General features: G+C 45.7%; 2 protein-coding genes, 1 non-coding gene and 5 pseudogenes across 4 annotated transcripts in view; all 8 read right to left on the bottom strand.

Moving 5' to 3' along the window:
- Positions 1-25,883: 25,883 nt before the first annotated feature.
- On the bottom strand, positions 25,884-26,319 carry LOC116982734 (60S ribosomal protein L35-like). Its single transcript, XM_033036145.1, has one exon. The coding sequence runs from the start codon at positions 26,289-26,291 to the stop codon at positions 25,920-25,922; it is 372 nt and encodes a 123-aa protein (XP_032892036.1). The 5' UTR covers positions 26,292-26,319; the 3' UTR covers positions 25,884-25,919.
- Positions 26,320-26,478: 159 nt separating this feature from the next.
- Positions 26,479-26,594, bottom strand: LOC116983381 (annotated as a pseudogene).
- Positions 26,595-33,788: 7,194 nt separating this feature from the next.
- On the bottom strand, positions 33,789-33,960 carry LOC116983781. Its single transcript, XR_004414812.1, has one exon. It is a non-coding gene; the product is annotated as a U1 spliceosomal RNA (small nuclear RNA).
- Positions 33,961-36,329: 2,369 nt separating this feature from the next.
- On the bottom strand, positions 36,330-36,444 carry LOC116983392 (annotated as a pseudogene).
- A 109-nt stretch (positions 36,445-36,553) lies between these two features.
- Positions 36,554-36,732, bottom strand: LOC116983725 (annotated as a pseudogene).
- Positions 36,733-42,300: 5,568 nt separating this feature from the next.
- LOC116983312 lies at positions 42,301-42,462 on the bottom strand (annotated as a pseudogene).
- A 51-nt stretch (positions 42,463-42,513) lies between these two features.
- On the bottom strand, positions 42,514-42,608 carry LOC116983842 (annotated as a pseudogene).
- A 25,927-nt stretch (positions 42,609-68,535) lies between these two features.
- LOC116982718 overlaps positions 68,536-72,089 on the bottom strand; it is a 14,472-nt gene continuing 10,918 nt past the window's right edge. For both annotated transcript variants that reach the window (XM_033036110.1, XM_033036119.1), the window contains one exon: positions 68,536-69,849. In XM_033036110.1, the coding sequence (XP_032892001.1) occupies positions 68,769-69,849 (1,081 nt within the window). In that variant the 3' untranslated portion in view covers positions 68,536-68,768. The remainder of the gene's footprint in view (positions 69,850-72,089) is intronic.

The following is a 72,089-nucleotide window of genomic DNA, read 5'->3' as shown; positions in this document are numbered from 1 at the left end:
CATCGTTACCGCTTTCAAGACTGACCAGGATAGGAAGTGGGTGTTAGTATGAATCATACAATAAGGTGGGGTTAGTGATGCTATTCTACTATGATTGGTTCACATGCAATAACCAATCTACATCCTTCCCCGTAAAGAGCAAATATAGTCAAACACACATGCAGCCAGAATTCAAACATACTCGCCATAGCTGTCAGGCGGACTACTAATACGGCCCGAACACGTACGGATCAAGCCCTCTTCCCCTTCGCCAGAAAAGTTATAGGGAGGTGGTGAACCCGGAAGTGAGAAAGCAGCAGGGGACAATCGTGGTGACTGACAGGGGGAGCATGCGGGAGAGGTAGTGTTGTTAGTCACAGCCGCCGGTCGTGGTGGAGTAAGGGACATGTTGGATCCAGTGGTGGCCACGGCAACAGACGGCTGCAACAGTAGAGGTGGAGCGAAAGGATCGGCTGGTGGAGGACGTGGTTCCTTCACACCCAGCAAATGTTGGCGGCTCCGTCGGTACAAGACGCCATCGATGTCAACAAGGTAGGATCGGGGTTCTTTGGACGGGCCAACAACGCAACCTAGATGGGAATGTCCCACGTAGTTTGCAAACGGACGACTTGGCCCGGTAGTGGTGGTTTAAGTGGTTTGCTGGACTTGTCATGTGATCGTTTCTGGATGTCGTGGTTCTCCTGGATGTGCTTCTGGATCATGGCTGGCTTCAACACCTGTGGCACCAGCTTCTGTGGGGCATTTGGTATCGGTGGTCTCGTTGTTCAGGACATCAGACGTTGGGCTGGTGAGCCCAGGACCCCATCTCTAGCGATGTTTCTGAGGTTTAAAAGGTCGAGGTACACATCTGTCTTGGCTAGTTGGGCACGTTCAATAAGTTGTTTTGCGCTTCTGACTGCTCGTTTAGCGAGCCCGTTACTTTGTGGGTATTCGGGGCTGCTCGTGACATGGTGGAAATTCCATCAGTTAGCAAAGTGTTTGAAGGCGTGACTGGTAAACTGTCTTCCGTTGTCGGTCTGCAAGCGGACAGGTGCACCGAATGTCCGCTGGAGAGTGTTGTAAAAACAAGCCTGAAGGCTTTGTGTCTCAATGCAAGGAGCATTCGTAGTAAGGTGGATGCGTTGAATGTGCAGATAGCTATTAATGACTATGATATAGTTGGGATCATGGAGACATGGCTCCAGGGTGACCAAGGCTGGGAGCTGAACATCCAATATTCAGGAGGGATAGACAGAAAGGAAAAGGAGGTGGGGTAGCGTTGCTGGTTAGAGAGGAGATTAACGCAATAGAAAGGAAGGACATTAGCTTGGAGGATGTAGAATCAATATGGGTAGAGCTGCGAAACAATAAAGGGCCGAAAATGCTAGTGGGAGTTGTGTACAGGCCACCTAACAGTAGTAGTGGAGTTGGGGATGGCATCAAACAGGAATATAGAAATGCGTGCAACAAAGGTAAAACAGTTATAATGGGTGACTTCAATCTGCATATAGATTGGGTGAATCAAATTGGCTGGGGTGCTGAGGAAGAGGATTTCTTGGAATGTATGCGGGATAGTTTTCTAAACCAACATATAGAGGAACCAACGAGAGAGCAGGCTATTCTAGACTGGGTATTGAGTAATGAGGAAGGGTTAATTAGCAGTCTTGTTGTGCATGGCCCCTTTGGCAAGAGTGACCATAATATGGTCGAGTTCTTCATTAGGATGGAGAGTGACATAATTAATTCAGAAACAATGGTTCTGAACTTAAAGAAAGGTAACTTTGAGGGTATGAGATGTGAATTGGCCAAGATAGACTGGCAATTGATTCTTAAAGGGTTGATGATGGAAAAGCAATGGAAGGCATTTAAAGGCTGCATGGATGAACTACAACAATTGTTCATCCCAGTTTGGCAAAAGAATAAATCAGGGAAGGTAGTGCATCTGTGGACAACAAGGGAAATCAGGGATAGTATCAAAACAAAAGATGAAGCATACAAATTAGCCAGAAAAAGCAGCCGACCAGAGGACTGGGAGAAATTCAGTCCAGCAGACGAGGACAAAGGGCTTAATTAGGAAAGGGAAAATTGATTATGAAAGAAAACTGGCAGGGAACATAAAAACTGACTGCAAAAGTTTTTATAGATATGTGATGAGAAAAAGATTATTTATAACAAATATAGGTCCCTTGCAGTCAGAAACCGGTGAATTGATCATGGGGAACAAGGACAAACAGACCAATTGAATAACTACTTTGGTTCTGTCTTTACTAAGGAAGACTTAAATAATCTGCCGGAAATAGCAGGGGACCGGGGGTCAAATGAGATGGAGGAACTGAGTGAAATCCAGGTTAGCCGGGAAGTGGTGTTCGGTAAATTGAATGGATTAAAGGCCGATAAATCCCCAGGGTCAGATAAGTTGCATCTCAGAGTACTTAAGGAAGTAGCCCCAGAAATAGTGGATGCATTAGTGATAATTTTTCAAAACTATTTAGATTCTGGAGTAGTTCCTGAGGATTGGAGGGTAGCTAATGTAACCCCACTTTTTAAAAAGGGAGGGAGAGGGAAAACAGGGAATTACAGACCAGTTAGTCTAACATCGGTAGTGGGGAAACTGCTAGTCAGTTATTAAAGATGGATAACAGCACATTTGGAAAGTGGTGAAATCATTGGACAAAGTCAGCATGGATTTATGAAAGGTAAATCATGTCTGACGAATCTTATAGAATTTTTCGAGGATGTAACTAGTAGAGTGGATAAGGGAGAACCAGTGGATGTGTTATATCTGGACTTTCAGAAAGCTTTCGACAAGGTCCCACATAAGAGATTAGTATACAAACTTAAAGCACACGGTATTGGGGGTTCAGTATTGATGTGGATAGAGAATTGCTGGCAGACAGGAAGCAAAGAGTAGGAGTTAACGGGTCCTTTTCAGAATGGCAGGCAGTGACTAGTGGGGTACCGCAAGGCTCAGTGCTGGGACCCCAGCTATTTACAATATATATTAATGATTTGGACGAGGGAATTGAATGCAACATCTCCACTTTGCGGATGACACGAAGCTGGGGGCAGTTTTAGCTGTGAGGAGGATGCTAGGAGGCTGCAAGATGACTTGGGTAGGCTGGGTGAGTGGGCAAATGCATGGCAGATGCAGTATCATGTGGATAAATGTGAGGTTATCCACTTTGGTGGCAAAAACAGGAAAGTAGACTATTATCTGAATGGTGGCCGATTAGGAAAAGGGGAGATGCAACGAGACCTGGGTGTCATGGTACACCAGTCATTGAAAGTAGCTACTCCATTGAAAGTAGGCATGCAGGTGCAGCAGGCAGTGAAGAATGCGAATGGTATATTAGCATTCATAGCAAAAGGATTTGAGTATAGGTGCAGGGAGGTTCTACTGCAGTTGTACAGGGTCTTGGTGAGACCACACCTGGAGTATTGCGTACAGTTTTGGTCTCCTAATCTGAGGAAAGACGTTCTTGCCATAGAGGGAGTACAGAGAAGGTTCACCAGACTGATTCCTGGGATGTCAGGACTTTCATATGTAGAAAGACTGGATAGACTCGGCTTGTACTCGCTAGAATTTAGAAGATTGAGGGGGGATCTTATAGAAACTTACAAAATTCTTAAGTGGTTGGACAGGCTAGATGCAGGAAGATTGTTCCCGATGTTGGGGAAGTCCAGAACAAGGGGTCACAGTTTAAGGATAATGGGGAAATCTTTTAGGACTGAGATGAGAAAAACATTTTTTACACAGAGTGGTGAATCTGTGGAATTCTCTGCCACAGAAGGTAGTTGAGGCCAGTTCATTGGCTATATTTAAGAGGGAGTTAGATGTGACCCTTGTGGCTAAAGGGATCAGGGGGTATGGAGAGAAAGCAGGTACAGGATACTGAGTTGGATGATCAGCCATGATCATATTGAATGGCGGTGCAGGCTCGAAGGGCCGAATGGCCTACTCCTGCACCTATTTTCTATGTTTCTATGTGGAGCTTTTGAATGACCATCTCCGATGTGATAGAAGGCAGTAAAATCAAGTTTGAATCAGTTAGAATAGCAGTCGACCAGGACTAGATAATGTTTACCGTGCCACTCGAAAATGGTTGCCGCCAGCGACGTCCAGGGCAGTGCTGGTGGAGGTTGTTGTAGCAGGGACTGTCTCTGTTGGTGCGGTGCCAGGCTGTTGCAGATGGGGCAGGAGGAAGTCCTTGAATTTAGAACAAGCGAAGACCACCGCCAGCAGCTCTTTCTCGATTTGCGCATGGCGCTGTTCGGTGTCCGTCATGGTGCGGGAGGCATAGGAGACAGGACGTAAAATCCCATCGGTAGATGATTGTAGGCAGGCGGCGCCGAGCCCGTATCATGAGGCATCGCAGGTAACTGTGACGGGGCGCCTCTGGTCAAAAACCGTCAAGGAGGGAGCGCTGGTCAGCTTTTAAAGAATCAAATGCTAGTTGGTGTTGCTCGAACAAGGACCAGGCAGTATCTTTCCGAGTGAGTTGTCTCAGAGGCGAACTCAGTTCATTATATGTGAACTGTATGAATTTTCCCAGATAGTTCACTATACCCAGGAATCGTTGTAGGCTTAACACGTCGGTGGGGGCTGGCATCTCTGTGATGGCAGCAGTCTTCTTCAGATCGGGTTTGAGACCATCAGGAGTGAAAAAATGTCCAACATAGGTGACCTCTGGAACCCTGAACTTGCACTTATTAGGGTTGAATTTCAGGTTGATCTGACGTGCCCGGTCCATGATGAGCTTTAGGTTGTTGTCATACTTCGCTGTGTCTTTGCCATAAACCACGATATCATCTACGATGATGGCACATGGGAGACCCTGGAACAGCAGTTCCATGTTTCTATGGAAGACTTTGCTGGCCGAGTTAATGCCGAATGGCATTCTGAGAAATTAAATCTGCCAACCGGGTGGCAAATGTGGTCAGGTTTGATAGTAAGATTAAACGAGAACTTACCAGTTTGAAGTTTGATCTTTATTTTATGAGGAGTTACGTCGAGGGACTAAGTGAAGAAGGCCGTCCAGGCGCACGCGCGTCAAACTTCAAAGCAGCGGTGTGAAATCACAGATGATATATACCGAAGCATAATAGTAAGCTACGTGATACAAACTTAACTTACCTTTGATCTTTATTAGGGTGGGAGCGGAGGGCACGCAGTCCCTCGACGTAACTCCTCATAAAATAAAGATCAAACTTCAAACTGGTAAGTTCTCGTTTAATCTTACTATTTTACTTCGGAGTCACGTGAGTGACTACGTGAAGATTTTAAAGCTTCTGTGATTTCAGGCTGTAGATTCAATTCCGGCATATCACTGCATTTAGATTGACTCTATGGTGAAAAAACTGTCAATAACATGTAACCATAACATTTGTTAATCAGTTAATGGTTTGTTTTATGATAAACATTATGTCCCATTTTAATCACTGGGAACATTTAATACTGAATCCAAACAGTACCACCAATTACACCAAGGTCTGCAATCTCTTTGTGGTAATATTTGTAAACATCCTTTCATTTGACCATCCTGCGGCCGTGAGGATATGGTCTATTGGAACGTCCAAATCCTTGGCCATCGATGTTGCCACCGCCCTGGTGAAATAAGATAGCACCTTATTCAGCCATCTTGAAATTGTTTGTGTTGTCACTTTTTTGTGTGGTTATTTATGGTTGATAAATAATGAGGATTCTACACCTTTAAGGTGCTTGGTGGTCTCAATGTAGTATTTCAAATATGTAACTACACCTAGTCTTTAGTGTAGGATATACTGAAAACCAATTTACACACTGAGACTCCTGGTCTGCTCTGTTTTAGCAGGTCATAGACATAGAATGTAATTTCCTCTTCTGCCATTCCCATTCTGTCTACTCGTAACTTGTGTAAAGTTTGTACTCTTTGGGCTGAGACTAAAGCCATTAACATGACTACTTTCATAGTGATTTTGTCTAAAGACAAATTTGAGATGGGACTCCAATCCCTAAGTAGTGTGAGTACATCCCTTACATTCCAGATTTCCGTATATCTCGGTCTGAGAGGTTTAGCATTAAAGATGCCATTCATATATCTACAAATCAAGGGGTGTGATCCTAGAACTTGTTGTTCCGATGTTCTCGATAAATATGCAGAGAGGGCACTCCTTGCAGCGTTGATCGCACTATACTTAAATTAGCATCAAAATGTAATGTTGACAAGAATTCTACAACATCTGACGTGTGCAGTATGATAATAATATTTTGTGTTGAACAAACTGCTCCCATTTCTTAATGTAAGAGATATACTGCTTCTAGGTATTATCCCTCCAGGATCCTGTAATTACATACATACTGCGATCCGTTAGTCTCTTCCAAGATATGGCCTTTTTTGAATCTGCAAATCAATAAATCAATACGATCGTGTAAATGATGAAATCACCAGTTACAGGGTGCACGAGTAGGTTTTCTTGTCTTGAGACATGCATTATAGGTTCTGTCATCATTTTTAACACTAGTTGATACCATGGTTGTGTGGCCAGTCTGGAACCACGAACAATCCTGAAGCATTATCTTGTTTGATCTTCTGTAGACTCTACTGATCAGACAAAAGGGAGGAAATGCATATAAACATTCCACCCCAATTTAACATAAACACATGTACCCTTGTTGCACCTAGGTCTGGTTCCCACAACCATATTGAGGTAACTGGTGGTTCAATCTGGATGCAAACAAGTCAATTTCTGGTTTCCCAAATTTATTCACAATCTTATGGAAAATGTCACGGTTTAACAGTATACAGGATGATCAGCCATGATCATATTGAATGGCGGTGCAGGCTCGAAGGGCCGAATGCCCTACTCCTGCACCTATTTTCTATGTTCTATGTTTCTAACATCCATTCTGTATTGTCATTAAATTTTCGTGACCTAGTGTCTGCAATATATTGAATTTACCTGGTAGGTAAATTTCAGAACCAAATGTCTCTCTTAATGCACCAGTGCCAATTCCTGTTTGCTAATCTGTCAAATGCTTCTGATTTGATTCCACCCATATGATTGACATATGCTACCGCCGTAGTATTGTCAATCTGAACCTGTACATGCAAATTTTGTACCTTGCGGTAAAGGGCTTTAAGCCCATGAAATACACTTAGTAATTCAAGATAATTAATGCCATGTGCCTCGAGCAAAGGTTCTTCCTCTGCATACGATCTATCTCCACAGCTTGAGATGGTATCAGCATCGCCCCAATCTAGTGCACTTGCATCGGTTTGTAGGCTGATAGCTGGTGATTCAACCAGAATTTTTCTGTAAGATCAATCAACATTATTAATCCACCATTTTATATCATAATTGCTGTGTTTGGTAGTTACATGGGTCCATCAAATACCCGAAATGTCTTTTAACCTTTGCTCACTGCAGTTGATGGTAATGCAGTGGGCCAAGCTGAACAGCTGGAAAGAAAACAATTAGTTTGCCAATTAGGTTTGTCACTTGCCTGATTGATGGTTGTTTGCCTGCAATTAGTTCCTTACAACCCTCAATTCACTGTAGCTTTAGTCCTTGGGTAAATCACTATCATGTGCTCTGAATTAATAGTGAACCCCAAGTAATCAATTATATTGTTAGGTGTCAATCTAGATTTATCTGTAGATAAAGAAACCCAGATTTTGAATGTTAATTTGACTTTTAAAACTGATGCTGTCGTAATGGCTTCAGTGCCACAACTAAATGTCATCCAAATAAACCCATTATCAAATGGCCTTGGGCTCTTAACAATGCTAAGATTGGTTTTTAGCAGTTTAGTAAACAATCTAGGGCTGATGTTAAAGCATTAGGTGATGCTTTGAATTGCCACAATTGATGCATCCAGATAAATTTCAAATATCTACGATCTTACCTTGCACAGCCACAGAGTAATACGCATCTTGGAGATCTATGCTTGCCATATAGCCTCTTGTTGAATTTAACTGCAAAGTATAAGTAAATGTCTCCATTTTGAAATGTTTATACTGTACAAAAGGGTTGAGACTTGTAAGGTCGAAATTATTTTACTGCCACCATCCTTTTTTAGGTATAGAGAAAATACTAGATATGCACTGGTGGTTTTGATAAGTTGTTTTCTCAATTACCTCTTTCTTACTCAATATGTCAAGTTCTACTTGAATAATTCTAATCTCTTAGTTAGAGAACATGTATTCGTCTTGGAATATGTTGAGTAGGGGAATTTTCATTTTTTGGTAGAATTCAATTCTAAACCCCATTATACTGCACAGTATATGGGCATAGAATTTATTTGTTGCCCTTCTATTAGGAAGAATTGTAATTTTCCCCCAATTTGTGAATAGGACACATCTGATATGGTTGTCTCAGAACCAGAACCACCTACCTCAGGATTTGCTGGTGTCACTTTTTGTGCCTTGCCCCTTGTGGGAATAACCATGTCCTCCACATCCTGGGGTCGTAAGCCAATATCGTGTATGCGGGTACGAGCGACTTGTTCCTTCACCAGTTCCAGCCACCCTTTGGTATGAATATTGCCTTCGTTATGGCAATTGTATATTAGATGGTTTACAGAGCCCTGCAAACTTAGGATGTATGTTAGGTCTTATCGCATTTTTGCGAATACAGTTTATTTCAAATTGTGCATTACACATCATTCCCATAACCTCCTGATGTGACGTTGATGTGACCTCATTCATAATGGGTTTCACCTGGATATTCATCATCAGGTATTTCATGCGATGGCTCTCTCATTAGCCTACGCTTTTTTGTCCCTCTTTGGGGTACATCAAGCTCTTCCATTGAGCTGTATATTGGCAGCCCACTTTTGGGTGCTGCTCCATATTCTAGGTCTCCTGTGGACCAACGCCTGTATTGTCTTTCAGACATTTCTGGTGCTGCCTCCGTGTCAGGTCAGCCCATATATTCATCTTTATCATCAGGCATTTCGGTCGCTGGCTCAAATCTGGGCCGTTTCCCAGAACCTCTTCTGGGTGTTCCATGCGGTTGCTCTTTAAGCCAGCCTTTTTTATACTCCTTCTGGAGTTTGTTTTACCCATGAGGAATTCCAGTTTATAAATTCTATAGTTCAGACTCCTCCGAGTCTTCCAGGCCTATTATTTCTTTATGGCCTTGCTCCCTGTGGGAGTTTCAACGGGACTTTTTCCCCCATGTAAAATAGTTATTTCTTTACAATTGACTTTTTAGTCGGGCGCCCGCTACTCTCAGACATTTTGTCTTATTGAGTGCTTACTGCGGTGCGCTTACCATTCTTCCTCCCACCTTTCTCCATACATAAGACTTGCCTGTGTCTCTGCACGCAGTCTCCACGGAGAAAAGCAGCCTGAAATGTAAGTAAAATATTTACGTTCAAGTTTTCTTTCACTCACCGCTTGGAGGCCCGTCCTCCTACCGCGGTCGCAGCGCAATGCGTCAGACGAGATGATGCGCGTGCGCCTGGACGGCCTTCTTCACGTAGTCACTCACGTGACTCCGAAGTAAAATGACTCGTCACCTAGCGGTATCTGCCAAAATGAGCTTTTTGCGTCGAGGACGGAAAATACTGTTGTTGGTCTGATCTGCGCAGCGACGTCCTCAACAGTCCTCATAAAAGTCTGCATTTATCCCATAGTCAATGTTACTAAAACAGGGGGTTGGAGAATGGGAAGAGAGGGGGAGGTGATGGGGGGAGTGGAGAAGGGGAAGAGTGGAGCGGGAAAAGGGAGGAAGAATGGCGGAGGGTAGGAGAGAACGGTAGGGGTGGTTGAGAAGGAGGGATGGGGGCGGGTGGAGGGGAGTTCAGTCTACACTCACTGAATCCATCCCTGTGAAAAGTTATGGAGACAGTGATTGGATCTGGAAGCGTACCAATACATCTATAAATAAAACTGAACGACTCCGACCGTTTTCATTTGCACAATTGAGTTTATTGTATTAATTTTAATATATTCGTTTAAAATCCATGCATTAAAGGAAGAATATTTTTCAGCCCATCTGTGGTCCCTAACCCAAACCCCAACCCTAACCAGGCATCACCCACAGGACAACATGCGTCAGTGTGTGACAGGGCGCAAGACATGAGACACCCAAATGTTGCCCCTGGATTTTGAACATATGTTTTGAACATATAGACACCGCGCGTCACTATATGCGTCCACGCATCACGCCCGACCATGACGTGACCTCTTTCCAGGCTGTTGCCGAAAATGTTGCCCGTGGGATAGGCCCTTCTCAGTCTGAAGAAGGATCTCGACCCTATACGTCACCCATTCCTTTCCTCCAGAGATGCTGCCAAAGATACTGATGCTGCCTGTACCACTGAGTTACTCCAGCTTTTAGTGTCTATCTGCAGTTTAAAGCAACATCTGCCGTTCTTTCTTACACATCTGCAGTTCGTCGGAATGGAATCCAAGTGTGCGGCGCTGTAAGGCAGCAATTCTATGGCAACATCAGTGATCCTCCAATATATATGGTGTTTGTGCGCATTAACTCTATTTTTTATTTTTAAATCAGGATAGAGCGTGAAAGCAGTCCCCCACTACCACTACCACAAATCGCAGGCGTCCTGGGAGAACCGCCTTTTTAAAAAATTTCAAAATAGACTTTATTCAGGTGATAAATATATACAATACATCAAGTCGTCAGGTTTATTTGTCACATACACATACGAGATGTGCAGTGAAATGAAAGTGGCAATGCCTGTGGATTGTGCAAAAAACAACAGAACAGAATCAGTATTTACATATTAGAAAAAACCCCAGCAATTTTAAAAATACACAACACAACAGTAAATTAGTCCCTGGTGAGATAAGAGTTTACAGTCCTAATGGCCTGTGGGAAGAAACTCCGTCTCATCCTCTCTGTTTTCACAGCATGACAGCGGAGGTTATTGCCTGACCGTAGCAGCTGGAAAAGTCAGTTGCTGGGGTGGGTCTCCCATAATGTTCTGGATCTGCAGCTTCTTTTTTTTTTTTTTTTTTTTTTTTTTTTTTTAATTTATTAGAAGTAGACATATTATAAAATGTAGTTACATATTATAGTAAAAAAACTTTTCATATACATCAGTCATACATTATTAAAATTTTCCATTATCAATTACTTCTGCTTCTAGTGTTTTTATTTTTTATAGAAAGAGGGAAAAAGAGAGGGTAGAAAGTTACAAATAAAAAAGAAAGCAAAAAAAAACACAACAGAAAAACAAGGGAGGTGGAATGGGTTACCTGTAATACATCAATGGAGATAGGTTCGTAGGTTATAAAGTATAGCTTTTCATCTATTCCTGAGTTCAAGTTTCAGCTGGGTCCTCGTGCTGTGCCAATCTATCCCTTCAGATAGTTAATGAATGGAGCCCAAATTTTATGGAAAAGATCTTGTTTGTCCATTAAGACAAGTCTAATTCTTTCTAAGTATAGGGTCTCTGACATTTCCGTAATCCACATTTTAATTGTGGGGGTTGTAGGGCCTTTCCAAAATTTTAATATTAATTTTTTTTCCGGTTATTATACTGTAATTGAGGAAATTTCTTTGGTTTGTTGTGAGTGTTAAGCTTTGTTCTGATATTCCAAGTATTATTAATTTTGTGTCTGGGTCCAGTTTTGTATTAATAACTTCTGAAGTTATTTCAAAAATATCAGTCCAGAAATGTTTAAGTTTTATACAGTTTGCAAACGTATGTGTTAAATTAGCCTCTAAATGTAGACATTTATCACAAATAGGAGAGATTTGTGGGAAGATTCTATTTAGTTTTATTTTAGAGAAGTGTAGTCTATGTAAGACCTTGAATTGTATTAAAGTATGTCTGGCATTTAATGAACATTGATGTATTTGTTGTAAACTTTCGTCCCACATATCTTTCGTGATAGGATGACCTATTTCATTTTCCCATTTGTATCTATATGGTTCGGTCGGTGGTACCTCGTTATTTAGTAGGGTGTTATAAATATAAGCTATTAGTTTTTCAGTATTATGATGCTTGTTCAGACATTCATCAAGAATTTCTGATTCCCTATTCCTGTAGACTTGTGTATTAGATTTAACATAATCTCTAATTTGTAGATATCTGAAGAAATTATTTGAGTGCAGTCCATAATTCTGTTGTAACTCTTGAAATGAAAGAAAAGTACCTTTCCCATAAAGATGTCCTATATTTTTGATTCCATAATTTTTCCATTGTGTGAAACCTTTGTCCATAAAGGATGATTTGAATAAAGGATTATTTACAATGGGAAGACAGAGTGGTATATTATTCAATTTTAAATCTTTTTTTATTTGTTTCCAAATTCGTATTCCACTATGTATTATGGGGTTTTCTTTATAGGTTTTTTTGTGCAGTTTTGTGGGGGCAAATATGATCGGTCCAATTTCAAAAGGTAGACAGTCTTCCTTTTCCATCATTAGCCAATCTGGTTGTTGATCCATTTCTTCCAGCCAGAAATTCATGTTTTTAATATGGACTGCCCAAAAATAAAATAAGAAATTTGGCAAAGCCAAACCTCCATTTATCTTTGATTTACATAAATGTTTTTTACTTATTCTATGATTCTTATAATCCCAGACAAAACTTGTAACAATGGAATCGACTTTTTTGAAAAAAGTTTTTGGGATATATATCGGAATTAATTGAAGTAGGTACAGCAGTTGCGGTAAAAAAATCATTTTTATAGCATTAATTCTCCAAGCATAGAAATGGGGAGTGTTTTCCAGTATTGAATATTCTTATGTAGTTTATTCAGTAAGGGTGGGAAATTTAGTTTAAATAAAGAGGTATATGTCTTAGTTACATAGATTCCTAAGTATTTAAATTTATCTTTAACTATTTTAAAAGGGGATTGTTGTATTGTATGTAAATTGAATTTTGTTATTGGCATGATTTCGCTTTTATTCCAATTGATTCTATATCCCGAAAACTGACCAAATTGAGTTATTAGATTTAATAGGTTTGGAATACTAGTTTCTAATTTTGTAATATATATTAGTATATCATCTGCATATAAGGAGATTTTATTCCTTGTGTCTCTAGTATTGTATCCAAATATTCCTGGATGGTTTCTAACGCTTTCTGCTAGGGGTTCGATTGCAAGAGCAAATAATAGTGGGGATAGTGAGCATCCTTGTCTACAGCCTCTAGAGAGATTACATTTAGTTGATAACATTTTGTTTGTTAATATTCTAGCTGTTGGATTAGAATATAACAATTTAACCCATGTACAGTACTTCTCTCCTAGTTGAAATTTTTCCATCACCGAAAATAAATATGGCCATTCTACCTGGTCAAATGCTTTTTCAGCATCTAACGAGATCATTGCTAGCTCTGCGTTAGGGATTCTATTGGAGTATATAATATTAAATAATCTTCTCAGATTATAAAATGAATACCGTTTGGGGATAAACCCTGTTTGGTCGGGATGTATTAATTTGCTGATCACTAAGCTCAATCTATTAGATAGAATCTTAGTTAATATTTTCCGATCAGTATTTAAGACGGCTATAGCTCTTTATGAACCTGGGTCTTCAAGATCCTTGTCCGTTTTTGGTATAAGTATGATTGTAGATTCATTTAGAGTTTCTGGGAGTTTCTGTTGAGTATATGCGTATTTGTACATTGTCTGTAGGCGTGGGGAAAGCAAATCATAAAATTCCGAATTTAGACCATCGGGTCCTGCCGACTTTCCATTTTTTAAGGACTTTTTTGATTCTTCAATGTCTTTTATCGTAATTTCAGCCCCTAGCAATTCTCTCTCTTTCTGATCTAGACCTGCAAACTTACAATTCTGTAAAAATGTTTCCATTCCCGTTGATTGTTCTGTTATTTTAGATGAATACAATTTTTGGTAGTATTGTAGAAATCTATCATTAATATCTTTAGGCAGTGTTAATGTTTCTCCCTTATCTGTTCTAATTTTGTATATTGTTTTTTCCCCGTCCAATTTGCGAAGTTGACGCGCTAATAGTTTTTGTGGTTTGTCACCAAATTCAAAATGTAATTGTTTTGTATGTTGATAAAGTTTTATAACTTGGTCTGAATAAATCTTGTTTAATTTATATTACAATTATATTTCAATACTGCAATTTTATTGTGTTTTATCGTGGATGGTGCTGCTGCATTTTCTGTGTCTAATTGCTTTATTTCCATTTCCAGTTTCTGTTGTTTGGCCCTATTCTCTTTATTAAAAAATGATTGGGAAGAAATTAATGCTCCTCGTACAAATGCTTTAAATGTTTCCCAAAGAAGGGAGGCAGAGATTTCAGGGCTATCGTTAGCCTCAAAAAACATTTTAATCTGTTTTACTAGATATTCATTACATGACTTATCTTTTAAGATTTGGGGATTAAATCTCCATTGTGACTGTGTCTCTGCCATTCCGTTTACTTTGATCATAAATGTTAATGGGGCGTGGTCTGAGATTATAATGTTATGATATTGTGAGTTATAGGTAAATGGGATAAGTTTTGAATCTACTAAAAAATAGTCTATCCTTGAGTAAGTTTTATGTACTGGTGAGTAAAATGAATATTCTCGGCCCGATGGATTTTCAATTCTCCAAACGTCCTTAATATTAGTAGTATTAATGTATGAATTTAAAAATTCACTTGATCGAGATTTTAGTTTTCTTTGAGTTGATGATCTATCCAAACAAGCATCCAAAGTACAATTTAAATCTCCACCGATTATTACGTTTTGTTGTGTACCTTCCGGGATATTGTTAAGAATTCTCTTAAAAAAACAGAGGGCTATCAAAATTTGGTCCATACACATTGAGGAGTCACCTTCTTTAAGTATAACTCCCCTATTATTACAATATATCTGCCTTCAATGTCTTCTATCATTGATATATGTTTAAAGGGTATACCTTTACGAATTAATATTGCAACACCTCTTGATTTATGTGAGAATGAAGAGTGGTACGCTTTAGCAATCCATTTTGCTTTCAATCTGTGTTGTGCTTCCTTTTTAAGATGTGTCTCCTGGAGAAATATTATATCTGTTTTCAATGATTTTAAAAGAGCTAACACTTTGCCTCTCTTGATAGGTTCATTAATTCCCTTAACATTCCAACTACAGAATTTAATTCCCTCACCCCCAATTTTTATATTCATGACTTGCATCTTGTGATTAAGTGGTAGAGCAGATGATTCAGCACACTCAACCCTACCTTATACTTGAACTTCAGGTAGATGAATTTTAGGTCACGTCTGTTTTCCATCCGAACATATCTCCTTAAATAAAATATGCAATTCCATTCCAAATACAAAATATAATATGATATAAGATAAAAAAAGGTGATAGCAAATAGGGTTAGTAAAGTGTGGAAAGTAAAAAAGAAAAGCAACTACAACTACAATTAGTGCAGTTAGTGATAGCCACCCTAATGTGGCTAAGCATCTATGGACTTCCGTAGCTTTTGGTTTATAAAAATACTAGCTCCGTACTTTCCTTGAAAGGAAAGTTTCCAATTCGATGCATACAATTTGTGGGGGGGAAAGAAATATTGATTATATTCCATTAATGGTATAATTAGTAGTCTCAAATTGAAATGTTAGTTTTGTATAATATAAACATTTATCAAAGAATAATCAAAAACGAAAACATCAGAGAGAGAGCCATCAAACATTTCTCATTATAAAATACTTTACTTATATTTCATACTTTTAATTAATTCTTAAATAATCTAAATAATCTTATTATCATTAGTTAGTGTTAGTTAATATTCTTGATTATTAATAGTTGTTAGAGGTTAGTACTAGAATGTTAATATTATATATCCGTTGCAGGAAATATACCCAATTCTTATTGCGAATTTTAGGCAACTCTTAAATATAATAGTTTAAAGTTTAGAGTTCCATATCTTCTCTGCGAGATAGCAGTATCCGGGTAGGCGTTAAGAGTTGAATATTTTTCAATCTTCGATCTTGTCCTCGACGTTCTTGGCAAATTCAAATGCTTCCGTGTGCTTGATGAAGAAGTATTCCTTCTTCTCGTAACTGACTCTTAGAGTTGCGGGGTATAACAGTCCATATCTCAGATTCTTTATGTTCTTCAGTATTCTTCTTGTTTCTGTGAACAACGCTCTTTTCTTAGCAACTTCCACAGGGTAATCTCTGAATACGCTAATCTTGTCTCCTTCATATACAAGATTTCTGCTTTTGCCAATTTTCCTCATCATGTCATCCAATACATGGTCATATTGGACCTTTACGATCATTATTCTTGGTCGGTCACCCACCTTTGGGAGACGTCTCGGCACTCTGTGCGCTCGGGCAAGTAATGGCGCCTGGTCCAGGTTCAAAATTGTTTTCAGTACTTCTGCAACAAATTCACGGGGGTCACGAGTCCCCTCTCTGCCTTCCTGGATGCCCACGATTCTTAAGTTCTGACGCCTCTGTCGTCCCTCCAAGTCTGTACATTTTTCAGTTATTTGATGCAATAACTTTGATAGGCGTTGGTTCTCAGTGATGAGTTGTTTTGTAGTTGCGGTGCTTGTCTCAGCAAGTTCCTCAAGTTCTTTTACAATCTTGTAGTGTTGGTTTAATGTCAGGAGAATAGGTTCAAGTTTAGAATCAAATCTGGATTCCATCTTATTCAGTTTTTCATTTGCTTCTTCAACATTTTGAGTCATATTTCTTTCCATATCTAATTTCCAGTCTTCAAGGACTTCGTGTACAATCTCTGTAACATCTTCTTTAATTAGTTCTTTAATTTCTTTTTAAAAAGATGCCAGCTCCTCTTTAACCTCTTGAAAGTTCTGTCTAAGATTTTTAAGTTCCTCCTTAAGGAACGTTTTTAATTCTTCCATCTCAGTCTTTTTCTTCTTCTTTGAGATGTCTTCTCGGGATGCTGTTAAACCTGAGGCCGAGGCTTCAGTTGGGCCTACCTCTTTAGTCTTGCCGTTTTTTGCCTTGTGGGGGGGAGTATGTTGAGTCGACATACTGCCGGTGTCGCGCGCCTGATGACGTCACGGGCTTAGTGCAAAATAATCGGTCCCGTTTTCTGCAGGCAGGATCTGTCTTTTCCCCCCGTTTTTTCGTTTTTTTCACGGAGCTAGTTGGCGCGAGTCTCTCCTACTCCATAGCGCCACCGGAAGTCGGATCTGCAGCTTCTGATGTATAGTTCCTGCAGAGGGATGAGTGTAGTTCCCATAGTGCATTCGGTTGAGAGCACTACTCTCTACAGAGCTTTCTTGTGCTGGACAGAGCAATTCCCAAACCAAATTGTGATGTTGCTGGATAAGATGCTTTCCACAGCCGCTGAGTAGAAGCAATGAAGGATCCTCGGAGAAACTGAATTTCCTCAGCTGCCTAGGTGGTAAAGGCGCTACCTTGCCTTACTCACTAGTGCGGCAGCGTGTGATGTCCATGCCAGATCCTCTGTGATGTGGACTCCCAGGTACTTAAAGCAGCTCACCCTGTCCACAGTAGCCCCATTTATCTCCAGTGACGTATACGCCCTCGGATATTATGCCTTCCTAAAGTCCACGATCAGCTCTTTAGTTTTTTTGACATTCAAGAGGAGGCTGTTGTCCTGACACCAGAGTGCCAGATCAGCCACCTCTTCCCGGTAGGCCTTCTCATCGTTGTCTGAGATTAGGCCCACCACCACAGTGTCATCAGCAAACTTGATTATAGTATTGGAGCTGAACCTGGCCACACAGTCATGTGTGTACAGGGAGTACAATAGGGGGCTGAGGATGCAACCCTGGGGGTATCCTGAGTTCAGAGTGAGGGTCTTCGATGTATTTCCTCCCATCTTGACTACCTGGGGCCTGGCTGTGAGAAAGTCCAAGGCCCAGACAGACAGGGGAGTGTTAAGCCCCAATTTCAGCAGCTTCTCAGCAAGTCTGGTGGGGACTTGCGAGGGAGGAAGGCGCAGATGTGGTTCTTGACCAGCCTCTCAAAGCATTTCAAACAAGCTGGAGAGGCATTCTTTGGTACAGGTACAATGATGGATCTTTTGAAGCATGAACCGTGCAATCTCCACCACACCCTGCCCCCCATTGACCAATTGCGGAAGGAACCTAGACTGTGGTCCTCCACCACCCTGCCTTGGTGTTGGCTGCACCGAGCTTCAGTGCGTCCCTCAGCACATACCCCTGCAGTCTGCCTTTTTAAAAATTTCAAAATAGGCTTTATTCAGGTAATAAATATATACAATACATAAACTGGGCAAAAAAAATTCATCCGACATTTTCGGAGGCTGTACAAATTATTCAATACAGTCTACATACATTGCTTAAATTTCACAAATTTATCCCCCACCCTTGCCACTCATGTGGCCCCATGGCATGGGATCCCTTCCCTTCTCCTCCATATCATGCCCCCCATGTCCAGCAGCGGAAGGACCCAAGACTGTGGTCCTCCCCCACCGAGCCTTGGCGTTGGCAGCACCGAGCTTCAATGCGTCCCTCAGCACGTACTCCTGCAGTCTGCAGCGGGCCAGTCGGCAACATTCCCTGACGGACATCTCGCTCTGCTGGGTGGTGAACAACGCTTGGGCAGTCAAAAGGGCTTATTTCACCGTTGATGACTGTCAAGTCTTCTACTGTTTTTGCAGATTCCCCGCTTGAAAGGGATTTGATTTATCTACCCCGAAATGATGAACTGGATTCACTCAGACCAAACACTGCTTTTCCACCTTTTATTTTCTCCTTCTTTTATTTTGGCAGATTAGTCTTTAGCAGTTTTTTTTAGCAGTTTTAGTCTTTACCAGTTTTGGTCTTCATCAGTTTTGGTCTTTATCAGTTTTGGTCTTTATCAGTTTTGGTCTTTATCAGTTTTGGTCTTTATCAGCTGAAAACCCCTGTCATCTTGGTTAACAAACACCACCAATATCAACACGTTAGCCAGACAAGTTTCTCAGCTTTTAAAGGGTTAAACAGAGTCTCTGGGGCTGCAGTCTTCGACTCAGTCCATTTAGAGTTCAGTCCTTACCGGCTGCCAATCGGGTCTGTAGAAAATCAGTCCTGCTTGCCTTTTCTGGCTCTCGCGGCAGTCTTTTCGGACAGTCCTTTTGATTTACTGTTCAAGTTCTCTGCTCGCAAGTCTCTTGTCTCTTCTTCACTGGCTTCTGGTGCTGTGTGCCCTTTTGACCCCCAGGCAGAACTCGGCAGGCTGGGGATCCGCCCACTTTAATCACTGTCTCGTGATTTCAATTTAGCATTTCTCTGCACCTGTTCTTTCATTTCAGTTTGACTTGACACCTCCCACTCGATCTTCCAATGGAACCACTTGGGAGTTCGACGCTTTAAAGTCAAACTTTGAAGTCTAGGTTTGACCTTAGTCACCTGATGCATTTCTGTCTTGTTCTTCTACTGGAAGTAAGACAACCAGCCGCCTAACATCCCTGTGAACTATCGTGGCTTGGATCCTCTCCTTCCCCTGAGTGGAATGCCTTGCCCTTCCTTTCAAAGCTTTTGTCAGAGGAATGGAGTAGCTTGGAAAGATCCGTACGTTAACGTCTCTCACGATGCCTTTGCGGTCTGGATTGGAGCTGACGACTCTGCCCAGCTTGAATTGCCCCCTCAGTGCATTTTGATCACTTAACCAGACAATGTCTCCGGCAGTGACATTTCTCTGAGTGGTGTGCCACTTGCTCCTTATAAACAAGTTAGGACCAGCGAGTTGGCTCCAGCTCTTCCAAAACTTGTTCACCTCCGACTGCATTGCTCTAAGTCTTTTGTAGGGGTAGCTGGAAAAGTCAAAAGTCTTGATGTCTCCGCACTGAGATGCTCGGCCAAGCAGAAGAGTATTTGGTGTGATGTACTGAACGCAGTCTTCCCGGCTTTGTATCCTGGCGTCGATTGGACGTTCATTTGACAGGTTGGCTGCTATGTAAAGAGCTGTCTGAAAATCACTATAACTGAGTGACGATTCTTCTCCAAAATTTTGGAGCGCTCTCTTCACAACGCGCACAGCAGCTTCCGCAGCGCCATTTCTGTGTGGAGAATCAGCAGGATGGATTTTCCACATCCACTCTGTTCCATTTTTAGCTGCGTTCTCCTCCAAAGCTGCTCTGTCCAGGTTGTCCAAAAACCTATATAGTTCCTCTAAGACTGGTTTTGCGCCAATAAAATTAGTGCCTGGATCTGACCAGATCTTCTTGGGGTGCCCACGGATTGCTGTGAATCTTTGATAAGCCATCAGAAACCCTTCACTTGATAAGGTGTTGACTAACTCTGTGTGGATGGCTCTGCTGGCCATACAGCAGAAGACAACTCCCCAGACTTTGAGTTTTACCCTCTTCTTGACGTCATCGTGTACGTGGTAGGGTCCAAAGAGGTCTACTGTTGTAAACTCAAAAGGAGCAGCAGGTTCAGTTCTTTCAGGCGGCAGATCACTCATTACTTGTTGACATTTCTTTGCTTTTGCTTTCTTGCAGATTACTGGGGTTGTGACAGAGTGGGGGTTGTGACAGAGTGGGGGTTTGGAGCAATAAGGTGACTCACATACCACACTGGTCCCTTCCAGTTTGCAATCATGTCTTCGGACAATTTGATTGCAGCCTTTCGGTCCACCATGTCGTGCACCTGAGCTGTGTAGGCACTTTTCCATTCAGGTTCTCTGGATAGCTGCCTCTCCGTCCTGAGAAATGTGGCTTCTACTGTCCTTTTATTATTTGGTAGAGAAGCTGGGTCTTCCAACCAAGGATAGCTAGCATGCCAATGTGGGTCTTTACTGTGACGGTCTCCTGTTACGTAGGTGAGGCCTTCCCTTACCACTTCGAGCTCTCTCTCTTCAGCAAGAGTCATTTCTTTTCCGCCTGGCTGGCAGTTTCCACAGCGGCAACCCCCGCACTTTGGCTCGCATGCTGCTCCAATGTTATCCCACTTCCACCAATCCAAGAAGTCCCGATTGGCGGTTGATGTACGTGACTTCTGGACTTTGACGGCGACCTGTCCGTTTGGTGAAAGTTCCTCAGGGACTGGGGCAGTGAGCTCCTCATACTTTAAAGCAGCTGCTCTCATTGATCTTGCGAAGTGTGTTTTGGACATGTGGGCTGACATGGTAAGCTTCTCAAACAGCTCAGGATGACAACCTCCAACAGTCTTTCCCAGTGGTCCATCCCACAGAATGAGATCTCCAACAGTTCTAATCCTCTGAGGCGCTAGCTGACCTTCTCTATGGCTTATGAGCAAATGTATCTCTTTTGGTCTCACAAGTTCCTCAAGTGGGACGTCTGGAAAGAACTTTTGCAGCTGCTGTGGTGTCACATGTTTGTGAACATCTGCAATGCTGTCCAATCCATAACAAACTAACTGGTGCGACTTGAGTGTGCCCTTGGGAGTCTTCACTCGGATCTTTCGAAGGTAGCGCATCGTCTCTACGTGGACCTTCATCCCCCCAACTCCATGGACGATAAGCGTGATGTCTTCACTCCTAAGGTTCAGTCTACTCGCAGCCTTGTGAGTTATGTAGTTGGTATCTGAAGCCAAGTCAATTAATGTCCCAACCTTTTGTCCAGCATTTGCTATGACCTCCAAAAGCATCATAATCACTGGATGCTCTTGCAGTCCACCTTCCTTTAGGAGGCTTGGCTGATGCTTTGCAGTGTTGAAGGCTCTTGATGCAGTGTTCGAGAACACATCTCGGCATTGTTTTGCCAACTCTGGTGGAAGTTTGCTGAAAAACTCCTCTTGGTCCACTGTATATTTCTTCTTGCCCTTATCTTCCTCTGGACCAAATTTACTCCTTCTCTGATCCACACTGCTTTTCCTCATCTCATAATTGGGGCACAGATAAAAATGATGCTCAGGAGTCTGTTCATCCTTGCAGATTTGATTTTTACACAGATATGCAGGTTTGCAGTATGAACCATCATCATGAACTTCAAGACACGTTTTGCATGCTCCCAACTTCTTTACTGTAGCTCTTTTCTCTGTCAGCTTTAGCCCTCGAAACTGCTTGCAGAAGTACAGCTTCCTTTTATGCTTTACGTCCCCACAGACTACACAACTTGTGTGGTCATTTCCTGACTTGGTAGACTTGGTTCTGGCATGTCTTGGTTCAGTCCGAGTTTCCTTTCTACTCGGCTCCTCGTCCCTCAGTTGCTCGAGCTGTTCGTATATGCTCTCCTGCTCTTTGAGAAATGACAAGAGACTGTCAAACCGTTTCTCTGGTGCCACAGCATTCCTCTTGTCAGCTACATAAACCAGCCATTCCTTCTTAAGGGTTTCTGGAAGCTTGGTTTCAATTGATTTTGTCATCAGTGGATTTTTAATAGCGCCTGTGTCTCCGAGATCGCTCAAGTCATTAAGCGCCTTTTCCACAGCTTGAATTAATTCCACTATTTTACGTGGCTGATGTCCTCTGACAGGTGGGATTCTCTGAAGCTCCTCCACTATCTCAATAGCAATAGCTGTTTGATTTCCAAACCGGTTCTCTAGGACACGAAAGACATCATCTGCAGTGTTATAACTTGTGAGGCGGAGGTCTCTTGTAATTTTGTCCTCCAGACTGTCCAGCAATTGAACCTTCTTCACCTCATTTGATCCAGTGGGTTCACCTTGCTTTTGCAGTGCTTCCCAATCCTTCCTCCATCTATAAAAGTCACGCTTGTTTCCAGTAAACTTAGGAAGGGCCGTGGGTCTCAGTCTGATGGCTGGTGAAGGATAATTGAAAGCATTCGCCGCTTGTGCTAATCCTTCAGCGTCCTTCTTTATTCTTGCCTGTATGAAGTCAGCCTTCCTGGAAACCAGCTTGGGGACGAGAAGCTCGAGTGTTCTTAGGTGTTTCTGGAAGCTCTCTTGCTCATCCAGAGGGACCCAACGTTTCCACCGACTGTACGTCTCCTTTGCAGTCTGTACCAGTTTCTGCAGGTGGTTAAGCATGAATTCATATGCTTCTTGGTTGCTATTTGATGGTGCGGTGGCAGCAGCAAGTTCACATGCACCATCTGCTGTCTGTAATGAGGTGGATAACTCAACATTTCCAAAGTTTGCCCATAGAGTGTCCTGGATGAGCCCTTTGACCTCTTTTAGTTTCGACTCACACTCCTTTGCAGTCTTTGCCAGGTCGGCATTTTGCTGTTCAGTTAACACAGTTTCTTCATCTGCGTCCAGCTCCGCCTCCAGCTCTGCAATGAGTCCAGCCTCCACATCGTCATTGGCTTCCATGACTTTTTCGGCCTCCTGCATGAGTTTGTTGAAATTGTTCCTGAGCTCCTCTTCAGACATTTCTTCATGGTTTCTAATGATGCTGTTAACAAGACGAGAGAATGCCCGTTTTGCTGTTGTCCTCTTCAGCTTGAGCTGCTCAGCTGACTTTCCAGCAACTTCATCAGCCATGTTTTATCTTGACTTAACTGTCTCTTTTCCAGGTTTCCAGATCTCCTGGCCCCGCCTGCTTTTTCACTGGAAGTCTCCTGGTCACAGCGGTTTTTCACTGTCAAGTCTTCTACTGTTTTTGCAGATTGCCCGCTTGAAAGGGATTTGATTTATCTACCCCGAAATGATGAACTGGATTCACTCAGACCAAACACTTCTTTTCCACCTTTTATTTTCTCCTTCTTTTATTTTGGCAGATTAGTCTTTAGCAGTTTTTAGCAGTTTTAGTCTTTACCAGTTTTGGTCTTTATCAGTTTTGGTCTTTATCAGTTTTGGTCTTTATCAGTTTTGGTCTTTATCAGTTTTGGTCTTTATCAGCTGAAAACCCCTGTCATCTTGGTTAACAAACACCACCAATATCAACACGTTAGCCAGACAAGTTTCTCAGCTTTTAAAGGGTTAAACAGAGTCTCTGGGGCTGCAGTCTTCGACTCAGTCCATTTAGAGTTCAGTCCTTACCGGCTGCCAATCGGGTCTGTAGAAAATCAGTCCTGCTTGCCTTTTCTGGCTCTCGCGGCAGTCTTTTCGGACAGTCCTTTTGATTTACTGTTCAAGTTCTCTGCTCGCAAGTCTCTTGTCTCTTCTTCACTGGCTTCTGGTGCTGTGTGCCCTTTTGACCCCCAGGCAGAACTCGGCAGGCTGGGGATCCGCCCACTTTAATCACTGTCTCGTGATTTCAATTTAGCATTTCTCTGCACCTGTTCTTTCATTTCAGTTTTACTTGACAATGACCCTCCAGCAGCACTCGATGTCCGTCTCTGAATGTGTCCCTGGGAACAGTGCGTAAATCACAGAGTCCTCTGTGACGGAGCTGTTCAGGATAAAGCGTTCCAGGGACCCTTGCATACTTCTCCAGACTCTTTTTGCAAATCCACACTCTGCAAAGAGGTGGGCAACCGTCTCCTCTCCATAGCAGCCGTCCCGGGGGCAGCGTGCACTGGTAGTGATGTTCCGACGGTGGAGGAAGGATCTGACTGGGAGGGCTCCCCTCACCGCCAGCCAAGCCAGGTCTTGGTGCTTGTTGGTGAGTTCTGGCGATGGGCAGTCTGCTCTGGGAACAACGTCACCGGATCCATCGAGTCCTTTCCCAGGGTGAGGGCGACGTTGGGCACGCTTTTACCCCCTTTGTCTGCTGACTTGTACATTGTGGCCCGTCGCACCCGGTCTATCCTCGACCCCCAGATGAACTGGAAGACGGCCCGGGTGATCCCTGTGGTGTAGGAGGGAGGGACAGGCCACACTTGCGCCAAGTACAGCAGCCCCGAGAGCACCACACACCTGATGACCAAATTTTTCCAGTTATGGAGAGGGAGCGTTGCCTCCACAGCTCCAGCTTCTTCCCCACCTTGGCTATCCGCTCCAGCCAATTCTTGTTACACACCTCAGCCCCCCCGAACCAGATCCCCAGCACCTTCAAGATGTCAGGCTTGATGGTGAAGGGGACGGAAGATAGGTCGGGCCAGTTGCCAAAGAGCATGGCCTCGCTCTTCCTGCGGTTCACCCTGGATCAAAATGGTCGCAGATGCTGATCAATCTGCGGACCAACCCTGGATCTGAGCAGAAGACGGCGACATCGTCCATGTACAGGGAGGTTTTGACTTGAATGCCCCCACTGCCAGGCAATGTCACTACTCTTATGCTCGCATCCTTCCTGATGGACTCGGCAAAAGGTTCAATACAGCAGACAAACAAGACAGGAGAGAGAGGGCAACCCTGCCTGACTCCAGACCTTACAGGGAAACCGTCGGTGATTCCCACCCATTGATTTGGACTGCACTACGGATATTCGTGTAGAGCAGTTTGATCCAATTTCGGATTCCCTCCCCAAAACACATTTTGGAGAGCATGTCCCTCATGTACGTGTATGATATCCTGTCGAAGGCCTTCTCCTGGTCCAAGCTAACTAGGCTGGCATCCACCCATCTGTCCTGCATGTAGGCGATGGTATCTCTCAGCAGCGCTAGGCTGTCTGAGATTTTCCTGCCAGGTACAGCACAGGGTGGATCACCTGTCCCAGAGCAGACTTGACCCGGTTGGACAGGATCTTGTAATGTACATTCAACACTGTTATGGTTCTCCAATTCTTTATATCCTTCATCTCCCCCTTCTGCTTGTAGATTAGTGTGATGCTGCCCTTCCTCATGGAGTCTGACATGCTGCCGGCTAGAAGCATGTCGTTGTACACTTCCAGCAGGTCCGGGCCCACCCAGTCCCACAGAGCCGAATACAACTCGGCCGGTAAGCCATCGCTTCCGGGAGTTTTACTCGAGTCAAAGGAGCGGATGGAGCCATTCAGCTCCTCTAGGGTCAGTGGTTGGTCCAGACTCTCCTGCTTGCTGTCCTCCAAGACCTCCGTGATAGAGGACAGGAAGTTCTGGGAGGCGGTGCTGTCTGTGGCCTTTCTGTCATACAATTCCGTGTAAAAGGATTTGCAGATCCTCAGCATGTCTGTCTGCGAGGATGCTACCGAGCCGTCCTCCTCCCTAAGGCTGTAGATTCAGAGGTAAAGAGCCGAACGTGCCGGTCCTTCACCTCTCTAAGTTCCTCCCTTACATCCACCTCCCTCGACTTGTCCTAGGAGAACCTTTTTTTTTTTTTTTCCTTTTCTTAAATTTAATGAGATCTGTGTGTGAACATTTAAGCTTTCACAGCGTATTTGCGCATGGGGTACAGACGCTCTTTCCTCTGCAGTTTCGTCGTCTTCAAACTCTCCTCGTTCTTGTTTAGTCGCTGGCGCATGGCTCGGGTCTTCTTGGTCTGCAGGTCCAACGGCTTGTACTTCTTGCCTTTGTAGAATTTTCTCAAGTTCTCCTTCTGTGTCTGATTAATGACGGTAAGGACTCTGGCAATGGACTTGCGCACGACACGAATCTTGGAAAGCTTTGACGCAGCTCCTCCTGTTACCTTGGCAACACGGAGCTGGTACAGTTCCACTTTGAGATCATCCAGCTGCTTGAGGAGCTCCTCCTTCTTTTTGCCTCGCAGATCTCGTGCCTTGATCTTTGCCATGGTCCTGGGCCGAGCGGCAGAACAGGTCTCGTGAGAAGGGAACCCCCTTGCTGAGGTCATTTACACTAATCCTCAGGGTATTGCGGATACCCTGTACTCCCCCTCCAATTGCAGCTGCCATTGCTATGATTCTACACCGCAATCTGAGCTCTTGTCCTTAATCGACCGCCAGGACTGTTCTAACAAGAACAGATAGCCCCTTTCACTGTTCTAATAAGAGCAGATGTTCTCTTTTACCCCTGACGCTCGTCCTGATAAGAACAGATACTACACTTGATCTTAGCCAAAAGGCCGAGAAGCTTTACCTTCACTTGCCGCTTGCTCGTCCAAATCCCATGCAGGTCCTTCACGTCCACCCAGCTCTCTGTTCCTTCGATGTAGCGAGCAAGGAAGGTGAGGACATCCACTACGGGCACATGTGGGATGAACATGTGCACCGTGATCATCCTTTCCTTCTGGTTGGGGAGGGTGAAGAGCGGCTGCACTTTCAGCAACGACAGCGGAGCTTCATTCCCGTTCTCTCGGAAGTCTTCCATCAACGTTTGCCATCCCGTCGGATACTTGAAGGTGATATCAAATTGGTTACAGCCACACGACAACCAAAATTCATTTTGTGAACACAAACTTTTTAAAAAGGCGAGGCAAACAATTGGGCAACAGCCATCCAACAACCAATATTCATTTTGTGAACACAAACTTTTTTAAAAGGCGAGGCAAGCAATTGGGCAGCAGCCACCCAACAACCAACATTCATTTTGTGAACAAAAATCTTTTTAAAAGGCAAGGCAAACAATTGGGCAGCAGCCACGCGACAACCAAAATTCATTTTGTGAACACAAACTTGTTAAAAAGGCGAGGCAAACAATTGCCAACTGTTGCAACGATTTTAAAAGCCAAGGCGAGGCAAACAATTGGGCTGCAGCCACCTGACAATCAAAATTCATTTTGTGAACACAAACTTGTTAAAAAGGCGAGGCAATCCCCCCCCACAAATTGTATGCATCGAATTGGAAACTTTCCTTTCAAGGAAAGTATGGAGCTAGTATTTTTATAAACCAAAAGCTACGGAAGTCCATAGATGCTTAGCCACATTAGGGTGGCTATCACTAACTGCATTAATTGTAGTTGTAGTTGCTTTTCTTTCTTACTTTCTACACTTTACTAACCCTATTTGCTATCACCTTTTTTATCTTATATCATATTATATTTTGTATTTGGAATGGAATTGCATATTTTATTTAAGGAGATATGTTCGGATGGAAAACAGACGTGACCTAAAATTCATCTACCTGATGTTCAAGTATAAGGTAGGGTTGAGTGTGCTGAATCATCTGCTCTACCACTTAATCACAAGATGCAAGACATGAATATAAAAATTGGGGGTGAGGGAATTAAATTCTGTAGTTGGAATGTTAAGGGAATTAATGAACCTATCAAGAGAGGCAAAGTGTTAGCTCATTTAAAATCATTGAAAACAGATATAATATTTCTCCAGGAGACACATCTTATAAAGGAAGCACAACACAGATTGAAAGCAAAATGGATTGCTAAAGCGTACCACTCTTCATTCTCACATAAATCTAGAGGTGTTGCAATATTAATTCGTAAAGGTATACCCTTTAAACATATATCAACGATAGAAGACATTGAAGGCAGATATATTGTAATAATAGGGGAGTTATACTTAAAAAAAGGTGACTCTCCTCAATGTGTATGGACCAAATTTTGATAGCCCTCTGTTTTTTAAGAGAATTCTTAACAATATCCCGGAAGGTACACAACAAAACTTAATAATCGGTGGAGATTTAAATTGCACTTTGGATGCTTGTTTGGATAGATCATCAACTCAAAGAAAACTAAAATCTCGATCAAGTGAATTTTTAAATTCATACATTAATACTACTAATATTAAGGACGTTTGGAGAATTGAAAATCCATCGGGCCGAGAATACTCATTTTACTCACCAGTACATAAAACTTACTCAAGGATAGACTATTTTTTAGTAGATTCAAAACTTATCCCATTTACCTATAACTCACAATATCATAACATCATTATCTCAGACCACGCACCATTAACATTTATGATCAAGGTAAATGGAATGGCAGAGACACAGTCACAATGGAGATTCAATCCCCAAATCTTAAAAGATAAGTCATGTAATGAATACCTAGTAAAACAGATTCAAATGTTTTTTGAGGCTAACGATAGCCCTGAAATCTCTGCTTCCCTTCTTTGGGAAACATTTAAAGCATTTGTACGAGGAGCATTAATTTCTTCCCAATCATTTTTTAATAAAGAGAATAGGGCCAAACAACAGAAACTGGAAATGGAAATAAAGCAATTAGACACAGAAAATGCAGCAGCACCATCCACGATAAAACACAATAAAATTGCAGTATTGAAATATAAATTAAACAAGATTTATTCAGACCAAGTTATAAAACTTTATCAACATACAAAACAATTACATTTTGAATTTGGTGACAAACCACAAAAACTATTAGCGCGTTAACTTCGCAAATTAGATGGGGAAAAAACAATACACAAAATTAGAACAGACAAGGGAGAAACATTAACACTGCCTAAAGATATTAATGATAGATTTCTACAATACTACCAAAAATTGTATTCATCTAAAATAACAGAACAATCAACGGGAATGGAAACATTTTTACAGAATTGTAAGTTTGCGGGTCTAGATCAGAAAGAGAGAGAATTGCTAGGGGCTGAAATTATGATAAGACATTGAAGAATCAATAAAATCCTTAAAAAACGGAAAGTCTGGAGGACCCGATGGTCTAAATTCTGAATTTTATAAAAACATTTATGATTTGCTTTCCCCACGCCTACAGACAATGTACAAATACGCTATACTCAACAGAAACTCCCAGAAACTCTAAATGAATCTACAATCATACTTATACCAAAAACGGACAAGGATCTTGAAGACCCAGGTTCATACAGAGCTATAGCCCTCTTAAATACTGATCAGAAAATATTAACTAAAATTCTATCTAATAGATTGAGCTTAGTGATCAGCAAATTAATACATCCCGACCAAACAGGGTTTATCCCCAAACGGTATTCATTTTATAATCTGAGAAGATTATTTAATATTATATACTCCAATAGAATCCCTAACACAGAGCTAGCAATTATCTCGTTAGATGCTGAAAAGGCATTTGACCAGGTAGAATGGCCATATTTATTTTCAGTGGTGGAAAATTTTCAACTAGGAGAGAAGTACTGTACATGGGTTAAATTGTTATATTCTAATCCAACAGCAAGAATATTAACAAACAAAATGTTATCAACTAAATGTAATCTCTCTAGAGGCTGTAGACAAGGATGCTCACTATCCCCACTATTATTTGCTCTTGCAATCGAACCCCTAGCAGAAAGCGTTAGAAACCATCCAGGAATATTTGGATACAATACTAGAGACACAAGGAATAAAATCTCCTTATATGCAGATGATGTACTAATATATATTACAAAATTAGAAACTAGTATTCCAAACCTATTAAATCTAATAACTCAATTTGGTCAGTTTTCGGGATATAGAATTAATTGGAATAAAAGCGAAATCATGCCAATAACAAAATTCAATTTACATACAATACAACAATCCCCTTTTAAAATAGTTAAAGATAAATTTAAATACTTAGGAATCTATGTAACTAAGACATATACCTCTTTATTTAAACTAAATTTCCCACCCTTACTGAATAAACTACATAAGAATATTCAATACTGGAAAACACTCCCCATTTCTATGCTTGGGAGAATTAATGCTATAAAAATGATTTTTTTACCGCAACTGTTGTACCTACTTCAATTAATTCCGATATATATCCCAAAAACTTTTTTCAAAAAAGTCGATTCCATTGTTACAAGTTTTGTCTGGGATTATAAGAATCATAGAATAAGTAAAAAACATTTATGTAAATCAAAGATAAATGGAGGTTTGGCTTTGCCAAATTTCTTATTTTATTTTTGGACAGTCCATATTAAAAACATGAATTTCTGGCTGGAAGAAATGGATCAACAACCAGATTGGCTAATGATGGAAAAGGAAGACTGTCTACCTTTTGAAATTGGACCGATCATATTTGCCCCCACAAAACTGCACAAAAAAACCTATAAAGAAAACCCCATAATACATAGTGGAATACGAATTTGGAAACAAATAAAAAAAGATTTAAAATTGAATAATATACCACTCTGTCTTCCCATTGTAAATAATCCTTTATTCAAATCATCCTTTATGGACAAAGGTTTCACACAATGGAAAAATTATGGAATCAAAAATATAGGACATCTTTATGGGAAAGGTACTTTTCTTTCATTTCAAGAGTTACAACAGAATTATGGACTGCACTCAAATAATTTCTTCAGATATCTACAAATTAGAGATGATGTTAAATCTAATACACAAGTTTACAGGAATAGAGAATCAGAAATTCTTGATGAATGTCTGAACAAGCATCCTAATACTGAAAAACTAATAGCTTATATTTATAACACCCTACTAAACAACGAGGTACCACCGACCGAACCATATAGATACAAATGGGAAAATGAAATAGGTCACCCTACCACGAAAGATATGTGGGACGAAAGTTTACAACAAATACATCAATGTTCATTAAATGCCAGACATACTTTAATACAATTCAAGGTCTTACATAGACTACACTACTCTAAAATAAAACTAAATAGAATCTTCCCACAAATCTCTCCTATTTGTGATAAATGTCTACATCTAGAGGCTAATTTAACACATACGTTTGCAAACTGTATAAAACTTAAACATTTCTGGACTGATATTTTTGAAATAACTTCAGAAGTTATTAATACAAAACTGGACCCAGACACAAAATTAATAATACTTGCAATATCAGAACAAAGCTTAACACTCACAACAAACCAAAGAAATTTCCTCAACTACAGTATAATAACCGGGAAAAAATTAATATAAACATTTTGGAAAGGCCCTACAACCCCCACAATTAAAATGTGGATTACGGAAATGTCGGAGACCCTATACTTAGAAAGAATTAGACTTGTCTTAGTGGACAAACAAGATCTTTTCCATAAAATTTGGGCTCCATTCATTAACTATCTGAAGGGATAGATTGGCACAGCACGAGGACCCAACTGAAACTTGAACTCAGGAACAGATGAAAAGCTATACTTTATAACCTACGAACCTATCTCCATTGACGTATTACAGGTAACCCATTCCACCTCCCTTGTTTTTCTGTTGTGTTTTTTTTTTCTTTCTTTTTTCTTTGTAACTTTCTACCCTCTCTTTTTCCTTCTTTCTATAAAAAATAAAAACACTAGAAGCAGAAGTAATTGATAATGGAAAATTTTAATAATGTATGACTGATGTATATGAAAAGTTTTTTTACTATAATATGTAACTACATTTTATAATATGTCTACTTCTAATAAATAAATAAATAAATAAATAAAAGGCGAGGCAAACAATTGGGCGGTAGCCACCTTACAGCCGCATCGAGGGGACTCACCGTGGAGTAGACATGCGTTCAGTGTTATTTGCCGCTCAGAGAGCCGTGACCCTCTCGCTTCCTGGGTCTGGCAGAGACTGAGTGAGGGATTGCACTTCCGGGTTTTATGGTCCCTCCCCCCTGCCGCCAGCGGGGGCAGCAGAGAGAATGGGAACATTAATATCTCTCTGATTTTTCATCGATTAGAAAAATCCTCCGGTCCCGGAAGGCGGAGGGTGGCTCTGAGCGAGGTGGCCAAAAATGACGGCCGTAGGTGGTGGCGTTTTCTCGGAATCGCAGCACAGTGGGCCAAAAGCGGTCAAGATCAGACTTTTAGTAATATAGATATCTACGGGGTTATAATATATAAATATAGGCAAATATATTTGCCTTTATGGCTTATGTACATCATGAGAACGGCTCATGTACATCATGAGTTGCTTTAAATCAAAGTTGCTTCTGATCCATGAGGATCTTTGAAATCTATTATCTCTATCTTGCCACTCACACACAGAAGCACACACACACACCGTTCCCCCACAACACTGATTAAACCAAAGATCATAGAATACATATGGTCCAGAGACCTTTCATTGCGCATTGTCGCTCATTTTATAAGCAGTTTTCCTTTTTTTTTTTAAAGCACCTTATTTATTATAAACAAAGATCATAATGGTCTAAGATAGACCAAGATAAATTCCTGCAAAATCCAATGGACTGACGTGGATTAAATTGCGAGAGGCATGACCAAAGATCTTAGAGCAGAGCAAGATGGGTTACTCTCGCGCAAATGTGTAGTATGCTTATGGGCAGATTCATGGGTGATTATAGGACCCATTTTAGCGACCAGTCCCCGCCATCTTGTTCCGCCATCTTGCTTCCGGCCAAAGATCGGATCTTTGTTTCCGCAGCGGGGAGAGGGAGTGTGGGGCCCGGGGCAGCGGGGAGAGGGAGTGCGCGGCCCGGGGCAGCGGGGAGAGGGAGTGAGCGGCGCGGGGAGAGGGAGTGAGCGGCCCGGGGCAGCGGGGAGAAGTGAGTGCGCGGCCCGGGGCAGCAGGGAGAGGGGGTGCGCAGCCCGGGGAGAGGGAGTGTGCGACCCGGGGAGAGGGAGTGCACGGACCGGGGCAGCAGGGAGAGGGGCATAGGAGGGGGGGAGACATTGTAGTGTGGGGGCAGGCGAAGGAGTGCCGGGGGGGGGGGGGGGGAAGAGTTGAGGGGTGGGATAAGGCCTAGTGTGTGTGAAGTTGCGGGAAGGTTTACAATGTTTCTTATTTAATGTCCCTTGTCTAGTCTGAAATAAAGTTCATCATTGGATCAGAAGAAATATAATGTGTGTGTTATATGATTATATACATTTATATCACATTCATGTATGTGTGTTTATAAACATTTTATTCTTTAACAAGAATTAACAGAATTATGAACTAACAGAATTATGAATCTAACCCTATATCACACACAAAAACTTCCCCCGCAATGTCAATTACCCTGCGAGTCGGGTCGGGTCGGTTCCGGTTACTACAAAATCAACTCAAACACTGCTTGTGAGCCATTTAAAAAGAAATGATTTAAAAAACATAAAAAAAGACAATTACCAGAGTCAAATTTTATTCTCGGCAAGAAGTATGAACTGACAGAATTATGAATCTAACCCTATATCACACACACAAACTGTTGCCCTGCAACATTGATTACACTGCGAGTCGGGTCGGGTCAGGTAGGCTCCGGTTACTAAAATGGGCGGCGAAAAATGCCCAGGATCCCCTCCGTAGCATACTACACGTCAGCCCATTGTATTTCGCAGGAGTGGCCTATCTTGCTCTGGTCTAAGATCTTTGGGCATAACGGAGTCTTATTCCTAAAGTGGCGGAAGTACCATTACGTGCCACACGTTAGTCCATTGGATTTCGTAGGAGTGGCCTAACTTGCTCCTCTAGTATCTTTGGTGCACAGTAACTCTATTTTTCATTTGTAAATCAGGGGAGAGTGCGAACGCAGTCCCCCACTACCACAAATTTTGCAGTCGAGTATCCCGCATTTGGGGACATCGCAGGCGTCAGCACACCTGAAGTGCAATGGGATAGCCTCGTCCTGGGAGAACTTTTTTTTTTTTAAATTTCAAAATATACTTTATTCAATTGGTAAATATATACAATTCCTGAACCATTCAAACAAAATTCATCCGACATTTTCGGAGACTATACAAATATACAAATACAATTTTTTTACATTTGTCAAATTTCACCAAACAGTCCCCCACCAGTGCCACTCTGTGACCCCTGTCCAAGTAATAAATATATACAATGTGTGCACAGTGCGAAAATTTCCATCTGACACTTCAAGTTCCACAAAAAATGTCCCCCACCCGTGCCACTCATGTGGCCCCCTGGCGTGGGATACCTTCCCTTAATTTAATTTGAGGGGCGTCTCCACCATACCGTGCCCCCCATGTCCAGCAGCGGAAGGACCCTAGACTGTGGCCCTCTCCCACCGAACCTTGGCGTTGGCTGCACCAAGCTTCAGCCAGTCCCTTAGCACGTACTCCTGCAGTCTGCAGTGGGCCAGTCGGCAACATTCCCTGACGGACATCTCGCTCTGCTGGGTGGTGAGCAACGCTCGGGCAGACCAAAGAGCGTCTTTCACCGAGTTGATGACCCTCCAGCAGCACTCGATGTCAGTCTCTGAATGTGTCCCTGGGAACAGTCCGTAAATCACAGAGTCCTCTGTGACGGAGCTGTTCGGGATAAATCGTTCCAGGGACCCTTTCATACCTCTCCAGACTCGTTTTGCAAATCCACACTCTGCAAAGAGGTGGGCAACCGTCTCCTCTCCATAGCAACCGTCCCGGGGGCAGCGTGCGCTGGTAGTGAGGTTTCCGACGGTGCAGGAAGGATCTAACTGAGAGGGCTCCCCTCACCGCCAGCCAAGCCAGGTCTTGGTGCTTGTTGGTCAGTTCTGGCGATGAGGCATTTTGCCAGACAAGCTGGGCAGTCTGCTCTGGGAACCACGCCACCGGATCCATCGAGTCCTTTCCCTGCAGTGCCTGCAGGACATTCCGTGCTGACCACTGCCCGATGGACTTGTGGTCAAAGGTGTTGGTCCGGAAGAACCTTTCAACAGACAACAGATGGGGCGGCAATGTCCAGCTGACTGGCACATTGCGTGGCATCTGCGCCAGGCCCATCCTTCGCAACACCGGGGACAGGTAGAACCTCAGCAGGTAGTGACACTTAGTGCCCACGTGCCTTGGCTCTACACTCCGCCTGATGCAGCAACTCGACCGCTGTTCTGCTCTCGGTCTCCTGGTGCAGGTGTACAATCGGCCTGGACCTTCTCCTTTCCTCCCCGGTTTTCTTCTTGTGGGGTTTCCCGTTCGCCTCATCCTCCGACGAGGAAAGGTTGCTGCCTTCTGTCAGGCAGAGAGACCGTTTTGGGGGGTTTTTTGGGGGCTTGCCATCCCCTTCTGGCCTCTGCTCCGTGTGCTGACCCTTCTGGTGTTTTTTATACTTCACCGTCGTCCAAATCTGCTCTCCCCCTTCCTCCATCGACTCTCCCTCCTGGGCTTGGTGCTGGAGTTCTCCTGGCACTTGGGGGCACGAGGTGGTTGGGCTGTCCTCATCCCTGTTTCCCCTTTCTGCTGGGGACTTGGCAGTGGTAGTGGGTGTCTCACCTACCCTGGGGGTGCTGGAAGCCGCCCCTCTTGTTGCCTGTGCGTATGTACAGGCTCTTTTTGGGCAGGCCCTGTAAAGGTGGCCTCCCTCCCGGCACAGGTTGCAGTTCTTGCTGGCCTGACAGTCTTTTGTCTCGTGGCCCTCCGTTTTGCAGTTTTTGCAGACCACTGCAGTGCATTGGGCCACCACATGCCCAGGCTTGTTACATTTTCTGCATACTCTGGGCTGCCCCACGTAACTTAAATAGCCTCGGTTTCCTCCAATTGCGAACACCGAGGGAGGGTGGAGGAGAGCTCCTTCCTTGTCCACCCTCAGCTTTACCTTGACCTGCCGCTTGCTCGTCCAAATCCCATGCAGATCCTTCACGTCCACGCTGTTCCCTGCTCCATCGACGTAGCGAGCAAGGAAGGTGAGGACATCCACTACGGGCACATGTGGGTTGAACATATGCACCGTGATCGTCCTTTCTTTTTGGTTTGGGAGGGTGAAGAGTGGCTGCACCTTCAGCAACGACAGCGGAGCTTCATTCCCCTTCTCCTGGAAATCCTTTATCAGCTTTTGCCATCCTGTCGGAAGCACAAATGTAACGTCGAAGTAACCGTTACCCGGGAAGTCCTGGAGGCAGTAGATATCCCTGGGCTCGAACTTGCAGGTCTCCAGCAAGACCTTCTTTACAAAAGTATCTCGACTGAAGGGCATCCCCTCGCTGAGATCCTTGACACTAATCCTGAGAGTATTGCGGATACCCTGTCCTCTAGCTCCCATTGCAGCTGACATTGCTATGATTTTTTTAAATCGCAATCTGCAGCTCTTGTCCTTAATGGACCGCCAGGACTGTTCTAACAAGAACAGATAGCCCCTTTCCCTGTTCTAACAAGAACAGACGCTCTCTTTTAGCACTCTTTTACCACTGATAAGAACAGATACTACACTTGATCTTAGCCAAAAGGCCGAGAAGTGGCGGAAGTACCATTACGTGCCACACATCAGTCCATTGGATTTCGTAGGAGTGGTCTATCTTGCTCCTCTAGTATCTTTGGTGCACAGTAACTCTATTTTTCATTTGTAAATCAGGGGAGAGCGCGAACGCAGTCCCCCACTACCACAAATTTTGCAGTCGAGTATCCCGCATTTGGGGACATCGCAGGCGTCAGCACACCCGAAGTGCAATGGGATAGCCTCGTCCTGGGAGAACCTTTTTTTTTTTTTTTTTTTTATTTCAAAATATACTTTATTCAATTGGTAAATATATACAATTTCTGAACCATTCAAAACAAATTTCATCCGACATTTTCGGAGACTATACAAACTTTTTCCAGTACAATTTTTTTTACATTTGTCAAATTTCACCAAACAGTCCCCCACCAGTGCCACTCTGTGGCCCCTGTTCAAGTAATAAATATATACAATGTGTACAAAGTGCGAAAATTTCCATCTGACATTTCAAGTTCCACAAAAAATGTCCCCCACCCGTGCCACTCATGTGGCCCTCTGGTGTGGGATACCTTCCCTTAATTTAATTTAATTTGAGGGGCGTCTCCACCATACTGTGCCCCCCATGTCCAGCAGCGGAAGGACCCTAGACTGTGGCCCTCCCCCACCGAGCCTTGGCGTTGGCTGCACCAAGCTTCAGCGAGTCCCTTAGCACGTACTCCTGCAGTCTGCAGTGGGCCAGTCGGCAACATTCCCTGACGGACATCTCGTTCTGCTGGGTGGTGAGCAACGCTCGGGCAGACCAAAGAGCGTCTTTCACCGAGTTGATGACCCTCCAGCAGCACTCGATGTCAGTCTCTGAATGTGTCCCTGGGAACAGTCCGTAAATCACAGAGTCCTCTGTGACGGAGCTGTTCGGGATAAATCGTTCCAGGGACCCTTTCATACCTCTCCAGACTCGTTTTGCAAATCCACACTCTGCAAAGAGGTGGGCAACCGTCTCCTCTCCATAGCAACCGTCCCGGGGGCAGCGTGCGCTGGTAGTGAGGTTCCGACGGTGCAGGAAGGATCTAACTGAGAGGGCTCCCCTCACCGCCAGCCAAGCCAGGTCTTGGTGCTTGTTGGTCAGTTCTGGCGATGAGGCATTTTGCCAGACAAGCTGGGCAGTCTGCTCTGGGAACCACGCCACCGGATCCATCGAGTCCTTTCCCTGCAGTGCCTGCAGGACATTCCGTGCTGACCACTGCCCGATGGACTTGTGGTCAAAGGTGTTGGTCCGGAAGAACCTGTCAACAGACGTCAGATGGGGCGGCAATGTCCAGCTGGCTGGTACATTGCGTGGCATCTGCGCCAGGCCCATCCTTCGCAACACCGGGGACAGGTAGAACCTCAGCAGGTAGTGGCACTTAGTGCCCACGTGCCTTGGCTCTACACTCCGCCTGATGCAGCCACACACAAAGGTGGCCATCAGGATGAGGGCGACGTTGGGCACGCTTTTGCCCCCGTTGTCTGCCGACTTGTACATGGTGACCCGTCGTACCCGGTCCATCCTCGACCCCCAGATGAACTGGAAGACGGCCCGGGTGATCCCCGTGGCGTAGGAGGGAGGGACAGGCCACACCTGTGCCAAGTACAGCAGACCCGAGAGCACCTCACACCTGATGACCAAATTTTTCCCGGTTATGGAGAGGGAGCGTTGCTTCCACAGCTCCAGCTTCCTCCCCACCCTGGCTATCCGCTCCAGCCAATTCTTGTTACTCGACTCAGCCCCCCCGAACCAGATTCCCAGCACCTTCAAGAAGTCAGGCTTGATGGTGAAGGGGATGGAAGATCGGTCGGGCCAGTTGCCAAAGAGCATGGCCTCGCTCTTCCTGCGGTTCACCCTGGCTCCCGTGGCCGACTCAAACTGGTCACAGATGCTGATCAATCTGCGGACCGACCTTGGATCCGAGCAGAAGACGGCGACATCGTCCATGTACAGGGAGGTCTTGACCTGAATGCCCCCACTGCCTGGCAATGTCACTCCTCTTATGCTCGCATCCTTCCTGATGGACTCGGCAAAAGGTTCAATACAGCAGACAAACAAGACAGGAGAGAGAGGGCAACCCTGCCTGACTCCAGACCTTACAGGGAAACTGTCTGATTCCCACCCATTGATTTGGACTGCACTACGGATGTCGGTGTAGAGCAGTTTGATCCAATTTCGGATTCCCTCCCCAAAACCCATTTTGGAGAGCACGTCCCTCATGTACGTGTGCGATATCCTGTCGAAGGCCTTCTCCTGGTCCAAGCTGACTAGGCAGGCATCCACCCGTCTGTCCTGCACGTAGGCGATGGTATCTCTCAGCAGCGCTAGGCTGTCTGAGATTTTCCTGCCAGGTACAGCACAGGTTTGGTCCGGGTGGATCACCCGTCCCAGAGCAGACTTGACCCGGTTGGCGATGGCCTTAGACAGGATCTTGTAGTCTACATTCAACAATGTTATGGGTCTCCAATTCTTTATATCTTTCATCTCCCCCTTCTGCTTGTAGATTAGGGTGATGCTGCCCTTCCTCATGGAGTCTGACATGCTGCCGGCTAGAAGCATGTCGTTGTACACTTCCAGCAGGTCCGGGCCCACCCAGTCCCACAGAGCCGAATACAACTCGGCCGGTAAGCCATCGCTTCCGGGAGTTTTACTCGAGTCAAAGGATCGGATGGAGCCAGTCAGCTCCTCTAGGGTCAGTGGTTGGTCCAGACTCTCCTGCTTGCTGTCCTCCAAGACCTCCGTGATAGAGGACAGGAAGTTCTGGGAGGCGGTGCTGTCTGTGGCCTTTTGGTCATACAATTCCGAGTAAAAGGATTTGCAGACCCTCATCATGTCTGTCTGCGAGGATGCTACCGAGCCGTCCTCCTCCCTAAGGCTGTTGATCACAGAGCTCCCCCTGTGAACCTTATGGAAGAAGAAACGTGAGCACGTCTCATCCTGCTCCACATGGCGGACCCTGGATCGGAAGATGATCTTGGAGGATTCAGAGGTAAAGAGCCGAGCTTGCCGGTCCTTCACCTCTCTAAGTTCCTCCCTCACATCCACCCCCCTCGACTGCAGAAGGAGCAGTTGTTGCAATTCTGTCTGGAGTTGGCACAATTCCCTCTGACTCTGTCTTGCTCTCTGAACCCCTTTGGCTATGAAGAACCTCTTAATGTTCTCCTTGGTTGCTTCCCACCAGAGTGTCGGGGAGTCAAAGAGGGGCCTCACCGTTCTCCAACGTGCGTAGTCCCTCTTTAGCTCCTCCACGTTCTCCGGGGTCAACAGCTTCACATTTAACTTCCACGTCCCTCTGCCTGCCTTCCGGTCCTCCTGTAGGTGACAGGAAGCCTGAAGGAGGCAGTGGTCAGAGAAGAACACCGGCGTGAGGTCGGTGTGTCTCACCGTGACGGCCTTCGTGGTGAAGACGAAGTCTATCCGGGATCGGGCCAAACCGTCCGATCTCGACCAGGTGAACCGCGGCTGGGACCCGCCTGCAGGGTCGCTGAAGGCGTCGTGCAGCTTTGCGTCTTTTACCGTTTCCATCAGGAACTTGGACGTGCTGTCCAGTCTGTTGTCGGCACTGCCGGATCGTCCAGCCGCATCAATGATGCAGTTGAAGTCACCGGCCAGAACGAGCTGCCGGGACGTGGCCAACAGCACTGGGAGCTGCTGGAGAACGGCCTGCCGCTCGCTCCGCACGGGTGGGGCATACACATTAATCAGCCGGAGCGGAGAACCACGGTACATTACATCCACCACGAGGAGACGCCCCGCAACCACCTCCCTGACCTCAGTGATGGCGAAGTTCCCTCCCCGCAGCAATATCCCCAGGCCAGAAGCACGACAATCATTGCCCCCCGACCACACAGACAGTCCGTGGGGCCACCATCGCGACCACCTCCGATAACAGCGGAGGTGTGGCAACCCGCACTCCTGTAGAAAAGTCACATCTGCCTTGACCTTGGCCAGGTACTGCAAGGCATTAACACATCGCGCAGTGCTCTTCACACTGCGCACGTTTAAGGATGCCAGTTTGAGCTCCATTGTCCTTTAGAGTCCGTTTTCCTGCTCCCTCATGCCCACCGCTTCGGTGAATTGCCTCACCTTTCCTGGGCTCAGATACCCGGCCTCCTCAACGGGTTGGGTTTCCCCTGTGGTAACCCGAGGTGTCGTTGGGGGGGGGCTGCTCATTTTACCCCCTTCTGGGTGCGCCGCTTCCCCCGTCTCTCGTGGCTGGGGCTCAGTGACAGGCTTACTGCTCCTGGAAACTCGGAGCTGAGGCCCAATGGCCACTGCACTGCTCCCGGTTGCCCGGAGCTGGGGCCCATCGGCCTCTACGATACTCCCGGTTGCCCGGAGCTGGGGCCCATCGGCCGCTACAAAGCTCCCGGTTGCCCGGAGCTGGGGCCCAATGGCCACTGCACTGCTCCCGATGCCCTGGGGCTGGAGCCCCTCGACCACTGCACTGCTCCCGATGCCCTGGGGCTGGAGCCCCTCGACCGCTGCACTGCTCCCGATGCCCTGGGGCTGGAGCTCCTCGATCGCTGCACTGCTCCCGTTGTCCTGGAGCCGGAGCCCCTCGACCGCTGCACTGCTCCCGTTGTCCTGGGGCCGGAGCCCCTCAATCGCTGCACTGCTCCCGATGTCCTGGGGCTGGAGCCCCTCGACCGCTGCACTGCTCTCGGTCTCCTGGTGCAGGTGTACAATCGTCCTGCACCTTCTCCTTTCCGCCCCGATTTTCTTCTTGTGGGGTTTCCCGTTCGCCTCATCCTCCGACGAGGAGAGGTTTCTCCCTTCTGTCAGGGAGAGAGACCGTTTTTTGGTGGTTTTTTTGGGCTTGCCATCCCTTTCTGGCCTCTGCTCCGTGTGCTGACCCTTCTGGTGTTTTTTGTATTTTACAGTAGTCCAAATTTGCTCTCCCCCCTCCTCCATCGACTCTCCCTCCTGGGCTTGGTGCTGGAGTTCTCCTGGCACTTGGGGGCTCGAGGTGGTTGGGGTGGCTGAGGTGGTTGGGCTGTCCTCATCCCTGTTTCCCCTTTCTGCTGGGGACTTGGCAGTGGTAGTGGGTGTCTCACCTACCCTGGGGGTGCTGGAAGCCGCCCCTCTTGTTGCCTGTGCATATGTGCATGCTCTTTTTGGGCAGGCCCTGTAAAGGTGGCCTCCCTCCCCACACAGGTTGCAGGTCTTGCTGGCCTGACAGTCTTTTGTCTCGTGGCCCTCCGTTTTGCAGTTTTTGCAGACCACTGCATTGCATTGGGCCATCACATGTCCAGGCTTATTACACTTTCTGCAAACTCTGGGCTGCCCCACGTAAATTAAATATCCTCGGTTTCCTCCAATTGCGAAAACTGATGGAGGGTGGAGGAGAGTTCCTTCCTTGTCCACCCTCAGTTTTACCTTGACCTGCCGCTTGCTCGTCCAAATCCCATGCAGATCCTTCACGTCCACGCTGTTCACTGCTCCGTCGACGTAGCGAGCAAGGAAGGTGAGGACATCCACTACGGGCACATGTGGGTTAAACATATGGACCGTGATCGTCCTTTCCTTTTGGTTTGGGAGGGTGAAGAGTGGCTGCACCTTCAGCAACGACAGCGGAGCTTCATTCCCCTTCTCCTTGAAATCCTTTAGCAGTTTTTGCCATCCTGTCGGAAGCACAAATGTAACATCGAAATAGCCGTTACCCGGGAAGTCCTGGAGGCAGTAGATATCCCTGGGCTCGAACTTGCAGGTTTCCAGCAATACCTTTTTTACAAAGGTGTCCCGACTGAAGGGCATCCCCTCACTGAGATCCTTGACACTAATCCTCAGGGTATTGCGGATACCCTGTCCTCTAGTTCCCATTGCAGCTGCCATTGCTACGATTTTTTTTTAAATCGTAATCTGCAGCACCTGTCCTTAAAGGACCGCCAGGACTGTTCTAATAAGAACAGATCTCTTTCCCTGTTCTAACAAGAACAGATGCTCTTTATATAGCTCTTTTACTGACTGATAAGAACAGATACTACACTTGATCTTAGCCAAAAGGCCGAGAAGCGATCAGTCCATTGGATTTCGTAGGAGTGGTCTATCTTGCTCCTCTAGTATCTTTGGTGCACAGTAACTCTATTTTTCATTTGTAAATCAGGGGAGAGTCCTGGGAGAACCACCTTGGTGATCATGGTGTCTCCCCTGCCAGGTAAGTATGCTAGAATAGCGTCGCTCTCTCCCAACCAACCTCTATCATTACTCTTTCAAGTCGGTACGAGCCAAAAATGTAACACGTTATATTGCACTTGATTGCCGAAAACAGAAAAAAGGACATATTTTCGCCTTTCATTTCTCGTTTTGCCTCTGATCTTTTTCATGTTTGCCCGCTTTTCCCTGCTGCTCACTTCATTTGCATTTCTTCCTTTAAAGGAAGCAGCCTTTGCCGAATTGCCGCCGACTTGCAGTTACTGAGCATCGCCTCTGGGTGGCAGTCTGCTCCACCGCCGACGTTTCATTCACCGAAGTTAGATACAAATGCTGGAGTAACAACTTAGCTGGTCAGGCATCTTCTCTGGAGGGAAGGAATAGGCGACGTTTCGGGTCCAGACCCTTCTTCAGACAGAGTTAGGGGAAAGGGAAACGAGAAATGTAGACAAATGTCTATACGTAGAACAAATGAATGAAAGATTCGCAAAAGCAGAAGGAATCATAGAGAAGGTGCAGCGAGAGAGGGTGTTGCAGAATTCTCGTCGTATAGAGGAGGATGTCACTGCAAATCCAATCCATCGCTCATGGCCGCTCCATGCCTCGGTACCCCACCAGGACACACAGAACCAAGGCCCTTAATGCCACCAGTTATGCAAGGTCACAGTGAGTCTGAAGAAGGGTCTCGACCCGAAACGTCGCCAATTCCTTCTCTCCAGAGATGCTGCCTCAACCGCTGAATTACTTTAGCATTTTGTGTCTACATGCAAGGTCACAGACTGTGCAACAGGTCTCATCCTGGAATAACATGGAACTGCATATTATTAGTAGAAACAAAGAACTTCAGATAAAATGTGTAAGAAGAAACTTGCACGTTAGACTGAGGTTTACGTGTACCTCCGCTGACCTCATCCAGTGTTCTTGATTTGTACGGGTGTTATTGATTAGTACGAGTGTCAGGGGTTATGGGGATAAGGCAGGTGAATAGGGTTAGGAGGGAGAGATAAATCAGCCACGATTGAATCATTGAATGGCGAAGTAGAGTTGTGTAAGAAGGAACTGCAGATGCTGGTTTAAACCGAAGATAGACACAAAATGCTGGAGTAACTCAGCAGGTCAGGCAGCATCTCTGGTGAAATGGAATAGGTGGCATTTCGGTTTCGAGACCCTTCATCCAACTGAGAGTCGGGAAAGGAAACTAGAGGTATGGGAAGGTGCAGAACCGAGCAGAGCCTGCATCGATGACTCCGGAAATGTGGAGCCCCTGATGGACTGGGGACGCGGTGATAACGAAGGAATACAAATGGTGATATTAGCAAGAGGGTTAGGGTGGAGACGGAGAGAGAGGGGATGCAAGTTTACTTTAAGTTAGAGAAATCAATGTTCATACTATTAGGTTGTAAGTTGTCCTAGCAAAATATGAGGTGCTGTTCCTCCAATTTATAGAGCATCATCCGAGATGTCTTCGTCTTTAGGGAACGGGGGTTCACCTCTTCTATCCTAGAGGGTGTTGCATGTGTCTCCTCGGTATCACGAAGCTCCGCTCCTGCTCCCACTCCACCACCCCCCCCACTCGCAACATGGACTGCAGATGCTGGTTTATACCAAAGATAGACACAAAGTGCTGGAGTAACACCGTGGGTCAGACAACATGGACTGCAGATGCTGGTTTATACCAAAGAGAGAAGCAGAGTGCTGGAGTAACACCGTGGGTCAGGCGGCTTCTCCAAAGAAAAAGGATGGGTGGCTTTTCGGGTCGGGGTCTTTATTCAAACTGAAAGGTGGGGGTGGGGGAAGGGGGTGTGAAGTACTGGAGGTGAGAAAAGACCAGGATCAATTAGGACCAGCCACAAATGACATCGACTGGAGCGCCCGCGACTGGAGCGTCTGCCCGGAAGGTCTATTGTTGGTTTGGGAAGGTGTGAACTGAAAAATAATGTAGAGGGAAGGTGTGAACTGAAAAAGAATGTAGAGAGATGAGGACTTGGTAAAATGACAAGGAAGGTGGGAGGGAGAGGGGGAAGTGTAAATAGAAGTTATTTAAAGTTAGAGAATTCAATGTTCAAACCACTGGGGTGTAAGCTACCCAAGCAACACGTGAGGTGCTGTTTCTCTAATTTTCATGTGCCCTCACCCAAGCAATGGAGAAGGCCCAGGCCAGAAAGGTCAGCATGGGAATGGTAGGCAGACCGATGAAGCCAAGCACACTGTATGCCTTTATACTCCACTACTTGCGTTGCCACTTTCAGGGAGTTATGGACTTAGACCCCAAGATCACTCTGTTCATCAATGCTGTTATGGGTCATGACATTAACTAATCGTCCAATTCCAATCCGATCACCATAGTCAGGAAATATAATACTTATAAAATTCAAATTGCTGGTGGAACTCAGCGGGTCAGGCAACATCTCTGGTCAGGTCAAGTCATGTCAAGTTTATTCGTGACATACACATACGAGATGTGCAGTGAAATGAAAAGAGGCAATGCTCGCGGACTTTGTGCAAAAAGACAAAGAAACAAACAACCAAACAAACTATAAACACAATCATAAACATTGAGGGAAGCGGGGGGGGGGATTCGGAATAGGCTGAAAGCCCAAGCCTTTTGTCCCTCTCTGCCCAGCATTCTTCTGGCGAATGTCCAGTCCCTGGAAAACAAGCTGGATGACCTCAGGGCGAGGGTCAGATTCCAGCGGGACATAAGGGACTGCAACATCCTCTGCCTGACTGAAACATGGCTGACCTCGCTGATTCCGGATCAGGTAATCTGCCCAACCGAGTCCATCACTGTCCACCGTGCCGAAGCATCTGGGAAATCCAAGGGTGGAGGAGTCTGCTTCATGACCAATAACAACTGGTGCAACACTGGAAATATCAAGATGCTTTCCCGTTCCTGCTCGCCGGACCTGGAGCACCTGTCGATCTCATGCCGCCCATTCTACCTTCCCCGGGAGTTCGGCAAAGTGATCGTCACAGCCGCCTACATACCCCCGCATGCGGACACCGACATGGCACTATCGGCCCTACACGATGTGCTATGTCGGCATCAAAACAAATACCCGGATGCGGCTATGGTGGTGGCTGGAGATTTTAATAAATCAAATCTCAAGAAGGTCATGCTGAACTTCTACCAACACATCACGTGTGCCACCAGGGGGGAGAGAACTTTGGACCACTGCTACACACCGTTCAGGAAAGGCTACAAGGCCGTTTCACTCCCTCCCCTAGGAAAATCTGACCACGCTGCCATTTTCCTGTTGCCGGAGTATAAACAGAGGATAGTTCGGGAAGCGGTAGAGACGAGGGACATAAAGCGGTGGTCCGACCAGTCAGAGGCCATGCTGCAAGATGCACTGAGCGATGTCGACTGGAATATGTTCGAAGCAAGTTCCAGTGACGTCAGTGAGTTCGCAGAAGCAGTCACGGACTTCATCGCAACAGTAACCGACAACATAGTCCCCACGGTAAGGGTAAGCACCTTTCCGAACCAAAAACCCTGGGTAGACAGTTCTGTTCGTGTGGCCTTGAATGCTCGCACCGCTGCCTACAACTCGGGCCTGGCATCAGGAAACATGGACGTCTACAAGGCAGAGTCCTATCGACTGCGGGCGGTGAAGGACGCAAAGAGGAGGTACAGAGACAAGATGGAGTTACAGATGGAGCAGCAGGACACCAGAAGCCTGTGGCAGGGGCTACGGACTGTAACCAACTACCGGAGCACCCCTTCCTCATCCGCAAGTGCCGGCACCTCCCTAGCTGATGACCTGAACTCCTTTTATGCTCGTTACGAGAGGGGCAACACCACCCCAGGTCTGCCGACTATCGACAACACCGCCAGCGGGCTGGCTGCCGAAGCTGAAGGGAGGAATGTGCACACATTCTCGCTGTCCGAGCACGACGTGAGGAGAGCTCTGACACGGGTGAACACGAGAAAATCTGCAGGCCCCGATGGCATCTCGGGGTGAGTACTCAAGTCCTGTGCTACGCAGCTAGCTCCAGTGCTCACTACATTATTCAACCTCTCCCTGGACAAGTCCATGGTCCCTGCCTGCTTCAAAAAATCCGTCATTGTACTGGTACCAAAAAATGCCTCCCCAGCCTGTCTGAATGACTACCGTCCGGTGGCCCTTACCTCGGTAGTCATTAAATGCTTTGAGAGGCTGGCGAAGAAACACATCTGCGCCTTCCTCCCTCGGAACATGGACCCGTTGCAGTTCGCATACCGTCCGAACAGATCCACGGACGATGCGGTCTCCCAGGTCTATGTGAGGATGCTGTTCATAGACTACAGTTCAGTTTTCAACATGATAGTCCCCACCAGACTGGCCGGGAAGCTAATGGAATTGGGGCTCAACACCTCCCTGTGTGCCTGGGTCCTGCACTTTCTCACCACCAGGCCCCAGGTAGTCAAGATGGGAGGGAATACATCGAAGTCCCTCACCCTGAGCACAGGATCGCCCCAGCGTTGCATCCTCAGCCCCCTATTGTACTCCCTGTACACACATGACTGTGTGGCTAGGTTCAGCTCCAACTCAATAATTAAGTTTGCTGATGACACTGTGGTGGTGGGCCTGATCTCAGACAACGACGAGAAGGCCTACCGGGAGTAGGTGGCTGATCTAGCACTGTGGTGTCAGGATAACAGCCTCCTCTTGAACATCAAAAAAACGAAGGAGCTGATCATGGACTTTAGGAGGGCACATCATCCGAGGACGTACACTCCATTGAGGATAAATGGGGATCCTGTGGATAGGGTGAACTGTTTTAAATATCTGGGAGTCCACATCTCCGAGTATATGACATGGGCATCACACACCTTAGCACTCGTGAGTAAGGCAAGGCAGCGCCTTTACCACCTCAGGCAATTGAGGAAATTCAGAGTGTCTCCGAGGATCCTCCAGTGCTACTACGCAGTGGCGGTGGAAAGCATCTTGTCCGGGAATATTACCATCTGGTTTGGGAATTGCTCTGCCTAGGACATGAAGGCTCTGCAGAGAGGAGTGCGTTCGGCCGAACGCACTATGGGAACTTCACTTGCCCCCCTGCAGAAACTATACATCAGGAGGTGCAACTCCAGAGCCAACAATATCATGAGAGACCCCTTCCACCCCTGCAATGGACTGTTCCAGCTGCTACGGTCAGGCAAACGCCTCCGTTGCCATGTGGTGAGAACGGAGAGGTTGAGAAGGAGTTTCTTCCCAGAGGCCATTCGGTCTGTAAACGCCTATCTCACCAGGGACTAACTCTACTGAACGTTTTTCCTTCCATTATTTATTATGTAAAAGAATATGTGTGTTTATGATTGTGTTTATAGTTTGTTTGGTTGTTTGTCTTTTTGCACAAAAGTCCGCGAGCATTGCCACTTTCATTTCACTGCACATCTCGTATGTGTATGTGACAAATAAACTTGACTTGACTTGACACATATTCTTTTACATATTAATTACATTTTACATATATGTGACGAATAAAACTGATTGTATTGTATTGTATATTAAATATTGTGGGCGGAAGGAAAAACGTTCAGTAAAGTTAGTCCCTGGTGATAGGAGTTTACAGTCCGAATGGCCTCTTGGAAGAAACACCTTCTGAACCTCTCCGTTCTCACAGCATGGCAACGGAGCCGTTTGCCTGACCGTAGCAGCTGGAACAGTCCGTTGATTGGCGATGTTCCCGTTTCCCGTTTGAGACCCTTTTTCAGAACATGAAACTGCCTGAAATATAAATCTACTGTATAACTCTCTCTCTACTGCCACCCTTTGCTTGTAGGCATCAGGGCAATAGATAGGATGAATGTACTGTGGCGGTCCCTGGGGGGTAGGCTTGACCAAGTGACTGCGAGGCGGGTTAAGTCTTTTCTCAGGGCACCCCCGGTAGCAAATAAATATACTGGCCTTAAGGAATTTCTTATCAGGTTTGGCCTAGGTGACACCGAGCGGGCAGCTCGGATTTTCAGAATGGACGGCCTGGGCTGCCCTCCTGGAAGACATGCTCACCCTAATGGGGGACAATGAACCTTGCTTTCAATTTAAATACGCCTACCTGCAGCAGCTACCCCCTGACATTCGCATGCAGCTCGCCAGGGAACCATTTACCGACATGCGGGCGCTGGGTGAACAAGCCGACGAGCTGTGGAATTCCCACCATCAGAACCTGGAAGCGCTGACCGTCCTTCCCGCGGCGTTTGGAGGCACAGAGCAGGTCGGGACCGCTATCGACCGCGTTTCCACTGCTCCCAATCGGCCTCCGCTGCAAAATCCGGCCGCCATTGCGCATTCCACTGCAGGCACGTCCTTCCAGCACAGCCAGCCTGCAGTTCCACCAGACGCCAACAAAGGGCGTTGGTGCTATTACCATCGTCGCTGGGGAGCTGCAGCCAGGCTATGTCGCCCACCCTGTTTATTCCCGGGAAACGAAGGGGCCGGTCGTCAGTGATTCCTTCGGCGGCCAGCACAATTCATCGCGTCTTCACTTGGGATCGCCGCAATGGAGGTCGATTCCTCGTCGACACTGGTGCGGAAGTGAGTGTTCTGCCTCCCTCCATCACCGACATCCGTGCGGGCAAACGAGGCCCCCTCCTCACCGCGGTGAACGGGAGTGCTATTCGCACCTACGGGTTTCGCACCATCCCCCTCAACTTTGGACGCAGCTCCTTTTCGTGGAGGTTCGTCATTGCCGACGTTTCCCAGCTGCTGTTGGGCGCCGACTTCCTTCGAGCCCATTCACTGCTCGTAGATGTCAAGCGGCGGCGCCTGATGCACTGTCACGCTGGAGCCGGTCTTCCTCCGTACTGGTGATCCCGTAGCACGCCCTGATGGCCCCCTGTCATCCATGCATGCGACTTTCGCGCACATCCTGTCAGATTTTCCCGACATTCTTGAACCCCACTTCCGCTCCTCCACCCCCAAGCACGGGGTGGAGCACCATATCCCCACTACTGGCCCGCCTGTGCACGCCCGGGAGCGTCGCCAGACAAGCTCCGTCTAGCTCGGGAGGAGTTCCGCCAGATGGAGGCGATGGGCATCGTACGTCCCTCCGATAGCCCATGGGTGTCACCGCTTCACATGGTCCCTAAGACGAACGGGGGCTGGCGCCCATGTGGGGATTACCGTCGCCTGAATGATGCGACCGTCGCCGACAGGTATCCGGTCCCGCACATTCAGGACTTCAATGCCCATCTGGCCGGAGCATCCGTATTCTCCAAGGTGGACCTCGTGCGGGGGTACAATCAAATTCCGGTTCGCCCCGACGATATCCTGAAGACGGCCATTATTACACCATTTGGTCTATTCGAATTTGTATGGATGCCGTTTGGGTTAAAGAACGCTGCGCAGGCCTTTCAGGGGCTTATGGGCTGCGTGTGCCGCGGCCTGGACTTCGTCTTTGTGTACTTGGACGACATACTCGTGGCCAGTCGCTCGCGGCAGGAGCACTGCATCCACCTCCGTCAGCTGTGTCAGCGCCTCAGCGACTTCGGTTTGGCCATTAACGCGTCTAAGTGCCATTTCGGGGTGACGGCTATCGACTTCTTCGGCCACCGCGTGACTACACAAGGGGTGGTGCCTCTGCCGACCAGGGTGGACGCTGTCCGCAGGTTCCCCCGTCCGACCAGTTAGTGGCCTACAGGAATTTGTGGGGATGGTCACCTTCTATCACCGCTTCCTGCCGTCAGCGGCCGCAGTCATGCGGCCGCTTTTCCACCTGATTGCTGGTCATCGCAGGGAGGTTGATTGGTCCGTGGAAACAACCGCGGCATTCGAGAGGGCTAAGCAGGCACTGGCTGAGGCCACGATGCTCGTCCACCCACGAGAGGACGCCCCGACCGCGGACGCTCCAGAGGTTGCGGTTGGGGCAGTGTTGGAGCAGCTCGTTGATGGATGCTGGCAGCCACTTGCCTTCTTCAGCAGGCACCTCAGTGGTGCTCAACGTCGTTACAGCGCCTTCGACCGTGAGCTCCTTGCCCTGTAGCTCACCGTACGTCATTTCCGCTACTTCCTGGAGGGGAGGCCATTTACTGCATTTACGGACCACATGCTGCTAACCTTCGCTTTCGCCAAGGTTTCAGACCGGTGGTCTGCCCGGCAGTAGAGGCAGTTGGCGTATGTGTCCGAATACACCACCTCCATCCGGTTCGTTGAGGGCAAATTCAACAGGGTGGCCGATGCCTTATCGAGACCTGCAGTCCACGCAGTTCTCCAAGTCGGTGAGGGGATCAATTATTCCGCCCTGGCAGCCGCTCAGCTTGTCGACGAGGAGATGGCCGCCTATCGTACGGCAGTTTCGGGCCTGCAGTTGGAGGACGTTGTCTGTGGTCCTGGGGGTGCAACGCTGCTGTGCGATGTCTCCTCTGGAGTTCCGCGACCCATCGTCCCCATCGCCTGGCGGCGCAGGGTGTTTGATGTGCTCCATGGACTTGCACATCCCTCCATCAGAGGGACAACGGCCCTGCTAGCCTCCCGCTTCATGTGGCACGGGCTGCGGTAGGAGGTTGGACATTGGGCGCGCACCTGCATACCGTGCCAGACCGCCAAGGTGCAACGACACGTGCGCGCGCCGTTGCAGGAGTTCACCATTCCTCGGCAGCGTTTCGACCACATTCACATGGACATCGTGGGGCCGCTGCCGTCGTCCCAGGGCATGACCTATCTATTCACCGTCGTGGACCGCTTCACGCAGTGGCCTGAAGCCATTCCGCTACCAAATTCTGCAACGACCACTTGTGCTCGAGTCTTGGTGGCGCACTGGATCGCCCGGTTCGGTGTTCCACTGGACATAACTTCCAACCGGGGGCCTCAGTTCACGTCAGAGCTGTGGTCGGCCATGGCACGCCTCCTGGGTGTTCGTCTGCACCACACGACGGCATACCACCCGCAGGCGAACGGCCTGGTGGAGCTGTTTTACCGACAACTTAAGGATGCCCTGAAGGCACGGCTCAATGATCCGGACTGGGTGGACGCTCTGCCGTGGGTTTCGCTGGGGATCCGCACTGCACCGAAAGAGGACTTGGCCTCCTCCTCCGCCGAGTTGGTGTATGAGTCTCCGTTGATGGTGCCCGGGGAGTTCATCCCGCCGGCACGTGGCCAGGTGGAGCAGCCTTCGGACGCTCTGCAACGTCTTCAGAAGACGGTGGGCAAGCTGGCGCCGGTGCCCACGTCTCGTCATGGGTCCTTCCGTCCGCACGTTCCCTCTGCTCTGGAGGACTGCCAGTTCGTCTTCCTGCGCAGGAATGTGCATCGGACACCTCTCCAGCGGCCGTACGAAGATCCCTTCCGTGTCCTGGAACATGGCTCGTCGACTTTCGTCCTGGACATGGGGGATCGGCATGAGACTGTTTCAGTTGCGCGGCTGAAGCCAGCACATATTAATATTGATCAGCCGGTGCTGGTAGCGCGGCCCCGTAAACGAGGGCGGCCTCTGTCTAGGGTACCTCCTTCTCTGGCTACTCCGTCCCCCGCACCTGTTGATCAGTCGCCTGTTCCGGGGCCGGGCATTGTGTGCACCCGGGCTGGCCGTCGTGTACGCCCTCCTGTCCGTTTCGTGCCTCGGGTACTTGGGGGGGGGGGGGGGAGGTCTTGTGGCGGTCACTGGGGGGTAGGCCACTCCCTGGATCATCCCCCTCGCCGATTGAGGGACAGGGGCGTTGGTCTGCCACGGGGTTTCCAGACGACCCTGGGTTTAGTGCTCTCGAGGTATGTGTGTGGTGTACTCTCGCTGTTGGGATTAAAAGACTACTGTTTGAACCCGCCTGGCGTCTGGCCTTTTCCTGACCTTGACCAGGCCACTACAGTAGTCTTTTACCCAGAATAGGGAAAACAAGAGCTAGAGGACGTAGGTTTAAGATGAGAGAGGCAAGATTAAATAGCAACCCGAGGGTCAGATTCACACAGAGAGTGGTAGATGTGTGGAACAATCTGCCAGAGGAGGTACTATAACACTTAAAAGACTTCTGGATAGGAAAGGTTATGTGGGATATGGGCCAAAGGCAGGCATATGGAACTGGCTTATATGGAGCATCTTGGTTGCCATGGTCAAGTTTGACAGGAGAGCCGGTATCTGTACACCATGACTCTATACATAAGGAACTGCAGATGCTGGCTTACAAAAATAGATGCAAAGTACTGGAGTAACTCAGCGGGTCAGGCAGCATCTATGGGGAACATGGATAGGTGATGATTTGGGTTGGGATCCTTCTTCCAAATAAAATCCTCCAACATTTTCTCCACCTCTAACGGGATCCCACAACTAACCAAATCCTCCCATTTCCACCCCTTTTTGCTTTCTGCAGAGAACGTTCCCTCCGTAACTCCCTGGTCATTTCCTCCCTTCCCACCCAAACCACTCTCTCCCCAGGTACTTTCCCCTGCAACCACTTGTTCTGTGCTGACTGCTGCAGCCCACAGCATCAGATGACCTGCAAGGTGCCGATACAATAGACAATAGGTGCAGGAGTAGGCCATTCAGCCCTTCGAGCCAGCATTCAATGTGATCATGGCTGATCATCCCCAATCAGTACATCGTTCCTGCCTTCTCCCCATATCCCCTGACTTCACTATTTTTACGAGCCCTATCTAGCTCTCTCTTGAAAGCATCCAGAGAACTTGCCTCCACCACCCTCTGAGGCAAAGAATTCCACAGACTCACCACTCTCTGTGAGTAAATGTGTTTCCTCGTCTCCGTTCTAAATGGCTTACACCTTATTCTTAAACTGTGGCCCCTGGTTCTGGACTCCCACAACATCGGGAACATGTTTCCTGCCTCTAGCGTGTCCAAGCCCTTAACAAACTTATGTTTTAATGAGATGCCCTCTCATCCTTCTAAACTCCAGAGTGTCCAAGCCCAGTTGCTCCATTCTCTCAGCATATGACAGTCCTGCCATCCCGGGAATTAACCTTGTAAACCTACGCTGCACTCCCTCAATAGCAAGAATGTCCTTCCTCAAATTAGGGTACCAAAACTGCACACAATACTCCAGGTGTGGTCTCACATGGGCTCTGTACAACTACATAAGGACCTCTTTGCTCCTATACTCGACTCCTATTGTTATAAAGGCCAACATGCCATTCGCTTTCTTCACTGCCTGCTGTACCTGGATGCTTACTTTCATAGACTGATGTACAAGGACCCCCCCACGATCCCGTTGTACTTCCCCTTTTCGCAATACATAACAGCAATGAGGGGAACCAAGACCAGCTTCAATGGTGGCTTTCAAATTCATTAAGTGAATGAAAAATAAAATGGATTTGAGTGAAGCTTCACCTCACCCCACCCTTCATCCCTCGGCCTTTTATCCCTCACCCCCTCCCTCACCTTCCATCCATCACCTCCTCCATCACCCCCCCCCCCTCCCTCCATCCATCACTCGCTCTCCATTCCTCACTATCCCTCTCCCCCTTCTCTCTCCTTCCATCCCTCTCCCTTCATCCCTCATTCTCAATCTCCATCAACCCCCCCGCACACTCCATTCCTCACCCTCTCCATCACTCCCTCCTCTCCCCTCCCCCTCTTCCTCCCCTCCTCTCTCGCTCCCCCTTATTCCTCCCCTCTCCCACTCTCAGCCCTCTCTTCCCCCCTCTCTCCCTCTCCCCCCTCTCTCTCCCTCTCCCCCTCTCTCTCTCTCCCCCTCTCTCTGCCTCTCTCTCTCTCCCCTCTCTCTCCACTCCCCCTCTCTCTCCACTCCCCCTCTCCCCCTCTCTCTCTCTCCTCTCCCCCCCCAGTGATGGCCGGCATCCGAGTGCCCACATCCATCAGACCAAATGTACCAGCGCACGCGCATCAAACCGCCGGCCCCGGCGCACGAGCATCTCCTCCCACCAACGGTCGCTGGCGGGCGGTTGCGGCGCGTGCGCAGTGTGCTGGGCGGCCGTTTGGCGGGAAGGGAGCGGCGCCGCCGGGCGCGGGGGGAGAGTTCACCCGCGGACATGACGTGTGGTCGCCTCACTCCCGGTAACCGCAACCTGTCTGTGACAGTGAGTGTGAGTGTTGTCCCACTTGGTCCCGTGTTCACAGCCGGACGGCCCTTCAGCCCATAGAGTCCGTGCTGCCCCCCTCAGACCGGACGCTACTCCGACATTTTACTCTCCCCTCTTCTCATCAGCGGCGGAATGAGAAGCCGCCCTCACACCCCAGGCCGGCAAACCTCCCCTCAATAGCGGGGGAATCAGGACATAATCCCCCGGGACATGGGGTTTTATTTTAGGTTTAGTTTATTATTGACGTGTGTACCCAGGTGCAGTGAAAAGCTTTGATGTGCAGAGGCTGTGCAATCAGATCAGATATAGGGTGATTTCACGAAAGGTCACTGGAGCGTAAATCCCCACTCACGTGACCGAAAATTTAAACTGGGGGACAAGCGTCACTTCCGGTACATGTTAGTGGATGGGAAAACACGCACTTTCACACCCGTTAAAAACATCGAAAACGGCCAGGTTTTGAGCTGCAATTAAGTGAGCCAGTCGGGGTGACCGTGAGGCAGAGCTACCTAAATTTACAGTCCAAAAAAATGATGGAAACTAAGGTAAATACAAGAGGGAGCTGAAGGTGTAAAAACGGCGGAAGTTGATTGCCGACATTTTTCGTGGAGATTTAAAGATCCAAATATCGGGAATTATCGCGTTTGCTCGCTGCATTTCATCAAAAGTGGCATTATTGACTTTGTTATCTTTATTCATTTGTTAGATGAAAAGTATTAAAAGTTAGAAATCCTTCAGTAAAATTGCAAAATCGCCCATGGTTCTCGGGTGGGTTTTAACATGCAAAATAAACACGCTTCTGAAGCTCCATTTACCATTTAAATAATCGTAAACTTGCATCTCAGTAAAATTGATTTCCAAACGCATTGAGAGTTTACGATTATTTAAATGGTAAATGGAGCTTCAGAAGCGTGTTCATTTTGAATGTTAAAACCCACCCGAGAACCATGGGCGATTTTGCAATTTTACTGAAGGATTTCTAACTTTTAATACTTTTCATCTAACAAATGAATAAAGATAACAAAGTCAATAATGCCACTTTTGATGAAATGCAGCGAGCAAACGCGATAATTCCCGATATTTTGGATCTTTAAATCTCCACGAAAAAATGTCGGCAATCAACTTCCACCGTTTTTACACCTTCAGCTCCCTCTTGTATTTACCTTAGTTTCCATCTTTTCTTTGGACTGTAAATTTAGGTAGATGTTCCTCACGGTCACCCCGACTGGCTCACTTAATTGCAGCTCAAAAACGGGCCGTTTTCGATGTTTTTAACGGGTGTGAAAGTGCGTATTTTCCCATTCACTAACATGTACCGGAAGTGACGCTTGTCCCCCAGTTAAAAATTTCGGTCACGTGAGTGGGGATTTACGCTCCAGTGACCTTTCGTGAAATCACCCTATACCGTATACAAATATTAGCTATGTTACAAAATTTTGAGATTTAAAAAATCAAGTCTGCAATTTATCCCATCAGGTAAAGCATAAAAATAAGTTTAATTTGACATCTAATTCTCTTTCATATCTTCAGTATTAAAATATTTATGGCCATTTTCATACTCTGAAATTAGCATCTTTTTCCATTGACTTAACACAAAAGCTGTGATCGAAGACAAAAGCCAATAACTTTCTTAAAAATTAAGAGAACTGAATGAAATTTTCAGTTATTATAGATTGAAGCATTCTGAAACAAATATGAAACAATCTTACTTGGATGACCTGAAATTAAAGCATATAATTAGTTAGTTACCTAATTGTAGCTAATTACAAAATTCAATTACTAGATCTAAACATCTATCAATTTCTTAAGAATAGATTAACATTTTTAAATAGCCTAAGTGTCCAAATAACATTCACACAAGAATTCACAATATAACATAATTTTTAAGTTTCACTGTCATGGATTTATAGGCCAAATGGAAGGAATTTAATGTTTAATACCTGTAAATGAATAGCCATTTAAATCATCTTGCGAGTGGGTTTTTCTGGAACGTGACCATTTGGAACGTTGCGGTTTGCAGTGATTTAGTTCCCCATATCGGCATGAAAAACACTGCCCGTTGGAACGGGGACTAAATCACCGTTTCGCAACTTAAAATGTGAACTAAAGGCATCTTAAGGACCACTTTTATACATAAAAATAAACAATGTCACCTACATGAAATGCATCCCCGTTGTCGGCGTTGATGGCCTTAGAAGCTGATTTAAAAATGACCAGCGCTGAACGAGTCGGGCGATTTAAAAAAAAAAAGGCACAGAACGGCCGTCGGAACGATTCTTCAGCAAAAGCTTGCATTCCAACCAAATATAATCCAGGACAAGGTAGGGAAAAAATGCGTTTTAACCCCGCCCCCCCTCCCTCAATGGCGCCAAAATCGCGCACTCGGCCAATGGCAGAATTGCAGCGCCGCTGAAGGTAAGTATTGTAACATACCTACAATCAGATCAGATATACCGTAAACAAATATTAGCAATGTTACAAAATTTTGAGATTTTACAAATCAAGTCTGCAATTTATCCCATCAGATAAAGCATAAAAAGAAGTTTAATTTGACACCTAATTCACTTTCATATCTTCAGTATTAAAACATTTATGGCCATTTTCATACTGTGAAATTAGCATCTTGTTCCGTATTGCTTTTCCATTGACTTAATTCAAAAGCTGTGATCGAGGACAGTCATAAGCCCATAACTTTCTTAAAAATTAAGAGAACTGAATGAAATTTTCAGTTATTATAGATTGAAGCATTCTGAAACAAATATGAAACAATCTTACTGGATGACCTGAAATTAAAGCATATAATTAGTTAGTTACCTAATTGTAGCTAATTACAAAATTCAATTACTAGATCTAAACATCTATCCATTTCTTCAGAAAAGGTTAACATTTTTAAATAGCCTAAGTGTCCAAATAACATTCACACAAGAATTTACAATATAACATCATTTTAAAATCTCATTGTCATGAATTTATAGGCCAAATGGAAGGAATTTAGTGTTTAATTCCCGTAAATTAATGGCCATTTTGTAGAACGCGATCGTTTGGAACGTTGCATTTGCGGTGAATTTAAACCCAATATCGGCAGGAAAAATACTGCCGGTTCGTATATTTTCATAATTACATTTTTGCCGATGAAATTTTATTAAAGTCATCCTAAGAAGCAAGTTTATATGTAAAATGTACGACTTACCTTATGTTTTGTCCCCTACGTGAGATCCGTCCCATTGTCGCCGCTGACAGTTAGAAATAGATTTTTATTTTACTCCAGCACTTAAATTGTCCCGCGGTTTAAAAAAAAAATTCCGAGAACGGTAGTCAGAACGATTTTTCAGCATCAGGTAGTAGCCCGAGAAAATATATCTCGGACAGGCAGGAGAAAACGGTATTTTAATCCCGCCCCCCCCCCCCCCCCAAAGGCTCCAAAGTCGCGCACACGACCAGTGACAGAACTGTAGCGCCGCTGAAGGTACGTTTTGTAACGTACCTACAAATATTTTGAGATTTTTTAAATCAAGTCTGCAATTTATCCCATCAGATAAAGCATAAAAAGAAGTTTAATTTGACTGAAGAAAGACATTCTTGCCATAGAGGGAGTACAGAGAAGGTTCACCAGGCTGATTCCTGGGATGGCAGGACTTTCATATGAGGAAAGACTGGATAGACTCGGCTTGTACACGTTGGAATTCAGAAGACTGAGGGGGGATCTTATAGAAACTTACAAAATTCTTAAGGGGTTGGACAGGCTAGATGCAGGGAGATTATTCCCGATGTTGGGGAAGTCCAGAACTAGGGGTCACAGTTTAAGGATAAGAGGGAAGACTTTTAGGACCGAGATGAGGAAATCATTTTTTACACAGAGAGTGGTGAATCTGTGGAATTCTCTGCCACAGAAGGTAGTTGAGGCCAGTTCATTGGCTAATTTAAGAGGGAGTTAGATGTGGACCTTGTGGCTAAAGAGATCAGGGGGTATGGAGAGAAGGCAGGGATGGGATACTGAGTTGGATGGTCAGCCATGATCATATTGCATGGCGGTGCAGGCTTGAAGGGCCGAATGGACTACTCCTGCACCTATTTTCTATGTTTCTATTATCAGGCCTGAAGATCTGTCCTGCTCCAACTGATGCAATCATAAAGAAAGCCCATCCTCGCCACTACTTCCTGAGACGATTACAGGAATTCCGTATGCAATTAATACTCCCTTGAACTTCTACAGGTGTAAAGTAGAGAGTATAATGACACATCATGGCCTGGTTCGCCAACTCGTTCGCTCAGGAATGAAGAAGACTGCAAAACGGGATGAACACTGCCCTATCCATCACAGGTACTGATTTGTTTTTTTATATATATATATAAAAACGGGGTCCGTTGGGGGGGGGGAGGGTGCGGAGTCCGCGTTCACCCCGGAGGGGAGGAGGTGGTGAGGGGTAGGGGGGGTGAGGGGGGCGGAGTGGGTGGGGCCGGTGAGATGTTTATCCCCACCAGGGGAAAAATGTGAGTAGGATGTAGGAGTAGGAACCAGACTGATTCCTGGGACGTCAGGACTTTCATATGAAGAAAGACTGGATAGACTCGGCTTGTACTCGCTAGAATTTTGAAGATTGAGAGGGGATCTTATTGAAACTAACAAAATTCTTAAGGGGTTGAACAGGCTAGATTCAGGAAGATTGTTCCCGATGTTGGGGAAGTCCAGGACAAGGGGTCACAGTTTAAGGATAAAGGGGAAACCCTTTAGGACCGAGATGATAAAAACATTTTTCACAGACAGTGGTGAATCTCTGGAACTCTCTGCCACAGAAGGTAGTTGAGGCCAGTTCATTGGCTATATTTAAGAGGGAGTTAGATGTGGCCCTTGTGGCTAAAGGGATCAGGGGGTATGGAGAGAAGGCAGGTACAGGATACTGAGTTGGATGATCAGCCATTATCATATTGCATGGCGGTGCAGGCTCGAAGGGCCGAATGACCTACTCCTGCACCTATTTTCTATGTTTCTATGTGTGAAAATGGGAAGGTTGTGGCCTAGCGTCTGGAAGAAAATAGGTATTAATCAGATTAACAAGATTTAATTATATAGAGAGATATATATATATACTGATCTTTTATGTTGTTTATTATGAGTTTTACAGATTACGATGTTCACATATAGAAACATAGAAAATAGGTGCAGGAGTAGGCCATTCGGCCCTTCGAGCCTGCACCGCCATTCAATATGATCATGGCTGATCATCCAACTCAGTATCCTGTACCTGCCTTCTCTCCATAACCCCTGATCCCTTTAGCCACAAGGGCCACATCTAACTCCCTCTTATATATAGCCAATGAACTGGCCTCAACTACCTTCTGTGGCAGAGAATTCCAGAGATTCACCACTCTCTGTGTGAAAAATGTTTTCCTCATCTCGGTCCTAAAGGATTTTCCCCTTATCCTTAAACTGTGACCCATTGTTCTGGACTTCCCCAAAATCAGGAACAATCTTCCTGCATCTAGCCTGTCCAACCACTTAAGAATTTTGTAAGTTTCTATAAGATCCCCCCTCAATCTTCTAAATTCTGGCGAGTACAAACCGAGTCTATCCAGTCTTTCTTCATATGAAAGTCCTGACATCCCAGGAATCAGTCTGGTGAACCTTCTCTGTACTCCCTCTATGGCAAGAATGTCTTTCCTCAGATTAGGAGACCAAAACTGTACGCAATACTCCAGGTGTGGTCTCACCAAGACCCTGTACAACTGCAGTAGAACCTCCCTGCACCTATACTCAAATCCTTTTGCTATGAATGCTAACATACCATTCGCCTTCTTCACTGCCTGCTGCACCTGCATTCCTACTTTTAATGACTGGTGTACCATGACACCCAGGTCTCGTTGTATCTCCCCCTTTCCTAATCGGCCACCATTCAGATAATAGTCTACTTTCCTGTTTTTGCCACCAAAGTGGATAACCTCACATTTATCCACATTATACTGCATCTGCCATGCATTTGCCCACTCACCCAGCCTATCCAAGTCACCTTGCAGCCTCCTAGCATCCTCCACACAGCTAACACTGCCCCCCAGCTTCGTGTCATCCGCAAATTTGGAGATGTTGCATTCAATTCCCTCGTCCAAATCATTAATATATATCGTAAATAGCTGGGGTCCCAGCACTGAGCCTTGCGGTACCCCACTAGTCACTGCCTGCCATTGCGAAAAGGACCCGTTTACTCCTACTGTTTGCTTCCTGTCTGCCAGCCAGTTCTCTATCCACATCAATACTGAACCCCCAATCCCGTGTGCTTTAAGTTTGTATACTAATCTCTTATGTGGGACCTTGTCGAAAGCCTTCTGAAAGTCCAGATATAACACATCCACTGGTTCTCCCTTATCCACTCTACTAGTTACATCCTCGAAAAATTCTATAAGATTCGTCAGACATGATTTACTTTTCATAAATGCATGCTGACTTTGTCCAATGATTTGACCACTTTTCAAATGTGCTGCTATCCCATCTTTAATAACTGATTCTAGCAGTTTTCCCACTACCAACGTTAGACTAACTAGTCTGTAATTCCACATTTTCTCTCTCTCTCTCCATTTTTTAAAAGTGGGGTTACATTAGCTGTTGTGCTGCTCCAATCCTGTTCAATTTCAGGACATGACAATAAAACGCTCTTGATCTTGGAACTGCAGATGCTGGAAACTTGAGCAAAAGACATGAAGTGCTGGATTAACTCAGTGGGTCAGGCAGCATCTTTGAGGAAGGGTCTGAAGAAGGACCCAAAACATCACCCATTCCTTCTCTACAGAGATGCTGAGTTACTCCAGCATTTTGTGTCCAGCATCTCTGAGTTTAGTTTAGAGATACAGCACGGAAGCAGACCCTTCGGCCTACTGGGTTCTTGCCGGCCAGCGATCCCTGCATATTAACACTATCCCACAACCACTAGGGCCAATTTTTACATTTACCAGGCCAATTAACCAACATACCTATACGTCTTTGGAATGTGGGAGGAAAATGAAGATCTCGGAGAAAACCCATGCAGGTCACGGGGAGAATGTACAAACTTCCTGCAGAAAAGCACCTCTAGCCGGGATCGAATCCGGGTCTCCGGCGCTGCATTTGCTGTAAGGCAGCAACTCTATCTGTGCCGTCCTGTGCAGCGTCTGGAGAGCAGCATCTCTGGAGAGAAGGAATGGGTGACGTTACGGATCGAGACCCTTCAGACTCATGTCGGGAAAGGAAGATACGTAGATAAGGTGGTGTAAAGTGTGAAAATAGGACAAAGGGAATGGAGATCAAAGGACATTGGTGGCTACGTAGGAGGGGGTGATTGGCAGATGGGTAGAGTAAGTGACAAAACAACCTGAGTGAAAAGACAAAAGGGTATCAGATGTGGAGAGGAGAAATATATTGTGAGGCTGGAGGAAGGAACAGGGATGAAATGCTGAGGCTTTATAAGGCACTGGTCACACCGTATTTGGAGTATTGTTAGCAGTTTTGGGCCCCATAAGGATGTGCTGGCATTGGAGAGAGTCCAGAAGAGGTTTACGAGAATGATCCCAGGGTTTACTGCAATAATCCATGATAAGAGTTCGATGGCACTGGACCTGTACTCAGTGGAGTTTAGAAGGACGAGGGGGATCCCCATTGAAACTCTTCATATAGTGAAAGGCCAGAATAGAGTGGGTATGGATGTGGATGCTCAGTTCTTGGCCCTCTCCTCTTTTCTCCCTCTTTTCTCTCTATTTGCTCCCACTTGGTTCCATACTTAGGAAACATGAAATTTCATTCCACTTTTATGCAGACGACAGTCAGATTTATGTGCCTCTTAAAAAGAAGGATGAACACTCTGTCGGACTGTTACTTGAGTGTCTCGACGACATAAAGGCCTGGATGGCTCTGAACCTTTTAAAATTTAATGATAAAAAGACGGAAGTAATGGTTTTTGGTGGCACCACTGGGGCCCCCCCTGTAGATCTGGGCTCCCTGGCCCAGTATATCAAACCAAGCATCACAAACCTAGGGGTTAAAGTGGACCCTGAGCTTAAATTTGACAGTCAGATCAAGGCTGTTGTTAAATCAAGCTTTTTCCATTTGAGGCAGCTGGCCAAAATAAAGCCAATTCTGTCAAGGCAGCACTTTGAGACGGTAATCCACGCCTTTGTTACCACTCGGCTGGATTACTGCAATGCACTGTATGTGGGGGTTAGTGGGTCCTCCATCGCCCATCTCCAGATGGTACAGAATGCAGCTGTACGTCTTTTAACTGGCACACGTAAACATGAGCACATTTCGCACATTTTAGCCTCACTCCACTGGTTGCCTATTCAGTTTAGGATCCATTTTAAAATTCTTTTATTTGCTTTTAAATCCCTAAATGGTCTTGCCCCGCCCTACCTATCTGAGCTTCTACACCCTTATACACCCGCCCGCTCTCTCAGGTCAGATAATCAGCTGCTCCTGAGTGGGCCTAAAACTAAGCGGAAGCTCAGAGGGGACCGTGCCTTTGCTGTGTCGGCACCCACATTATGGAACGATCTGCCTCTCCACATTAAACAGGCCTCTTCTCTGTCTGTTTTTAAATCACTTCTAAAAACCCATCTCTTCTCCGTGGCCTTTGATACCCGGTAAGATGTCGACTTTATATGCTTGATTTAGTTTCTTATTTTGATTGCTTTATTGCATGGCTATTATTTTTACTCATGTTTTATGTCTTTTAGTTTAAATCTTTTTATTTGAATTTTGAATTTAACAGCAATTTGCATACATACAATGATAACAGACAGTGATAATCAGGACATAATTGTACAACAGTATGTAAACGACCCTCAAAACCCTTACCCTTACCCTTACCCACCCTCGCCACCCGGGAACAAACAACACTCACATACGTACACATCCACACAAATACGATAATAAAAAAAAAAATTTAAAAAAAAAAAAAAAAAAAAAAAAAAAAAAAAAAAGGAGGAAAAAATAAATAAATAAAAAAATAGATAAATAAATAGATTGTGGGGAGGGAGGGGGGGGGAGGGGTTGAGGGGATAGCAGCTGCAATAAGACAGAGCTGTGATAGAGGACACTCAGTCCTCTTCCGAGTCCGGAAACAAGTTAAGAGAGTTAACAAGTTCCAGGAAAGGGTTCCATGTATCTAGGAATGTCTTGGTAGAGCCTTTGAGAGAGAACCTAAGTTTTTCAAGCTTTAAGTTGTAGAGCACCTCCTTGATCCAGCGGGCGTGTGTCGGGGGACAGGTAAGTCTCCAGTTAAGCAAAATCAGTCTCCGGGCTAACAGGGTTGTAAAAGCCAGGACCCGCTTCAACGCAACAGAGAGGTTGGTGTTGGGGGGAATACCAAAAATAGCTGACAGTGGGTTTGGAGGAATAGTCTGGCCATAGGCTCTGCTTAGCACGTCGAAAGCACTCCTCCAAAAGGTTGCTAGCTTAGGGCAAGACCAAAACATATGACTATGGTTGGCAGGGGATTGATTGCATCTGTTGCAGGTGTCTTTAACAGCGGGGTATATTCTAGATAATCTTGCGTTTGTGTAGTATGTCTTTTGATTTATTGTTGTATTTCATATGTGATTTATGCGCCTTATGTGAGCTGTTATGTTATGTTCTGTTATGTTGTCTGTTTATGATGTCTTGTTTATTCTTCTGTACAGCACTTTGGTCAACATTGGTTGTCTTAAAGTGCTTAACAAATAAAGTTGGATTGGATTGGATTGGACTAGTGGGAGAGTGTTAAAGTTTGTTCTGCTCGAAGTGAAGAATAAATCAAAGAGTCAAAATCTCTGTGAAAAGCTCTTTACTAAGTCACCTGGGAGAAATAGAATATCATCCAACAGTCTGCACATATGTCCACACCATAGACTGGCGATACAGAGAAATTACAAGCATCCTTATACTGATAAAACGACCGTAGCCACATGGTTAGTAACAAAGAAGCTAAGTTAAACACAATGGATCCCCTTAGTTACATTTGGGGAAATGCAGGAGTATAGTGGGAGACAGACCAGCTGCGCAGGCAAGAACAGTTCTATTGTATACCTTGCCCCTCCCATACAGCTTGCTGGTATTGCAATGGAATGCTAGACGCAGGGCTCTCGCTTAACTTTTTTTCCCTGTTGCCAGCTGGGCAACCTCGGCAGCTTATTAGGTTGCCAAATGACAGCTTAGGTGGTCATTTAAGACGGCTTGCATGACGTGTGCGATAATGTGCTCAGACGAAGTGCGTAGTTACCGGAATTATGCTCAATGAAGCATTCACATATTATTTCTGCTTCAAATAAAGTCACAAACTAAACATATTCACCAATCAAGACATGATATATACCACAATGATATACATCAAAATTATAATACAGTATCTCAACTCTTTTTACACATTGCAATTAATGCAATTTTTATTATTTCTTTCCACTTCCAAACAAAAATATGGTTGGATTATTCAGCGTATGATCAACTTGTGTCAATAAATCCTGGACCTTGATAACATATATGCTTAACCATGCACACTACAGATTGATACAAGCATGATGCCTGTGAAGGACCGAAAATTACCATGACATGGCCATAGCATGGGTCGTTATTGCTATTGGTACAGAAATACTCTCGCTTCCCACATAATTTATCCCCAACAAAATATACAGGTTGCAAGGCATTTTATGATAATAGCTGTTAAAACTGACTATACCCATCTGACAGGTTAAACATTACACTAACCCAAGAGATGGCCAAAGGACATAAATGCAGTAAATGTTCCTTTGGCAATATATTTAAAGGTGTCAAGACGCCACATTACCGGACATTCAGATTAGTTGTATGTGTTGTGAACAGCATGAAGATACAAAGTTTGTAAGCAACAAATTTAAAAAAAAGAATTCCATCATTCCCACTTCATATTTAACGTTAAAATTTCAACTGAAATATCTCCTAACCAAATTTGTGATGTATATGACCAACTGTAGAAGTAAAATGTGGATAAATACAACGTACAGCTGTGAATGTTGCTCATTAAATAACTACAGCACTGATACTCCATATTAAGAGCATTGATTTGTTGTTAAAATGAATTCTGTAATAACGTGTCAACGGTAGCAGTGACAATCGAACACTGCGGTTTTAATGTTTCACGTGTTCACAATTTAATTAATCCATCTGTATGGATTAAAACAAATAATAACATTGGGAATCAAAACACATTTGATTGCATTCCGTTATCAAACATAGTCAATGTTCGTTCTGAAGACATTTCCAGCACAATAGGGTCGTGTGTGTGTGTGTGTGTGTGTGTGTGTGTGTGTGTGAATAAGTGCAGGATGGATAGGTGGCAGTGGGGGGGGGGGGGGGGGGGGGGGGGGTGTTTGAGAAGACAATCAGTGCGGATTGGATGGATTGAGGCAGGGGAATTAGTGCGTGTTGGTTGGAGTAGGTAAAATTATGAGGTGAGAGCACGGGGAATGACAGTGGGTTGAATGGGGGGGAACTTTGCATAATGGATGGGGGGAGCAGTGCAGGATGAAGGGGTGGAACAGTGCAGATGGATGGGAAGGGGGTTCAGTACAGGATGAATTGGGGGACCAGTGTAGGATTGATGGGGAGTGGCAGGAGAATCAATGCGAGGTGGATAGGGTGCAGGATGAATAGTGCAGGATGAATAGATGGGGGGGGGGGGGGGTTAGATGAGGAGGGGAGCACAGGGGATGTCAGTGAGGACTGAATAGAGGCAGGAATGGGGATCAGTGCGGGTTGGAGAGGAGGGGTCTGGATAAGGGGAGTGGAGGGGGGCGTACGAGAGAGAGAGGAATGGGCAGAGGAGGTGGGAAGGAAGGTCAGCGCTCCTCGGACAACACCGGCATCATCGCTCAAATCACTATAAAAATATGGAGGGGACCCGGGGACACAAACACAAACACACACACGCAAGGCTTTGGAGGCCCTGTGAACGGTAATTTCAGCTCAATCCAGCGCTAAATGCAGCTCAACTGTGCCTGTCTCAATCCAGACAGGGACAGGCAGAGTTGAGCACCGCTCCCGTTTGACTCCCGACGTCTCTGGCCATCCCCGGGCGTGGGGGGGCTCTCGGACGGGGATGGTCCAGTGGCGGTTCGGCAGCAATTGCAGCGCCGGAAACTGGGATCAATCCTGGCTGCAGTGCAGGGCTGCTGAGAGTGTTTTGGCACGTCTCCCTCCTCCAATCACCGTGCTCTATCCTCAGCCCCCACTCCCCCCTACTACCGCCTCTGAACGACCTCCCTCCTCCAAGGGTTTGTTTTGAAACGCCGTTGGCGGAGTGGCAGCAGCGGCCGCTAACAGCAAAGATCCTATAGCGTTATCAGGCCGGGCGGGGTGCAGGAGGAGGAGGAGATGGAGCCGCCGCCGCTGCTGCTGTGCGGGGCCCGTCATTCGCTCCAACCCTCCGTCAAGCCACACTTAGCATCTTTCCCATGGTATATCTTCGGTATAAACCAAGTTGCCAAGCTGGGCAAAATGACTCGGCGTTTAGGTTGGCCGGCGGCACTTTGAGTGGTCAGTGGCACCCGAGCAACCTCTAATTTCGAGCCCTGTAGACGGCTGAGAACGACTCTTATCTCCACTCTCACTGAGACAGTGAAGGTCGCCTTCATAGGCTTCTGTATTCACAGGCTTTTGCAGATTTCTGTAGTGGCCAATATTTTAAAATGCTACCAGCATGCTGCATACTAAATGGAGATTATAGCTAATGTGGCTAAATAAGCGAAATAAGATGGAGGAGAACCGCACTAAGTCTTACAAGAGTGCAGAGGACATAGCCTCAGAACAAAAGGACATACCTTTGGAAAGAAGATGAGAAGGAATTTCTTTAGTCAGGGTGGTGAATCTGTGGAAGTCGTTGTCTCAAACGGCTGTGGAGGTCAAGTCATTGGGTATTATTGGGAGATTGACAGATTCTTGATCAGTAAGAGTGTGGAGGGTTATGGGGAGCAGTCAGGAGAATGGGTTAGGCAATAGACAACAGACAGTAGGTGCAGGAGTAGGCCATTCAGTCCTTCGAGCCAGCACCACCATTCACTGTGATCATGGTTGATCATCCACAATCATTACCCCGTTCCTGCCTTCTCCCCATATCCCTTAACTCTGCTATCTGTAAGAGCTTTGAGAGGGAAAGATAGATCAGCCATGAAAGAATTGTGAAGTAGACTTGATGGGCCAAATTGCTGAATTCTACTCCTGTGACTTATGAACTTACTTTCTGTCTGTTGGGAGTGGGGATAAGAAGGAATGATGGGTGGGACAAAGTGGCATATAGTAGCTACAAAGAAAGTACCCTGGAGAGAGATTCCAGTCGGAACTTTTGCCCAAGTTGAAAGGTCAATGTCCAGAGGTCATAGCTTTAATGTGAGGGGGAGTGGGGCAAAGTTCAAAGGAGACATGCGGGGAATGTGAGACCACACCTGGAGTAGTGCAGTTTTGGTCCCCTAATTTGAGGAAGGACATTCTTGCTATTGAGGGAGTGCAGCGTAGGTTTACAAGGTTAATTTCCGGGATGGTGGGACTGTCACATTCTGAGAGAATGAAGCAGCTGGGCTTGTACACTCTGGAGTTTAGAAGGATGAGAGGTTATCTTATTGAAACATATAAGATTGTTAAGGGTTTGGACACGCTGGAGGCAGGAAAAGTTCTCGATGTAGGGGGAGTCCAGAACCTGGGGCCACAGTTTAAGAATAAGGGGTAATCCATTTAGAACGGAGACAAGGAAACACTTTTTCTCACAGAGATTTGTAAGTCTGGAATTTTCTGCCTCGGTGGAGGCAGGTTCTTTGGACCCTTTCAAGAGAGAGCTGGATAGGGCTCTTAAAGATAGCGGAGTCAGGGGATATGGGGAGAAGGCAGGAACAGGGTACTGATTGGGGATGATTCGCCATGATCACATTGAATGGCGGTGCTGGCTCGAAGGGCTGAATGGCTTACTCCTGCACCTATTGTCTATTGAATGTTGCCTAGATGGTGATTGATGCCTAGAATTCTCTGTCAGGGTTGGTGGTGACGCTGATAGGATAGTGGTGTTTAAGAGGTTTTTGGATTTGTAGGGAAAGGGGGAGTATGAATCAGATGAGATCAGTTTATCTTGGCATCATGTTTGGCACAGACATTGTGGACCAAAGGGCTTGATCCCTTACTGTAGTATCCTATGATCTAAGTCCAATGCCACTGGAATTAAAGAAACAATTTTCATCCTTTTTCTGTTCAAGCCTGGACTTCATTATCCAATGTCCCAGTCTCTCTCAAGAGTCTTTTTAGAAACTGGCAAATGTCCTCATACAGGTTTAATGCATCATCTATCTTCTGAGCATCATCTCGTAACTTTTTAGCTACTTCAGTTTTACTTCCTTTGCTCAGCTCAATAGAATCCTTAGTTATAGAGTAGATATCCCACACTATGAAGATTGCTCCCACAACTCCTGAAACAGCTCTTGTAGTTTTGGACAAAGCTAGAGGAGTTCCATAAAGCAGTTGTTTCACTTTCCCAGTTTCCAGGGCATACTGTGTTCTTCCAACATTGCGACTCAGAGATGTCAACTTCTCAGCTAGTTTGCTAAGGCCAGGAGATTTGCGTAAGACTTGTTTGCCCATGATTGATGTTGTCAGTTTAAATGTGTTAGTGCCGATGGAACCAGATTGTAATCCAGCTTTAACTTCATCAAAATACTTTTTCCTGCATTTGTTGAAAATATTCCTTTCCTCCCTAACCCCTTGTAAATATAATCTATCTTTAACTTTGGGCAAATAATTTTCCCTGTGTTTACTGGTGACTTGCTTTACTTTGCTGTTCCTTTGACATTCCCCTGTTGTGCCTTCATTATAATCACATTCGGTATTTTCTTCCTCACTAAGAAGACACAGGAACTGGAGATTACTGTCGATGTTCGTCAAGTGTGCTGATATAACTTTCCAATCATTTTTATATTGTCTGATGATCTCATCTACCCTTTTCTGCATCTTTGACCGTGTAACATATTCAGTGATGCTAGCTGTCAAGTTAGTGACAACACCAGCTCCTCCTATGCTCGCTCCCACTGCAGTGAGTATCAGGGAGCCGCCAGCAGTGAAAGGAGCAGCAATTATTCCTGCAAGCGTAAGCACACCTCCTACAGCACCTGCAGAAGACCCTGTGACATTTGCAATTGTGGCACCTTTGTGATACCGATCAATACTGTTTGCAATCTCTTGTAGTTCACGTATGTATCCCGTCATTCGACATTGCCACTTAGAAAACTGATTTACAAAGTGTTGTATGGTCTCTGTTCTCTTTAGTTCATGTTGGTTCCTGTTTTAAATAAAAAATATAATTTGATCTCATTTTTGCAATCACACAAATTCTTAAAATTGCAATGACAGAAACTGAACTACATCAAGACATCGATACATGAATACATATTCAGAGAAGATTAATCCTGCATCTACAGAGAAAATGTCACGGTGAAATAATGAGTGTTCAGGGCCAGTGTGTTCGTATAAGAGTGGAAATTCTTTCCCAATGCCTCAGGTGACAGGTCTGCTCTGTTTCTAACTTAATGAAGTTAGTGAGCAAAATACAAAATGTGGAGTAGCTCAGTGGGTCAGACACCATCTGGAGAGAATGGACACGTGACATTTCATGTCAGGAAAGCATGTCATCTCCAGAACCTGAAAAGTCTGAAACCTCACCGCAAACCGTCTGAAGAAGGGTCCTGACCCAAAACGTCACCTATCATCCATCTGAAGATGAGGCCCATCCTGAAACGTCATCAGTTTGAAGAACTATTCCGACTTGAAACGTCACCTGTCATTGGTCTGATGAAGCGACCTGACCTGAAACGTCGTCAACCGTCAGTTTTAACAAGGGCCCCGATCTCTTGCCAACGCTGTTCCCGATGCAAACGTGGACTCGGGCGGGGACTGTTATGCTGAACACTTATTCTTGGTCCGCCGAGGCCTACTGGATCTTGTGGTTTATAACTCCCATTCCCATACTGATCTTTCTGTCCTGGGCCACCTCCATTGCCAGAGTGAGGCCACACGGAAATTGGAAGAACTGCACCTCATATTTTTCTTGGGTAGTTTAGAACCCAGCAGTATGAATATTGAATTCTCAAATTTTAAATAACTTCTACTAACACTCCCCACCCTGTTGTCCCCTCCTCCCCTTCCTCCACCCTGGTTGTTTAACCAGATCTACAAGTCACAACAATGAGTCTGTTTTTAGATCACACCTTCCCTATCCAACAATTGGCCTACCATGGAACCACCCTGCCTGAGGTCATCTGTACCGGCCCAGATTTGTCCTGGTTTTTACACCTCCAGTTCTCTCCCCCCTCCCCCCCTTCCCCCCCCCACCCCCCACTACTTTCATTCCGACGAAGGGTCCCGACCCAAAACGTCACCTATCATTTTTCTCCAGAGATGCGGCCTGACGCTGAGTTACTCCAGCACTTTTTGTGTAATGTTCATTGCATACCTGGTATACAAACAATATTCTGAAATGTGGTTTGTGTGTCATGATACAAATATTCTATGCAGAATATTCAAAAGCATACTTTCATCTTTGAAATCATTTTCGTGTATATGAAGGGAGGATTAAACATAAAAGCCTTAAAGTCAATTTGGGAAATATTTGAACAAAATTTTGAAATTGATGTTTTTAGCAACAATCGTTTTACTTCCTTTGCTCCTGGCATCAAAGCAATGGCATTCATAGAATAGAACTAATGGAAATATTCCTTGGAGCGCATGAGGATGAGGGATGATCTTATGGAGGTGTATAAAATCATGAGGGGAATAGATAGGGTGAATGCACAGAGTCTTTTACCCAGAGTAGGGGAATTAAGAAGCGGAGGACACATGTTTCAGGTGTGAGGGGAAATATTTAATAGGAACCTGAGGGATAACTTTCACACAAGTGGGTGGTGGGTACATGGAACGAGCTGCTATATGGAGTAGCTGAGGCACGTATTGTAACAACATTTAAAAGACATTTGGACAGGTACAGAGATAGGAAAGGTTTGGAAGGATATGGGCCAAATGTTGGCAAGTGGGAATAATGTAGATGGGGCATCTTGGTGAGTGTGGGAGAGTTGGGCTGGAGGGAATGTGTTTTATGGAAAGACAACGATCCATTTGATCATAGTCCTCACCTGAGCTGTTTTATGAAATGACCTGTTATTTATTATTTGTCTGTCCCTGGAACACCAGCCCAGATCAATCCAGTCACTGCTGCCTGGATCATTGTAATGAAATATATGCAGGATTCAAGGATTCGGATTAATTCGGAGGAAGCACATGGTGAAGAGCACAAATAATTATTAAAGCAAACACAATTAAAACAGAAACTCAAGTGTCAACTATCAATAAAGAAGGTTAGATTGCATGGGATCCAAGAAGAGATAGCTGAATGGATAGCAAATTGGCTCCATGGAAGGGAGCAGAGGGTAATGGTAAAAGGTTGATTCTCAGACTGGATGCCTGTGACGAGTGGTGTGCCACAGGGTTCGGTGCTGGGCTCGTTACTGTTTGTCATCTACATCAATG

Source organism: Amblyraja radiata, chromosome 1 (genome assembly GCF_010909765.2).
Source record: "Amblyraja radiata isolate CabotCenter1 chromosome 1, sAmbRad1.1.pri, whole genome shotgun sequence".
In the NCBI taxonomy this organism is placed as follows: domain Eukaryota; kingdom Metazoa; phylum Chordata; class Chondrichthyes; order Rajiformes; family Rajidae; genus Amblyraja; species Amblyraja radiata.
Note: the sequence above shows the minus strand (reverse complement) of the source record. Positions and strands in the feature narration are given on the sequence as shown.

Excerpts from the sequence above, each read along its gene's own strand:
- LOC116982734 (XM_033036145.1), bottom strand. The coding sequence starts at position 26,291 with ATGGCAAAGATCAAGGCACGAGATCTGCGAGGCAAAAAGAAGGAGGAG.